Source organism: Miscanthus floridulus, chromosome 8, assembly GCF_019320115.1.
Source record: "Miscanthus floridulus cultivar M001 chromosome 8, ASM1932011v1, whole genome shotgun sequence".
Lineage (NCBI taxonomy): Eukaryota > Viridiplantae > Streptophyta > Magnoliopsida > Poales > Poaceae > Miscanthus > Miscanthus floridulus.
The window spans coordinates 110,617,718-110,689,806 of record NC_089587.1 but is presented as its reverse complement, the minus strand read 5'-3'; the positions used below and the strand labels follow the sequence as shown (position 1 = coordinate 110,689,806).

The 72,089-nt window shown below is 41.8% G+C and overlaps 2 protein-coding genes and 2 long non-coding RNA genes across 6 annotated transcripts; 1 reads left to right on the top strand and 3 right to left on the bottom strand.

The window, feature by feature from the left end:
- Nucleotides 1-2,292: 2,292 nt before the first annotated feature.
- Nucleotides 2,293-2,901, bottom strand: LOC136469725 (uncharacterized). The gene has a single exon (XM_066467805.1). The coding sequence runs from the start codon at nt 2,899-2,901 to the stop codon at nt 2,293-2,295; it is 609 nt and encodes a 202-aa protein (XP_066323902.1).
- Nucleotides 2,902-26,868: 23,967 nt separating this feature from the next.
- LOC136473259 (uncharacterized) lies at nt 26,869-32,173 on the bottom strand. 2 transcript variants are annotated; one of them, XR_010762555.1, is made up of 5 exons: nt 31,567-32,173; nt 31,320-31,382; nt 28,648-28,742; nt 27,223-27,989; nt 26,869-27,115 (listed from the first exon to the last, which is right to left on the bottom strand). It is a non-coding gene; the product is annotated as an uncharacterized lncRNA (long non-coding RNA). The 2 variants fall into 2 exon arrangements; XR_010762554.1 differs by having other exon boundaries at nt 26,869-27,989.
- Nucleotides 32,174-39,468: 7,295 nt separating this feature from the next.
- LOC136469724 (uncharacterized) lies at nt 39,469-41,497 on the top strand. The gene is made up of 2 exons (XM_066467803.1): nt 39,469-41,373; nt 41,492-41,497. The coding sequence occupies exons 1-2, from the start codon at nt 39,469-39,471 to the stop codon at nt 41,495-41,497; spliced, it is 1,911 nt and encodes a 636-aa protein (XP_066323900.1).
- Nucleotides 41,498-65,724: 24,227 nt separating this feature from the next.
- LOC136473258 (uncharacterized) lies at nt 65,725-68,413 on the bottom strand. 2 transcript variants are annotated; one of them, XR_010762553.1, is made up of 6 exons: nt 68,046-68,413; nt 67,483-67,540; nt 67,202-67,279; nt 66,855-66,963; nt 66,180-66,302; nt 65,725-66,092 (listed from the first exon to the last, which is right to left on the bottom strand). It is a non-coding gene; the product is annotated as an uncharacterized lncRNA (long non-coding RNA). The 2 variants fall into 2 exon arrangements; XR_010762552.1 differs by having other exon boundaries at nt 66,859-66,963.
- Nucleotides 68,414-72,089: the final 3,676 nt, after the last annotated feature.

Here is a 72,089-nt window from a genome sequence, read left to right as displayed (position 1 = left end):
GCTATTCGTTCCCACAAACCTTGCCACTAACTTTTAACGTGAGGAAGAGGTCTGACATAGCAACTGCTTCAAAAAGAGGAGGTATTTATACCTTTATCAGCCCTAAAGTGAGATCTGACCCCATGCGATTGCTGGGGTTGAATGTCACTGGAGACTGAAGAGAGGATAGCGAAACTACTCTTGTATTCACACGTACCCCTTCCTTAGGACTTTAGCAATTGTTCTGTGATCGTGCGTTCGGTCTCCTTGCAAGTCTGGCCTTCCCCGAGCCCCCACGCGTGGTGGGGATTCGGTCAAGGGTTGGCTTGTTTTTGTGACTGTCGCCCCGTCTGTGGTTTTCACAACAGGAGGGGTTGAGGCGATGTCACTTGCCTTGATGGCTCGAGTGACGTGCTTGATGAGATCGCTAATGGGGATGTTCGAATAGAATCCGGTCTCGTCGCTCATGACAGGGTCGGCAAAGCCCTCGGGTGGCATTCCGTTGCTCCTTAACCCACCTTCCAACAGATTCCCCCTCAATGGGGGTTCTATGGGCTTGGCTTGAGATTGGATCGAACGAGAAGGTTGAGATGACCCTATCCACCTCTATGCAGGTTGGGCGAAGGCCACTGAGGCTTATCTATATTTTCTCCCCTGGCTCTTGTTCGACGTGAGGTGGCCTCGGGCCCTTCATGGGCCGGCCTTCAAACCTTGGTCTCTCTATCTAGGATCAGGCGGCTTGAGCCCCTAAGCCCCTTGGGGTCTGATAGGGGATGGCCATGTTTCACACGTCACCCTGTCCTTGGTTTCCGCAATTGGTGGGGCTAAGCTAACGACACTTGCCTCGACGGCTCGAGTGTTGCGCTCAATGAGCTCACTAAGGGCACGTTCGAGTAGAATTCAGGTCCATCATCCGCTGATGGGGTCGACAGAGCCCTCGTGTGGCATTCCACTATTTCTTAACCTACCTCTTGGCAGATGCCTAAGCCATTCGATAGGCTCGGGTGGCCCGTTGGCCTCTCCTTGATGGAGATTCTGTGGGTTTGGCTCAAGGTTAGAATCAAACGAGAAAGGTCGAGATGTCCTTGTCTGCTTCTGAGCATGGTCGGGCAAGGCCATTGGAGCTCATCTCAGTTTTTCTCCCCTAGCTCTGTTTGACGCGAGGCAGCCTCGAGCCCTTCGTGGGCCGACCTTCAAACCTCGGTCAGTTGCCACTCATATTGAATGAGGTGGCTACCGCTTCGTGAAGCGACGTGAAGCATTGAGATGCAGCAATTGCATATGCAATGCTTGGATATATGGAATGAATGTACGATATAATGGAAACGAAAGCGAGGGTTGGTGATGTTACCTTGGTGGCATGAGTGATGGGGAGCTCTTACCGGACAGGTCCGTGTAGGGTTTGGGTCCGATGTTTGCGATGGGGCCAGCGTAACCTGCACGAGCACTGCAATTTTTCGTTTCTGTCTCTCGGCAGCGATCTGAGCCATTCGATCGACTTGGGTGACCTGATAGGTTCTCCTTGAAGGAGATTCTATAGGTAGACCTCTCCGCACCCTTCCCAAGAAGGCGGATGATAAAGCTTGGGGTGCAGGGATGAATAATTTGATCATGTTGGTGAACAAAAAACACCGTAGCTGCTGGGGCATAGGGTCTAGCGGTTCGACCGGTTTTACTCAAAGTTTATATCCACACACCATGCCTCCAATTTTTAAACATAAGGAGGGGTCAGGCGAAGAGAATGTCTAAACGAGTAGACACTCTCGACAGCCCCCAAGCGATGTCCGCGCCCCTGCCGTTGCTTGGGTCGGAGGCTCGGTAATAAAATTGGTACATAAAGTAAATAAATAAGGGTGCTTATCTTTCGGCGACCGTCCATCACTTGGTGTTTGCCTGGGCTGTCCAATCGACTCAGGAGGCCCGTTGGTCTCCCCTTGATGGAGGCTCCATCATTGGGCCCTTTCAGGTTCTGCCTGGGAAAGCGGAGAGCCGCCTACATGCCTTGTTGAGACCTGTATAGTCAACACACATCCTCCATTTCCCACTCTTCTTTCGTACAAGAACGGGACTGGCCAACCACTCTGGGTGGTACACTTCCTTGATGAACCCGGCTACCAAAAGTTTTGCTATCTCTTCGTCGATGGCCCTATGTTTCCCCTCGTCGAAGCGACGCAGGCGTTGCTTCACTGGCTTGGAGCCTGGGTGGATCTTCAAGGTATGCACGATGACTTCCCTCAGAATGCCTGGCATATTTGAGGGTTTCCATGCAAAGATGTCTTTGTTGTCGCGGAGGAAGCCGATGAGCATGCTTTCCTATTCGGAGGAAAGCATGGTACCAATGCGCGCTGTTTTGCCCTCAAAGCTGTCGGGATCTGTGAGGACTTCCTTAGAGCTTTCTGTTGGCTCAAAGGACCTAGATGACTTCTTGGTGTGAGACGCTTCTTCGGTGACCTCCCTCTTGATGGCGGCGAGCTCTCTAGAGGCGACGATTGCTGTAGCATGGCCGCAGCACTCGACCTCGCACTCATAGGAGCGCTGAAAGGAGGTGTCGACGGTGATGACCCCGCCAGGGCCTGGTATTTTTAGCTTGAGGTATGTGTAGTTGGGGATGGCGATGAACTTCGTATAGCATGGATGCCCTAGGATGGCGTGGAAAGTTGCGGGGAACCCAACCACCTCAAAGGTGAGGGTTTTCGTCCTATAATTGAACTGATCCCCGAAGGTAACGGGCAATTCAATCTGCCTAAGTGGCATGGCCTGCTTTTCGGGCATGATGCCGTGGAAAGGCACTCGGGTTGGGTGGAGGCGTGTCCGGTCGACACCCATCTCATTGAGCGTCTTAGCGTATATGATGTTAAGGCCGCTGCCTCCATCCATCAGTACTTTGGTGAGCCACTTTGGACTGACGGTCGGGTCGACCATGAGCGGATATCTCCCCGGATGCGGGACGCTCTCCGGGTGGTCAGTCCGATTGAAGGTTATGGTGGACTCTAACCACTGGAGGAAGGTAGGTGTGGACGGCTCGGTCGTATAGACCTCACGGCACGTGACCTTCTAACAACGTTTGGAGTCATAGGCCACCGAGCCTCCGAAGACCATGAGGCAACCGTACAGTGTCAGAAAGTCATCGCCCTTCTCCTCGGCATCGTCCGTGGTGGGGGCAGGGTCCTTCCATGCTCCCCCTTGTTGGAACATCCAGACAAGAACCGCCGCATAAGACTGCAGTCCTTATACAGATGCTTCACCGGGAAAGCATGGTTCGGGCATGGCCCCTTGAGTAGTTTTCTAAGTGGTTCGGAGTGCCCTCTGTGGGCTTCTGACCACCCTTGCGGTCAGCAGCGGCTACGAGTGAGTCCTCACGCCGTTGCTTCTTGTTCTTCCTTTTGGCAGAACGATTGGAGGTGCCTTCGCCGGCACCCTCGTCCCGCCTTGCCTTGCCCTTGAGACGATCGAAGATTGCTCCGACCACTTCTTCTCCTGAGGCATGGTTGGTGGTGATGTCCAGGAGTTTCTTGGCGGTTCATGGGCCCTTGCATCCTAGCTTATAAACCAGAGACACGCAGGTAGTCCCAGACAGGAAAGCTCCTATGACATCGGCGTCGGTGACGTTAGGTAGCTCGTTGCACTGTTGGGAGAAGTGCCGGATGTACCCACGGAGGGTCTCACTAGGCCTCTAACGGTAGTTTTTGAGGTCCCATGGATTCCTAGGGCACTTGTATGTGCCCTGGAAGTTTCCCACAAAGATCTCCCTCAGATCCGCCCAACTCTGGATTATGTTGGACAGCAAGTGTTCCAACCATGCTCGTGCTGAATTGGCTAAGAACAATGGAAGGTTGCGGATAATGAAGTCATCATTATCCACACCACTGGCTTGGCAGGCAAGCCGACAGTCTTCGAGCCATAGTTCGGGGTTTGTTTCCCCAGAGTACTTTGGAATATTGGTAGGTGGTCGGTACCTTAGCGGGAAAGCAGCATTGAGGATGTACCGGTCGAAGGCCTGAGGGCCCGGTAGGTCGAGGCTCGGGCTTCAATCCTTGCCGCTGTCCTAGCGTCCACCACGACAAGGATGATAGCTGCGGTGGGGTCCTTCTCTCGGGTCACCGTAGGTGCATCTGTGGGCATCTAAGGGCGCCGAGACACTGATGTACCGGGACCATAGCACACTGCCTGCCGCCCTACGGTGCCTAGTGGACCGACGCATCCCTACCGGGCCGCTCGGAGAGCATGCGTTGGCTGGCGTCGAGCTCACGTCGCCGAGACAACAAGCTCTCTGCTTGCTACACCGCCGCACGCTCGAGCAATGTGCGAATCTCGTGGTGAGCTCAACAATCCTCGAGCGTTGCGTCCTCTGGGAGGCCATGGAGCAAAGCCGCCACGACGGTGATGTTCTGGCTTGCCCAGGTGAAGCGAGGGAGGGCTTCATCATCTATGATGATCCTCCAGTTCATGTCGTGGGCCATGGCGCGTGCGTGCCCACCGTCTCCACGGCGCCCGATCTCCCGATCAAGCTCCGCGCACTCCTGCTCGAGCTGGAGCCGTGCATTCTCGATCTCCCATTGTTGGGCTTTCAGTTGCTCCACCCTCATGTGATGTGGGGTCACTGTCTCCTCCTCGGCCTCATCGTTGAGGTTGTCTGCCGAGGTAGCCTCCTCTTCAGGAATGCTTTCGACATGTCCCTCGAGGGTACCTGCCATGAAGCATTCCCAAGAGGGATGATGGCTCCCCCCGCTGGAGTTAGAGTCAGAGGGTGACCCTGGCTCCTCTGCGAGGAGGCCGTGGAGAGATTCAGTGACTTGTTCGATCATCCCTACGAACTCGTTGTTCGCGGAGAATGGGATCGTGCGCTGTGCCACAAGGTGGCTAGCGGTTGTCGCGGTATTGCGGAGACCGAATGGAAGCACCATCGGGGCGCTTCATGCGGGATGTTCTGGAGAGAGGGTGAGGCAGCGTGGGTCCTCCCTGGATGTCTGAGGTCCAAGGGAGACGCCAAGCTGGCGCTCAAGCCTCCCGTAGTTGAAGCCGATGGAGGGGAGAGATTGGATGGCGGCGTGAGCCAATGCCAACTCTCCTCCCACCGTGACGATGAAGTCCAGGTCACCGAAACGCACGTGTGCGCTTCGGACCTAGCTGATTCTGTGGCTAGCCATCCGTGGCCTAATGTTAACGTCGGAACGCGCAAAGGTCCCCTACCTGGCACACCAACTATCGGTGTTTCGAGTAAACACCAACTAGTAAATTTATATTTGTTACGCGTTAGGCCCAAATGGTGTGCTAAAAGACACAAGGTTTATATTGGTTCGGGCAGAATGTCACTACGTCCAGTTTGCTGCTGCTACTCATGTTATTAGCACTGAAAGATTCGTAGTAGGGGTACAAACGATCAAGAGAGGGACATGTTCCAAGTCTCTGATGGAAAGGTCGAAAGGATGCTAAGAGCTTGGTTGCTGCTTAGCTGTGTGTTATATGTGTTGAAATTGATCCGTCAGTTTAGTGGGGTGCCCTGCCCTCCCTTTTATAGACCTAGGGGGAGCAGGGATTACAGATGGAAGAAAGAGGAAAAACTAGAGGTGGAGAAGGTCCTTCAAAGGTGCTGAGTCTTCCTTCTCCTTTGAGCCTACCCTGCTGACATGGCAGGCAGTGCCAGGGATGGCACGTTTGCTGATCCTGATAGGGCCATGCTCTGGCTTAGTTTGGCAAGTGGTCACGTCCCATCCCACTCCGGTGGGCGGTGCGGCGCACCAGGGTGCTGAGCCACGACCCTATGGGGAGCAGACGGCGTAGAGGACCCATGTTCCTTACTGTCGATGACATGAGTTTCCATCTTGGACCGTAGCGGTTGTCGTATGTTTTCATCAGGATTCGTGTCCGAGGGCAAATGCCGGCGCCCATAACACTGTAGGATAAATGTAGGCGCCCGCAACACTGTTCGGGCTCTGACATGCCTGGAGGGGTTTAAAGCGTCTGTCTTGTCATATCCCGATGGTACTTCCCTACAGGCGTGCAGGGTATGGTTCTTGATATTGCGGTTGACTTGAGTGCCCCGCCTTATCTGCACACGTAGTTATGAAGGAGTAGCGCATAGATGTCAGGCGAGGCAGAGTCTGCCCTGGACGTCGGGTGAGGCGAAGTTTGCCCTCGGACGTCGGGCGAGGCGGAGCCCAGCCCTCGGACGTCGAGCGAGGCGGAGCCAGCCCTCGAACATCGGGCGAGGCGGAGCCTGCCCCCAGACGTCGGGCGAGGCAGAGCCAGCCCTCAGTCGTCGGGCGAGGCGGAGCCTAGCCCTCGTACATCGGGCGAGGCGGAGCCCAGCCCTCGGACGTCGGGCGAGGCGGAGCCTATCCCCAGACGTCGAGCGAGGCGGAGCCCAGCCCTCGGACGTCAAGCGAGGCAGAGCCAGCCCTCGAACGTCGGGCGAGGCGGAGCCTACCCCCAGACATCGGGCGAGGCAGAGCCAGCCCTCAGTCGTCGGGCGACGCGGAGTCTGCCCTGGACGTCGGGCGAGGCAGAGCCTAGCCCTCGATCTTTGGGCGAAGCAGAGCCAGCCCTTAGGAGTCAGGCGAGGCGGAGCCAGTCTTCAGTCGTTTGGGCAAGAAGTGTAGTTGCGTTCTTGTCTGTTCGGAACCATCAACGTTTGACGGTTATTAACTCCTCTTTGGGTACCCCAGTATTAGGTCCCCGACAACAACCTATTTGATTTTGCTAAACATGTAGTGCTCCTCCGACAGTAACTAAAAGAAGTTAAGAACATGCGATGCCAACACATATTCCAAAGATACTGATTAACACTTTATGGAGCTACAAAACTAAGTGGGCAATGTATTAAAAGATAGGACATGTTTGAACAAGAAATCACTGCACTGTAAAATTTCAGTAAATTTCACTAACCACTGTGTTCAATAGCACAAAGGTATATGTAACTCAGTTAGCTAACCAATATAAACAGTGCACAACAAATTGTATATTTGAGCTCAAATTTCTTTTGAAAATATACATAAGTAGGATCGTTAAAAGTATATTAAAGAAAACTGTATGCAAGCACAGCTCAATTCTTCAGTCATCAATATCATTTTGTCCTTGCTCATGCAGAACTGTAATAGATTCATATGTGTAGCATAATGGATTATTTGCACTTTGCACTAACATGTACTGGTTGGACTGTACTATTTCCCTAAAATTAGCTCAGCATACCATCTTGCTCCCCAAAAGACGCAGAACTCAATGAAGCATCTCACCTCGGAAGCTGCAAGACAAGAAAAGCACCCAACAAAACAACATGACACGGCCGTCCACGGCCACCGCGCACACCGCATCCCACGCGGCCTGCGGCGTCTCGACACCCGGCACCGGGCAGACAAGCAGCGGGAGCAACTCGGCGTGGCTGGCACCCAAGACGGCGGCCATAGGCACCGGAGGACCAACGTCGACCTATCGAGGTCGAGTGACGGTGCCGGCGCACCTAGGCAGTCCTTTCTCATCGTGTGGCCGGCGCGGCCCTCCCCCATGCCACCGTCGTCCAGGGCTCCCCAGGCTTCACTGTTGGTGGTCTACACAGATCCGGTGGGGAAAAGGCCGGATCTGGCCATGGAGGCCTCGGATCGACCCTAGCAAAGAAGGCCGACAAGCACAGATCGACGCTGCACGCTGGCACCGGCGAGGGAAAGGGAGGATAGTAAGGTAGGGAGGCCACATTCACCTGTGTCTTCTCGTGCCGGAGCAGACGAGCGCCGGGGGGGGGCCATGGCAGAGGTGCCGCGTGGGGCCTAGCCACGCTGGGGAGGTAGCGCCGGCCACACAACGCCGCGGCAGGGGGTGCCGCCCGCGCTAGAGGGCTCGCTGGGCCCGCACGGCCGCGCCGAGGGGCGGGCCAGGCCCGCGCCGAGGGGCGGGCCAGGCCCGCGCCAGGGGTGGTGCCGCTGGCCCCGCGCCGCCGCGCCTGTGCCGCCACAGGAAGAGGGAGAGGGAGGGAGGAAGGAATGGGCAGATCTAGGGTTGAGGAGGGAGGAGCGAAGGCAGCGTCGACGGAGGGGACGAGGGGGTGAATGAGGATGAGGACGGGCACAACAAAGAGATGGAGAGTAAATGAAGGAAGGCTCCAGACCACCGAAAACAGAACAGTAGCGAAAACGAAATCTGAACATCGAAGCGGCGATCCAACGGGACAAAATCAATTTGCTACCGTGGCTATCGTGGTTGGCGGCCAAAGCAAACTGGTTTGATATATAGAGATAGTGAAACATCATGTCTGAGACAGGCGGACAAAGTTTGGTTCTGTTTTAAAAAAAAAATCATGATCATGTTTGCAATGTGTTCCAAGCTCCTAAATGGGATATACCATATTTTTTGCCCACAAATTAAAACATACGTGAAATTCAATAAGTAATAAGTAAATAAAATACACTATATAAATTTTCATTAAAAGCTGTCAGGTGGTAACTAGGTACTAAGCTCAAGCACGGCAGATTGAAGTGGCCTCTTCATTAGTGCCTACTGCCTAGTCAGAGATTTCAGAGGAGTTCTACTTGCACGCTCAACAGAATTTTGATTCTTCTTGGACGGGCAGCGCTTCGCGGCAGGATGTCATACTCCACGTTTTCCCCTTGTTTGACCATACTATTTTCCCGATCAAAAGAGTTTGTGTTCTTGAGGTGGGGCTACAGGAACCACTGAATCAGGTCGGAGCCTGGCCTCAGACAAATGTCTTGCAGGCTTATCTCTGTCCATGTGGCCAACCGGCCAGCTCGACTGCATCAAGAAGGCTCACTTATCGGTTACACTGTGTTCCTGCGCCATGTCCCTGCAGTACAGAACAAGCACCGGACCATTTGACAGACACGAAGAAGATGTGACCACCAATAATGCCATTAAGAAAATGCAATTATTGTTAATTGGAAGACAAGCAGAGCAGGCTAAAGCTTTCCCCAGATGCACTCGCTGCACTGATGATGCATGTATCTCCAACAATCATAGTTTCCTGCTGTTTCATCTTGCTCTAGCTGCTAACAAAGATAATAGTCCCTGATCCGCTGATCGTTAGCTCAGAACGCTCGCGTAGTGGGCTGCTTTGTCTGGTCTTTTTGCTGCTGAATCCTGTGGACGCTCACTCCAATTATTGTACTTCAAAAATCGGACAATTATTGTACTTGGGTCCACGTGTCATCTCCTTACCCGTGCGGCCTTCATGGCTTCACCAGCCATTACTATGTTCGTTTGGCTGATAAGTGATGGGTGAGAAGAGAAGATGCTGCTGGCACAGTGCACAGCGCTCCACATGGACCATGGATCATCATGGACTGGTAGTGTTTTGGATAGGCTTTGTTATCTGCGGCGCTGTCTGCCGAGTTTGGCTGGCGTCGCTCATGTGAAGAAGAGCAACAGGCACACACGACATGCAGAAAATTGCAGCGGATACTATAGGCGTGGGGCATGCATGACCATGATTGCAGCCAATAATGTTCCATTTTTATTTGTTTGTTTTCCCAACGGGAGCCCACAGCGATTTATGAGACCATAAATCTTGTTTGACGAATCACGTATCCTCTTTATTTACTATCGTTATCGTTAAGAAGCAAAGATTGCGGCTGGTAATTGGTAAAAAGAAAACTGCTGTTACGACGCGTAGAAGATCCAGGGTTTAAATCCACAGTGGCTAAACTGTGCATCTCAATTGCTGCTGAGAGATGTATATATAGGACCATCTTTTATTGGTCATAGCATTGCGAAAACTGTAAAATATATTCTTTTTATTTATTTATTTATTGATTGACTTGGACACAAACTCTGCAGTCTCATGTCATGCACAGTGCACACGGACCAAATCTGGAGGAATTGGCTCGCCTCTTGGCTCAGGCCCAAGTGCAGTGTGGACTCAGCCCGAATCAGCGGCAGGTTTAGGATTGGGCCTGCAGCCTGCTGATAGCAAGGCCTTCGTACCACAAACGGAAAAAGTCTACTTAACCCCACATTTCATACTCGTCTACTTCACCCCCCACTATGAAACCGTCTGTTTTACCCCCCTGAACTTTCTAAAACCGTTTATTTTACCCTTGTGCGGTTTTTAGCGGCGGTTCTGCTACAGTAACAGCGGGTCTACTACAGTAACGGTGGGTTTGCTACAGTACCCGTGGCTTTGAATTTTTCTTTTTTTATTTATTTTCGGCGAATTTTTGAAAAACCATAGTAAATCATAGAAAAATCATAAAATGAAAAATCTAATTTTATTGGACTCCACATGAGTAGATCTACACAGTGAATATATAATACGGTATGCTTTAGTACAAATTTTTTTTGTAGCTTTAGATTAATTGGAAAATCTAATTTTGTCTGTAATTAATTAGAATTTATCTATAACTAAGTTATACATAGTCCAATGAGTACGAAATTTTTACTATAGTTCAAGCATACAATAATTAGCGTACCATAAAAATTTCACCACAATTAGACCATAGAAGCTGCAGCTATGAATTATTCCAATTAATTACAGACAAAATTAGATTTTCCAATTAATCTCAGGCTACAGTAAAAATTTTGTACTAAAGCATACCGTATTATATATTCACTATGTAGATCTACTCATGTGGAGTCCAACAAAATTAGATTTTTTATTTTATGATTTTTCTATGATTTACTATTATTTTTCAAAGATTCACCGAAAATAAAAAAAAAAGAAAATTCAAACCCACTATACTATAACAAGCCACCGACTGTAGCAAACCCGACGCTACTGTAGCAACCGCTGTCAAAAAACCGTCCGGAGGGTAAAATAGACGGTTTTGAAAAGTTTAAGGGGTAAAACAGACGGTTTCATAGTTGGAGAGTGAAGTAGACCATGTATGAAAGGTGGAGGGTTAAGTAGACTTTTTCCTACACAAACCCCACAGGATTTCAGTCCACAGGATTTCGTTCTTATCCCGGGAATGAGCATGAGAGTATCCTATTCTCAAAAAAAAAAGTATGAGAGTATCCGAGACCCAGCCGTTAACTTGTTGTTCAGTCCGGATTCTGTAGCTCGGTATGTATTTCCAAATTCCATGGTCCAAGGAATCTGTACCTCCAGATGGTGTACGTGTACTACGACTTGCATCCAGGATTCGCATAATAAAAAAAGAAATATTGATGGAATGATGGTTGTGACATGGTCCCTGTTCACATCTGATCTGAAAAAGGAAAAAAACTGGAAAAAGAAAAGGAAAAAGTCTACTTAACCCCCCACCTATCAACCATGGTCTACTTCACCCCCTAAACTATAAAATCGTCTATTTTACCCCCTGAACTTTTCAAAACCGTCTATTTTACCCCCTCCGGTGGTTTTCGACGGTGGTTTTGCTACAGTAACGGTGGTTTGCTACCATGTGGTTTCACCTTTTTCTTTTTTATTTATTTTCGCTGAATCTTTGAAAAATCATAGTAAATCATAGAAAAATCATAAAATGGAAAATCTAATTTTGTTGGACTCCACATGAGTAGATTTACATAGTTAACATATAATGTGGTATGCTTTAGTACAAAGGTTTTGCTGTACCTTTAGATTAATTGGAAAATCTAATTTTGTCTGTAATTAATTGGAATTTATCTATAACTAAGTTATACATGGTCCAATAAGTACGAAATTTTTACTATAGTTCAAGCATACAATAATTAGTCTACCATAAAAATTTCACCATAATTGGACCACATAAACTGCAGCTATGAATTGTTCCAATTAATTACAGACAAAATTGGATTTTCCAATTAATCTAAAACTACAGCAAAAATTTTGTACTAAAGCATATCATATTATATGTTCATTGTGTAGATCTACTCATATGGAGTCCAACAAAATTAGATTTTTCATTTTATAATTTTTCTGTGATTTACTATGATTTTTTAAAGATTCACCAGAAATAAATAAAAAAGAAAAAGACAAAACCACTATCACTATAGCAAAACCATTGTTACTGTAGCAAAACCACCGTCGAAAACCGCCAGGGGTAAAATAGACGGTTTCATAGTTTGAGGTGTGAAGTAGACCATGGTTAATAGATAGGGGTTAAGTAGACTTTTTCTAAAAAGAAAATGAAATATAGCTAGGGATATACTCCTACCCGTCTCAAGAAAAAAGAGACATGCATGCTGCTTCTAACTCGTCTTAGGAAACAACTGAAAGAAAAGAAATCTTATATATATCATCACATATAAAAAGAAGAGGAAATTGAAAACATGCTTCTTGACATGGCTTACTCGACCTGTACGTCCAGTCTGTTTCTAATGGGTTATTTTCTTTCTTGCGAGCTTTTGTAAAACTATAGTAGCCATCCACGTGCGGCACGCACGTGTTATGAAAAACATTTTATACCCAAAGTGAAAATATTATTATCAAATTTTACTTTCACTTATTAACGAGCACCATAAGCGTTTTGATATATGATACACCATACTGGAAGTCCATATATCTCCTTAAAGCAACATAAATTATGAGTTTTTAAAATATCTTGCACATTCTATGTAAACAATCAAGCAACATAAAACTCCTTATACTAGTAGAGAACAGACCTTTGATCCTCGACCAAAATGGGCTTTAGTCCCGGAATTTTTTGCGCCCGGGACTAGAGATACCTTTAGTCCCGGTTGGTGGCTCCAACCGGGACTAAAGGTCCCTGCCCAACGGCTACTGCGCTAGACAGAGGTGGCAGGGACCTTTAGTCCCGGTTGGAGCCACCAACCGGGACTAAATGTATACTTTTACTCCCGGTTGGTGGCTCCAACCGGGAGTAAAGGTCTACTCCCGGGCCGTGGCTGCGCCCGGGGTTGGAAAGTTACCTTTAGTCCCGGTTGGATCCATCAACCGGGACTAAATGTTCTCCCTTTATAAATCGGCCGTCTCCTCCTTCCTCCCCGAGCCCGAGCTCAGCACATTTTGAAGCTCACTGCAGTAGTGTTCTTGCTTCCTCCCTCCCTCCATTGTTCCTCCATCCATTCTTCGATTCCTCCGTCGATTTCTTCGATTCCTCCGTCGATTCTTCAGTTGTAAAGGTTACCAATCTCATACTCTCATTTTTTACCATTTTCTTATGCCATTTTGTTCACTATATATATTTATGGTTCTTTATTGTGGTTTTTTTTCATTTGTAAGCAATTTGAGCTCAAAATCACTTCAAGCTTGCATATTTACATGAAAGAAGGTTAAAGTATATATAAATATAAAGTTAGAAAATAGTTAGAAAATTATAGCAAATCCTTACTAGTTGAACTTGCGAACCGTGTTCAGGTCGGCGAGGATGTTCTCTGCCGAGCGGTAACGGACGTCAAGGAGGAGCTTTGATTCTACGAGGGAGAGCGACAACGGTTGTGGAAGACCGTGTTCCCTTCCTCGTAGAATCGGAGCTCTTCCTTGACCAAGTACGGTGCCGTCCGGTGGAGAAATGCTCGCCGAGCTGATCACGTAAGCAAGGTCAACTAGTATGGATGGTTATTTATTCACATGTCCCGATATCGTCGCAGTAGTCTGTCAATCACCGTACCTAAACATAGTATATATAAATATAAAGTTAGAAAATAGTTAGAAAATTATAGCAAATCCTTACTAGTTGAACTTGCGGACCGTGTTCAGGTCGGCGAGGATGTTCTCTACCGAGCGGTAACGGACGTTAAGGAGGAGCTTTGATTCTATGAGGGAGAGCGACAACGGTCGTGGAAGACCGTGTTCCCTTCCTCGTAGAATCGGAGCTCTTCCTTGACCAAGTACGGTGCCGTCCGGTGGAGACATGCTCGCCGAGCTGATCACGTAAGCAAGGTCAACTAGTACGGATGGTTATTTATTCACATGTCCCGATATTGTCGCTGTAGTCTGTCAATCACCGTACCTAAACGTAGTAGTCTGTTATGTGTGTACATTCCCATTCTTCTGTTAATTTGCGGAAATATCATATGAATTACTTACCTGCCGCAGTAAAAGACGAGAACACAATGACCATTAAAAATATCATTGTTTAGAGATCTAGATAATTTTATAGTTTGTTAATTTTATTTGTTTATAAAAGGAGAAATTTATAGTGTATTAAAAAATGAGTATAGAGAGTAGATGGCAACTGCTTCCGGGTCCTCGGCCTCTCATGGGTTTCCAAAGCGACTTAGGCCGGGCCTTCCTCTCATTCCATGCGGCAAGTGTCGTGATGAGACGAAGATTGTGATGGAGTACCGAGTGAAGAAGGAGGGTCCCAACAAGGATCGTATCTTCTACAAGTGTCCGGATCGCAATGTGAGTTATTTTATCGTATTTAATGATTATGGTTAGTTTATACCTATTTTCATGATGGTTGTGATTAAAGTTCTAATTTTTTGTTTTAATTTCAGTGGGATGGCAGTGGACGATGTTCAGGCTTCTACTGGGAGGAAGAGTATGTTGAACTCGTGCAAAAATATCTTGCACAACAGGCAGATACGGCGGCTAATGAGGCAGTGATCCAGCCGAAGAAGCCCAAAGATGTTGCATAATTGGGGGATCTGTCTGTTTTAGTTGAGATTGGTCGCGAAATCCTTGTGCTCCTGAAATGTATTTTAGCTTTAGTTCTTTTAGTGATAGTTGGGATTGTCTACATTGTAGCGATGCTTTCATAAATTTGTATCTTTTGTGGTGGCACACATGTTGTATAAATAATTAATTATGATCTAGGTTTTAATATGATATTTATGTCATGTAATGCAGATGAGCCGTTATTGGATGTATAATGCTGATCGCTGCTCCCAAGAGTTCATTGACGGCGTGCATTCTTTGTTACGTGCGGCCGAGGCAAACAAACGCGACGGTTTCATGTGCTGCCCATGTGCCATATGTAAGAATACGGTGGAATATCCTTGCTCAAGGACTCTTCATTCACACTTGTTCAAGTCGGGTTTCATGCCAAACTATATTTGTTGGACAAAGCACGGAGAAACCGGTGTTGTAATGGAAGAAGGTGAAGAAGAATAATGGGACGACAATGATATTATTCCTGATGGTGCGTGCTTCAATGATACTGCAATGGGAGAAGCTGAAGAAGAGGTAGCCGCAGAAGATGAGCCGGCTGATGATCTTTGTCAGGTCATTCATGATGCACAAAGAGAATGTGAAAGTGAAAAGGAGAAGATCAAGTTCGAGCGGATGCTAGAAGATCACAAGAAATTGTTGTACCCAACTTGTGATGTAGGGCAGAAAAAGTTGGGAACCACACTAGAATTGCTGCAATGGAAGGCAAAGAATGGTGTATCTGACAAGGGATTTGGAGAGTTACTAAAAATCCAAAAGAAGATGCTTTCGAAGTACAATGAATTGCCTGCCACTACCTACGAAGCAAAACAAGTTGTCTGTCCTATGGGGCTAGAAATAGAGAAGATACATGCATGTCCTAATGACTGCATCCTATACCATGGCAAAGAGTACGAGAAATTGGATGCATGCCCGGTATGCCATGCGTCGCGGTATAAGATCAGGCGAGATGACCCTGGTGATGTTGAGGGCGAACGTCCGCGTAAGAAAATCCCTGCCAAGGTTATGTGGTATGCTCCTATAATACCACGCTTGAAACGTCTGTTCAGAAACAAAGAATATGCAAAATTGTTACGATGGCACAAAGAAGACCGTAAGGTAGACAATATGTTGAGACACCCTGCTGATGGGTCCCAGTGGAGAGCAATCGACAGAGAATTCCCGGAGTTTGCAAATGACGCAAGAAACTTAAGGTTTGCTTTAAGTACAGATGGTATCAATCCTTTTGGAGAGCAGAACAGTAGTCATAGCACTTGGCCTGTTACTCTAAGTATCTACAACATTCCTCCTTGGTTATGCATGAAGTGGAAGTTCATTATGATGCCTGTGCTCATCCAAGGCCCGAAGCAACCTGGCAATGACATCGATGTGTACCTAAGACCACTTATTGATGAACTTCTCATTTTGTGGAATAAAGAAGGTGTACGTGTGTGGGATGAGTACAAACAGGAACACTTTGATCTGCGAGCATTGTTGTTTGTAACAATCAATGATTGGCCTGCTCTAAGTAATCTTTCAGGACAGTCAAACAAGGGATATAATGCATGCACACACTGCTTCGGTGATATTAGAGGTGTATTCTTGAAAAAATGTCGAAAGGTCGTGTACCTTGGCCATCGTCGATTTCTTCCTGCAAATCACCCCGTAAGAAAGAAAGGCAAGCATTTTAAAGGGAAGGCAGACCACCTGACCAAGCCTCGCAACCGAACCGGTGAGGATGTACTCGATATGGTCAATGATGTGAAAGTCGTCTTTGGAAAAGGACATGGAAGCCAACCTATTCCGAAAGACGCTAACGGTCACGCACCCATGTGGAAGAAAAAGTCCATATTTTGGGACCTACCCTATTGGCAAGTCCTGGAGGTCCGTAGCTCGATCGATGTGATGCACCTGACGAAGAATCTTTGTGTGAACCTGCTAGGCTTTATGGGTGTGTATGGAAAGCCTAAGGACACATTTGAAGCACGACAGGACCTACGTTGTTTGAGAGAAAGAGACAACCTGCATCCAGAGAAGACAGATGATGGACGCCATTACTTACGTCCTACTAGCTACACTCTAAGCAAAGAGGAGAAGGAAATCATGTTTGAATGCTTAAACAACATCAAGGTACCATCTGGATTCTCCTCGAATATAAAGGGTATTATAAATGTGCCAGAGAAGAAATTCTGTAACTTAAAGTCCCATGACTGTCACGTTCTCATGACGCAATTACTTCCAGTTGCATTAAGAGGAATTCTACCTCCAAATGTACGTCTAGCCACTGTGAAGCTATGTGCATTCCTCAATGCAATTTCTCAGAAGGCAATTGATCCAACTGATCTAGCTAAACTACAGAATGATGTGGTTCAATGTCTCGTCAGCTTTGAGTTAGTGTTCCCTCCTTCCTTCTTTGATATTATGACACACCTCCTAGTTCACCTAGTCAAGGAGATTTTCACTCTCGGTCCTGTGTTCCTACACAACATGTTCCCCTTAGAGAGATTCATGGGAGTCCTGAAGAAATATGTTCACAACCGTGCTCGCCCAGAAGGAAGCATCGCCAAGGGCTATGGAATAGAAGAGGTCATTGAGTTCTGTGTTGACTTTATTCCTGACCTTGACTCGATTGGTGTTCCTGAATCGAGACATGAGGGGAGACTAAGCGGAAAGGGGACACTAGGGAGGAAAACATATATTGGTACGGATGATGATTATTTCAATAAAGCGCACTACACAGTTCTACAGAACTCCTCTTTGGTAGATCCGTATATTGAGACACACAAGGATCTCTTACGATCCGAGTTTTTAGGGAAGACTGAAGCTTCAATTACGCATAAGCACATGAAAACTTTCGGCGGTTGGTTGCGAAAAAAATGTCAAGGTGATGAGAGCATCCATGAGCAACTGTATTTATTGGCTATGCAACCATCATGGCATATCGTCACATACAAAGGGTACGAGATAAATAGGAACATATTCTACACAGTAGCCCAAGATAAAAGGAGTACCAACCAAAACAGTGGTGTCCGCATAGATGCCACAGACCCGAATGTGAATAAGCAAACATATTATGGACGCATAGATGAAATATGGGAACTAGAATATGCACCTACTTTGAAGATCCCATTGTTCAAGTGCCAATGGGTCAAGGTGACCAGAGGCGGGGTAACAGTAGACAACGAGTATGGAATGACAATAATAGACCTTAGTAATATTGGGTACAAAGACGAACCATTCGTCCTTGCCAAGGATGTGAATCAGGTGTTCTATGTCAATGATATGTCTACCAAACCAAAAAGAGGGAAAAACGATAATGACTCAACCAAAGAGCCAAAGCGCCACATAGTTCTTTCAGGGAAAAGAGTCATCGTGGGAATTAAGGACAAGTCGGACATGTCAGAAGAATATGAAAAGGATGACCGAATTCCACCCTTCAAAGTGAACAAAGACCCTAGCATCTTGGTAAATGATGAGGACACTCCATGGTTACGAAGCGATCATAACCAAGGGACATACGTAAAGAAGAAGTTCACTGCTGTGCCCACTTGATGATATAGTGATTTAATATAGTGTGTGTTTGAGATATTATGTAATAATTGTGAATTCAGATGTTTATTATGTCATGTTTCAAATTAAATCAATGTTTGATTTGGTGGGATTTCTCTCTCAAAAAGGTAAATTAGGATACTGAGTGATGAAAAATTAAAATATTAACGTTAAAATGATGTGAAAACAAATTTCCTGTCCAAAACCAATAGTTTTAATAATTTTAATTAAACACTACATTTTTGCATTAACGAAATAATAAATATTAGTTACATTATGTTTTATAATTCTAACAAAAAATAAAAAAAGTTAGGTTATCGATTTTTCCTATGTGCAATAAACAAAAAGAAAATTTATATTTTTAACAAAATAATTTTATGCCTTTTATTTAATTTACTATGTATTTAACAAAAATTATTGCATTTCTATTGTATTTAACAAGACTATTGCTTAAAACAGGCGGGAAACGAAACTGCAGGCCAACTTTACTCCCGGGTGGGAAGCCCACCCGGGAGTAAAGGTGGGCTGCAGTTTCGTGGCCCGCCAAAAAAAACCCTTTACTTCCGGTGCGTGTTACCAACCGAGAGTAAAGGTATACCTTTACTCTCGGTTGGTAACACGCACCGGGAGTAAAGGTACCTTTACTCCCGGTTGGTAATACGCACCGGGAGTAAAGGGTTTTTACTTCCGGTTGGTGGCTGGCACCGGGAGTAATTCTCTCTGATATATAACCTCCAGCGCCTGGCGCAGATCGATCCACTCATCTTCTTCCTCGTCGAACACCGCCGCCCTCTTCTTCCTCGCGCCGCGTCTGTTCGCCTTCCGTGACACCGGCGCCGCCATCTTCTTCCTCGTGCGGCCTCCACCGCGCGCGCCCGTGCCCCTCCTCCGCGCGCGTCCGTGGCCCTCCACCGCGCCCTCCTCCGCGCCCGAGGCCCTCCACCGCGCGTTGCCCCACCGCGCCCGAGGCCCTCCACACTGCCGAGCTGATCGAGGTGATATATTCGTCGATCTCTTTGTACATTCGTCCAAGCCCTCCACTGCCGAGTTATAGATCACATCGAAAACTACAACTTTGGTGTAAGCCATGTCAACGCTCGAGGTCGATTGAAAATTCCAAATTTTGAATCACAAAATCTAGGAACTAAAAATGAATATTTGGAACTCTAAATGATTTTAAATAAAAACATATCTTAAGGCAAGTTTTGAATATTTGGATATTATATGGATAAATTAGCAAGTTTAATTAGAGTGTCAAAAACTGCATTTTATGGTACAAAAATACATTTTAAGATCACTGGGACCTAAACTCATGACAAGTATAATTAAGGACCACCAGTGAAATTACTTTAGAAATTAATTAGATCGATGTAAATCCATGGCTTGTATAATAAACACGCTATATATTATTTGGAAACAACGCTACGAACCATCCGCTAATGAACTTTCGTTACAAACTCTTTAGGATGGCAACCATTGTCGTTGTCACTAAAGCTGAAAATGATCCAGCCCATCAACCGCCATATATTCATCACTATATGATATGCCATTATTCCAAGATGCAGTTTCAATAGAAGAATTTTTTCTATCTTCATAGATCAATGTTTGTTAACAAAATTTTATCCAAATATATTCATGTAGGGTCTTTTTTTTTGAAGGATTTGTTGTAGGATATATAATGGTCAAATAGGAACTCAATTTTGATACCCAGTTTGTAAACTAAGCGTTTTTTAGTTTATCAAAAATATCACATGTGATGATGTTAGCAGTTTTGGTTGGACTTGCATGCATGGCTATAGACAAATGAAGGAAAACTTCAATGTTTCTTCATTTGTGAACTTTGAATATACAGATATAATATATTAATGTTGCTAAAGTAATATGAGCATTACATATTTTTTTCCGGGAAGACTATCTTCAAACTTTATATCATAGCATCAGAGATCGCCTGTAGAAGAAGAAAATAAATTCTTATCATTTCGGAAATAGTAATGGTTATATGAGCAATAAGACACATATACTTACATTTCATAATGACTTATACTTACATTATTAACATAGAATTTTCTCATATGATGAATGACTACATGGTTCACATGGTACATAGGATCACAACATCACGCACCGACACCGCCCCGGCCCGCCTCACATCGTCGTCGTCGTCAGCACCCCGGCCTGCCTCATGTCATCATCGTCAGCACACCGGCCACCGCGCCGACATGTATATATATGTCATTTGTATTCATATGCATTTCGTCCATGCGTTTCTATGTATACGGCGGAGCACCGCCGCCCTCGTTCACCCATGTGTACAGACATATATATGGCGGAGTGGAGCACCGCCACTCTTGTCACACCGCCCTTTCTCGTGCCCTAATTCACCCTAGTACCGACGTAGTTCGTCCTAGTGTGGCGAATTGCGTCCGTGACCGAGGGGCAAGATTTAATAATGCATATTATTTGTAGATTTTACGCATGTAATAAGCAAAGATTTGACGTACTATATATTGGTTTTATTTTTTGAAGCTAGATGGCCGACCCGAGAAATATGGATGAGGAGGAGTTGATGATGAATTTGATCAACACTGGCACTCAAGTTGCTGGTGATGATGGTGCTAAAAATAACGTGCAAGAGGATGCAGATGACGGGAGTCAGTACTTAGCTCTTGAACAAAATGAGCAACAACATATTGGCCAAGTATATATTTTTTATTATTAGCTATATATATTATCATATGTCTTATGTGTGCTCATGACATTAAAAATAATGTTTATGTTTTGTAGCCCTCTGGATCGACATCAACAACTACAACAAAGAGTAAAAATGTTCGAGGTCCCAAAAAGCCATTGGAGGGTCGCTTCATCATCTCGGAGTTCAATGTGGATACAGGAGAACCGGGGGGCCGAATAAAATGAAATTTGTGCACCACTGTGGTTACCTTATACGGGACCGGCTCCCGATTAGTACCCATGAATGGAAGAAGAAGACCAATGCTCCTCATATCAGTTTTGTCTCCGATCGTGACAAGGCGTTAATTTGGAATGATGTCTTGGTACATTTCACGCTCCAAACAGATGGTTATGATGATATAATAGATGGTGATGAATTAAAGGAGCGAGTTAGGGATTGGGCAATGAAGAAGATGGCCACCCAGTTTCAGACTTGGAAGAAACACCTATACACGACGTATGTCAAGAAGAACATAGCACCAGATTTTACTGTCCCAGGCCCGATCTCAAAGCAGAGGCCCTATTGGGATGAGTTTGTACAGTACAAGACTTCGGAAGAGGGTGTGAGTCGGGTAATAAAGAACCAACGTAATGCCCAACAGAAGACATACCACCATACCTTGGGATCAGGTGGCTACCCGACTGCCATTAAGAAGTGGAACAAAATGGAAGCAGACCTTCTTGCCAAGGGTATCAGACCAGAATCACTCGAGTGGGGAGAACATGCAAAGAATTGGTTTTTCGATCATGGGGGAACACTAGACCAGGAGACAGGGAAGTGCGTTTATGGCGCAAGACTGCAAGAAGCAGCAGAAAGATTGTTTTATGCTCAGAGAGCTACTGCTAGTGGTGCGTTCAGGCCCAACAGAGAGAAGGATGAGCTGACATACGCCATCGGGACTATTGAACATGGTGGCCGAACTAGAGGCAAAGGAAGTGTCTCGTGGGAGCATGGATTCCCTTAGGACAGACCTTCCTACAGAAGTCGCCAGAGAAAGAAGGAAGAAGAGGCACAGCGGCTCCAGAGATTGGAGGAAGCGGTGCGTGAAGTACAGGAGCGGGAAAAAAACCTTGAAGCGAGAATGCAGGAGGAAATCAAAAGGCAAGTGCAAATAGCAGTGAGTGCAAGCAAGCAGGCATCAGAGCCAGAAATCAACATTAGCCAATCTGTTCAGTTGAAAAGCAGCTACGCTTCCACGGAGATACCAAATCAAGGGGACACAGGACTGCGCTTCCCTGTGGATGACGTCACTGAACCTTGTACAACATGTGAGCTACACATTCCGAAGGAGAATTCCACAATCAAGGTGGCTATCGGTCTTGTTAATCCTATCGACCGAACCAAGACACCAAGGATTCATGGGAATATAATCCAAGAAGGATATGCTACCATCTCGGTAGATAAAGCTGAAAAAGGTTTTAGTGATTTGCCTCTTGACATTCCTGGAGGTGATGGCGAGAAGACTCTAGGAGAAGCGGAGAAGACATTCATTCTATGGCGCAAGCGCTACATCATCATTCCAGGGATGTCGGCTCCACCTCCTCCTGAACTACCTCACCATAGGTACGTGCGGATGAAAACACTACATCATTAATTTGTATTGGCTTAAATAATTAACAATCTGCTCATAATAATATGTCATTCCTTTTTTTGTAGCAGATCCTCCCCCAACCTAAATCCAATTGTTCAATCGCCAGATCATCATAGTGCTCTGTACGATGACATTGTGTTGGAAGACGAGGCTGCATCCACACCATCTCCAAGGAGGTCTCCAACGCCGCAGCCGCCACCTCCAAGGAGGTCTCCAATGCCGCTGCCAACACCTCCAAGGAGGTCTCCAACGCCTCCCCCACCCCCGCCTACCAAGAAGCCTAGCAAGAGGCCAGCCCCTCAAACGAAGAACCAGTCCCCACCTGCAAAGAAAGCCACCGTGAAACCAAGGGCTATTCCCAAAATAATATCTGAAGAGAAGGAAGAAGGAACTGATGCATATAAAAAAGACATGTCTAGATTCTATGACAAACTTAAAATGAATCAAGAAGCAAGGAGAAACCCGGAGAAACCGTACTTCTTCGTAGCTCCGGATATTCTAAGAAAAAAGGTGACTTCTTACCAGCAACAACAGCGGGAATCTCGTAAGCCGTCCAAATCAACGTTATCAGACTATGACCGCACTCTCACCAAGTCAATTGAGGCGGCACAGAAAAAGAAGCGGGCAGGGAAAGGAGTTGCCCAACTCGGACAACAAGCGCACCAATCAATCCCTCCGCTAGTTGTTGGTAATGAATATGGTTCGAATTTAGGATTAATGCATCAGGCAAACATACCTCCGGATGTCGATTTGGATCACCTTGGTGAATTTCTTGATGAGACTGGTCTCGACCTTTACCAGATGTTTGGTGATGGAAACATTGAGAGTGCGGCGGAGGTTGATATTTGGAAGAAAAAATTTGTACTAGGCCAGAGTCTATACAACCCTCAAGCCTTATCTGATCTGGGGACGCAAATGTACCTGCTAAACAAGTGGTACATGCAGGCGTCTACCAGTGAAGACTTCTGCGTTGGTGTCAGAATTAGAGATGAACATTGGTTCTGTGGCGATGATGTTATGTATGTTGACTTTGCAGAATTTCATCAACTATGCCACCTGACCTCTCTGGACAAAGTTATCATTAGCTGCTATTGCTTGTAAGTAATAATTCTTTCGATCTATTATTAAACTCATCATATGTGTGTATATGCATATAAATTATCCTAACAAGTACTATATATATGCAGATTTACAATGACAGAGCTCAGAAAGGAAGGCTGCAATGAAATTGGTTTTGTTGATCCCCATATAGTATTCAAAGACCCAATTACTCCAAAGACTAATTAGAAGTCTGAGTTAGAGAGTAACCTCATGAACTTCTTAGTGAACCAACGCCACAAGAAGGATATACTCTTTCCCTATAACTTCAAGTGAGTGTTAATCATGTCGATCATAGCCTTAATGGCTCATATGTTGATTCTAGTTAATTAATGAGTGTTATGCGTTATATCCTATAAACACATGCAGCAATCACTGGATATTGATGGACATCGATCTGGTGAAAAGTCACTTGATAATCTATGACTCGATGAGAAAACCACAACAAGACTACCAAGATATGATAGATATTATCCAGAGGTAATTTCGGGATCTCTAGCAACTATATATACACACAAACATGATGATTAACTATATCTGATGACGTTGCAAATTTTTTATTGGGCAGTGTTTGGAAAACCTTTATTGAGAAGCAACACATAGAAAAATGCAAAGCGCCACTGAATGTAATCCCTTTGAAAGTAAGTCCCCTGAATCGCATCATCTTTATTAATTAAACATATAGCTTTCACCGGATCACCAGATTGGATGACAAATCTTTTTCTCGTAAAGTGGTGTCTGAGGTAGGAACAGGGAAACAACTACTGTGGTTACTATGTTTGCAAGTTTATCAAGGTGCTCTCCCAAAGGACTCCTACAGAGAGACTCAAAGTACGTTAAAAATACACTATATATTCATTTAATTATTATTATTGATTGTGTTACTATGTCTTTATATATATATATATGTACATATATTAATTTATTTTCCTTTAATTCAAACCTGTAGACTCGATGGTTGGAGGAAAAGGTCATACGGCAAGACCAAATCAAAGCAATTCAAGAGTCTATAGCCAGATTTTTTAATGAGCAGGTCATCGATTCCAAGGGCGAGTTCTACTTCGACCCAACACTGCCATTGAAGCCAAGCTAGAGGATGAGAGGAAACTTGTTATGTCACAACAACTATAATGCAATCTTTTGTAATATATGCACATGAAATAATATAATGTAAAATACACATATGCATGCATGCATGTAAATATATATATGATGCATATATATATATATATATATATATATATATATATATATATATATATATATATATATATATATATATATATATTTCTATGCTTGAATTGTGTGATTTAATACGTTCATTGTGCTTGAACCGAAACATACTATATGCGCGTATAAATGTATAATTAGCAGCGTACAATACGACTTCGAAAACCTATTTTGAAAAGAAAACAAAAAAATGAAAAGAAAAGAAAAAAGAAAAAAACCTTTAGTCCAGGTTCGTATTACCAACCGGGACTAAAGGTGCCGGCCATCGTGGCATGTCAGGAGACACCTTTAGTCCCGGTTGGTGTTACCCACCGGGACTAAAGGTCCTCCTTTAGTCCCGGTTCCTGACCTGGGACTAAAGGACCCCCCCTTTAGTCCCGGATGCTTGCTCCCGGGTGGGGAACCGGGACTAGAGGGGGTTCCCCACCGGGAGTAAAGCTCGGTTCTCTACCAGTGTTAAGAATACAAATTCATTGATCCTTTTCTCTCACTACATTTCTCAGCGACCAAAATAATGTATTGCCCAGGAAGTGAGTTTCCAGAGGCTATCGAATTATAATCAAGCACATTTCAATAATAAAAAAAGAGCATGCCTAATGAGATTTCTCCAAATCTGAGACTAATCACGGGAACTTGAGAATGTTCAAATTTAGAAACCATTTCAGCATCATCTGACACGTGGCTATAATTTTAAATGGCAACACATAACTATAATACAAAAATCTAGTCCTGCACATTTATGATACAAACCATAGAAACGGACAAACTATCAATTAAAAATATTTCTATTACATGAAATTCTTGTTGGTATGGGGAAACACTTTTTTTTTCAGGAATTCTCAATTTCCAGTACCCATAGCCTAAGAATATAAAACCTAGAGAAGTTTCTGGCAAATTCTCAAACACTGATTTATAATAAGAGAAGGTAAAGGGCCAGTCTCTCTTTAACCATTGATCTATGGGTGGAAAATTTATTGTAATTGTCCCAGCTTGTATCATTTTTTCATTTCTTTTTTTGTTCCTTAAGTTGTATTCAGACTTTTCCCTCCCCTTTTTTTGTGATTTCATTTTAATAAATAACCTGTAGGGGTTCATAAGCCCCTCCAGTTTCATCAAAAAAAAAAAAGAGATGGTAACAACAAAGAACAATTCATTATTTCCTATATATGAACATTAAAAAAAACTAATCTATCATATTATCTTTACAATTGTTGTCAAAAGCAACACCCTGTCAGGCAGCAAACATAGTACGTAGCACAAAATCCAAAAGGAAAAAGTCTACTTAAACCTTCCTTATTAACCATGGTCTACTTCACACCCTAAACTATGAAACCGTCTATTTTACCCCCTGAACTTTTTAAAACCGTCTATTTTACCCCCTGGTGGTTTTCGGCGGTGGTTTACTACAGTAACGGTGGTTTTGCTATAATGATGGTGGTTTTGTCTTTTTCTTTTTTATTTATTTCTGGTGAATCTTTAAAAAATCATAGTAAATCACAGAAAAATTATAAAATGGAAAATCTAATTTTGTTGGACTCCACATGAGTAGATCTACACAATGAATATATAATATGATATGCTTTAGTACAAAATTTTTGCGGTAGTTTTAGATTAATTGAAAAATCCAATTTTGTCTGTAATTAATTGGAACAATTCATAGCTGCAGCTTCTGTGGTCCAATTATGGTGAAATTTTTATGGTAGGCTAATTATTGTATGCTTGAACTATAGTAAAAATTTCGTACTCATTGGACCATGTATAACTTAGTTATAGATAAATTCCAATTAATTACAGACAAAATTAGATTTTCCAATTAATCTAAAGGTACAGCAAAACCTTTGTACTAAAGCATACCACATTATATGTTAACTATGTAGATCTACTTATGTGGAGTCCAACAAAATTAGATTTTCCATTTTATGATTTTCTATGATTTACTATGATTTTTCAAAGATTCAGCGAAAATAAATAAAAAAAGAAAAAGGTGAAACCACAGGTAGCGTAGCAAACCACCGCTACTGTAGCAAAACCACCGTCGAAAACCACCGGGGGGTAAAATAGACGGTTTTGAAAAGTTCAGGGGGTAAAATAGACGGTTTTATAGTTTGGGGGTGAAGTAGACCATGGTTGATAGGTGGAGGGTTAAGTAGACTTTTTTCGATTTGGAAAGAAAGAAAAATCGATCAAACAATGTACCTGGAAAAGAAATAGGCCAGCACAAATGGTAACATGTTGATCTCATAAATATCTTAGGCCGGGTAAAGATACACCAAAACTACTTGCACACCAGACTTGAATTTTGAAATTCACAATCTTCGAGATAAGCCTGAGATTAGCCTTTTCTAAATTAAATAAAAAAAAGAATAGACGGATTGAGTGGCTCATTGGGATATCGCCAGGTGAAGGCTCTGAGGGATGCACCAGGCAGCAGCTCTGTCAGCACAGCATTGTCTGGAACCTGTTTTTTTGGACTGGAATAATCAATTTGCTTAGCTCAAAAACCAGCATGCAGTTTGATTTGCGGGGTCGAGCACATAAGACTAAATAACTGAAGAAAAAGATTACCAAGTAACTGAAATATTGGACATGGAGCAGTGGTCTGAAAACAGTAAACGTTCAAAAGCATGAACCTGGATTTATTGACAATCACAGTTAGCAGGTCACTCTGAACTATTTGAATCTGAATATAGCATAAACATGAACTATGTTTTACTGATGAAAAAATTAGCTCAGAGGGGTCACAGACCAATTAGAACATCAGCTCTTCAATTTACCCCAAAGAAGGAAGAGTTAAAGGACTTCTAAACAATAATATTATGTTCAGTTATTGGTAACATGCAAGCTCTCTGATCTGAACTAAACAAAATGTCCAATCCTGTCCAAGCTAAAAATTAGCTAATTCTATGAAATCTTCTACCAATTACTGATTACTGATTCTAAGCATAAGTGAGGCTGGTCATTTATATTTGTCCAATTTGCAAATCGTGGGCAAATTGTGAAAAATATACAAATAATAAATTAACAAGTAATCACCCTAAAGCAATAACCGTTTCAAGGCAATAGGAATGCCATGTGTGTTGTACTCTTCTCCTTTTTCTATAAATTGCATTGCACCTCCATAGCATGCAGCAATCTGATTGTCTCAAGACATTAATCCAGTATGTTCCTTCCTCTCTGGACTACACAATAGGCAACACGTACTTTGTGTATGCTCTTTTCCTAGAGTAGCTTAGCAAATGGTCCAGGATGAAAATTTGAGAACTCAGACAGAAATTTTGGGAACTTTTGTATAACCAATCATCATCCCTTACGCCAACAAAATATACAAGAATCTACAGAGGAATATAAGCATAGTTAGTGAAAAGGCAGTAGAAACTCAACATACTGACTGTGCATCAACTGCAATAGAAGATTTAGGTATTAAAAAACATAAATAAAGGCCTGAATATCTCTTATCAACTTGCAAAAGCTCTGGCAATGATGACGTTTGTCATAGCCACTTATCCTACAACTTGTGAGCTGAATTCACTGAAGAACCAGTAAAGGTTGCCTCAGGGAAATAAAGATGCCTACATGCGAAGATGTGACAGGTTAGGTAAGTCACGATATTGCTTGCTCAAAGCATCGGGGCAGCATCAATCTTATAGAAGTAAAACATGACGCACTTCATGCTTTCCTTGAGGCAGGTAATGGCCTCACAACAACATTCCCAACCACCCTGGAACTACGTGCGCCCCCTGGTAGCTATTTCCATTGTATGTAAAAGCAAGATTGTAAGGCTGTCAGGTGAGCATAGTGTGCAGGAGGAACTGCAAGCAATCCAAACAACAGTCGACATTCTATTTTGTAATATTACCACCCCACCCTACCTCAATGGTTGGTGGGTAGGGATAAAAAAATTAAACTCAATGCGAAGTCAGGCTTAACAATTGATACTGAACAAGTGCACAAATAAAAAAGAAAAAAATGGATAGAGCAGTAAAATCTTACGTGTAACACGAGTTGTTAGTGAGAGCTTGCAACCCGTCAGCGGTAAATTTGTTCTCATCCCATAAAACATGATAATGGGTAGGGTGGCTTGTTCACTGAAAGGACCACAAAAAGAATTACATCATATTATTAGTGTAGTAAAACAAATAAATGAAATTCAACGATGAGACAGACACAACTGGATTCAGGTTCTTTACCGAGTGCCTGAGGCACTCGCCAAAGGCCAAATTGCACTCGGCAAAGAACACATGGCAAAAATTTGATCGGCAAAGCCCTCTTTGCCGAGTGCCCCGGGGACACTCGGCAAAGAAAAGCGACCGTCACGGCGCCGGTCCCGTTGACGGTCACTTTGCCGAGTGCCAACACTGCAGGCACTCGGCAAATATTTTTTTATTTTTTTTAAAAAAATTTCTTTGCCGAGTGCCAACGCACTCGGCAAAGATTTTTTTTATTTTTTTTAAAAAATTTCTTTGTCGAGTGCCAACCCGGAAGACACTCGGCAAAGAGCTTTTATTTTTTTAAAAAAATTTCTTTGCCGAGTGCCAGCCATAGGGCACTCGACAAAATGTTTTTATTTTTTATTTTTAAATTTCTTTGCCGAGTGTCAACCAGGAAGGCACTCGACAAAGATTTTTTATTTTTTTTAAAAATTTCTTTGCCGAGTGCCCTATGGATGGCACTCGGCAAAGTTTTGAATTTTTTTTTAAATTTCTTTGCCGAGTGCCCTATGGATGGCACTCGGCAAAGTTTTGAATTTTTTTTTAAATTTCTTTGCCGAGTGTTATGGTCACAGCACTCGGCAAAGTTGGAAAATCTGTTTTCTGGTCGCCCATTTTTCTAGCTTTGCCGAGTGCTGTGACCATTGCACTCGGCAAAGGGGTCTTTTGCCGAGTGCAACACTCGGCAAAGTGACCCAAAAGGGCAAATTTTATTTTTTTTTACATTCGATCATGACAAATACATTCATACAAACATATATCACATATATATCTCATCCATCACATATATATCTCATCCATCCACACATCCATCCGCCCATATCACATCCATCACAATATGTATCACATATATAATAATAAGTGCTCAAGTCCATCCAAATAAGTCAACAAGTCCATCAAAGTCCACAAGTGCATCACAAATATATCACAAGTTCATCACCAAGTGAACAACAAATATAAAAAATACAACATGCACTCATCTCGGCCACTGCGACTGTGGTGAAGGCCCAGATGCATCATTCGGAGGTGCATGAGGTGGATTATTTGAACCACCGTCGGATGAAGACTGCACAAAGAAGAAAAGATTGCATGTGAGACAAGATTGTTTTGATAGCTAATCTAGGACGATAGAGGCCATACAAGCAAAGCACAAGCGAAAGTAAAAAACTTTGATACTCACAGGAGTAGCTGCAGCTGCAGGATGCGGAGGCGGAGGTGGAACCAACAGCCCAGGTGGAAGAGAGAAGCCCACACGTTGCCCAAGTTCTTGTAGGAACTCCGTAATGTCCGTCAGCCTCTGCGCCTGGGCCTGTCGCTCGGCCCGCTCGGCCTCCTGCTGGGCCCCCAGCTCCTGATATCACATGTAGAGATGTCCTGGTTTGTAAGCATCGTACGTGACAACGTGCATAAAATCTTCTGAAATTTTTATCATAGGCTCCACATATGATATCACGACATCTCAACAAGTTTCATGATTTTCAGACTTCGTTTGCTTTTTATAGAATTTAAAAACACTTCACACGCAATTTCGCGGACATGTTTCATGAACAAGATGTCCGAAATTTCGGGTCCGTTCCTGGATACGGCCTCTCACAACACTCACTAACATGACTATCAATTTTTGAATCATTAAACTCCATTATTCGTACCACGTGCAGTTAAAATTTCTATTTTTCGAAAAAATTCAAGTAAACGAAATAAAGTAACTAAATATATCAAAAAGCCACGAAAAATTCCCAAATTGTAACTAAGAGTTCCTGGTGCTTTAAAAGGGCCGCACAAAAAATTGGAGGCCAAAAACAAAAAAAACTTTGCCGAGTGCCGGGTATGGCACTCGGCAAAGGGTGTCTTAGCCGAGTGCCAGGCATAAGGCACTCGGCAAAGAGTGTTTTAATTTTTTTTAAAAAAAATTTCCTCTTTGCCGAGTGCATCTACAGGAGCACTCGGCAACGAAATTATAAAAAAAATTAAATCTTTGCCGAGTGCCGTGCCAGGGGCACTCGGCAAAGTATTTTTAAATTTTTTTTTCTTTGCCGAGTGCCAGATCTGAGACACTCGGCAAATGATTTTTTTTTTTAAAAATTAAATCTTTGCCGAGTGACAGATCTGGAGCACTCGGCAAAGAAATTTAAAAAAAAAATCAAATCTTTGCCGAGTGCCTAACTGCAGGCACTCGGCAAAGAAGGCCGTGACCGAACGCCGTTTCGCGGGCAGCTTATGCCGAGTGTAGAGATTTTGCCGAGAGTCTGGCACTCGGCAAAGAAGTCTTTGCCGAGTGCAGCACTCGGCAAAGAAGGTCTTTGCCGAGTGCCCGATTTTTGACACTCGACAAAGAATTTTGCACTCGGCAAAGTCTCTGTTTCCAGTAGTGAGATAAACACACCATCCCTGAAATTTAATATACAGGGAATCACAGTCAGAAAGGTGCTCATGAAACAATACAATTATACAAACCTATAGAATATGATTCTCTTGGATTTCTGTCCAGTTGCCCTCCAGAAAGAAATGAGAAGTTCCCTGCACAATCAACAAAAGTTATGCAACTGGAGGAATCCAAATAGGTAGGAGTGAAAAAACCTAAATTGTTTGTATTAGACCAAATCAGTGAAGGTATTCTATAATGGGAAATTTGAGACATCTTAATTGTTGAGACAATCATGTTATTCATGGAATTTCAAATATATCATACCCTGATTATAACCTTTGGATTAGAAGCGGATGTGTTTTCTTTATGGGCGTGCAGACTTTATGGAGAGATGAGGAGTGGCCCTTTGGTCGCACGTCGCTTGCGGCATAGAAGGCAAACCTTGCACCGAGCACGGGGCAGCCTGGTGGCAGCGGCGCGTCCTTGCCCCTGCCTCGGCCTCCGCGTGAATCAGCATCAAGTCCCTTGGAGCGTGCGTCGATGGCGCATCCTGTGTCGAGGAGAGGAGGGGGAAGAAGCGTCTGGCCCCGGTGGCCGGCCTTGGTGGCCTGCGGTCATGCTCGTGCCTGGTGGCCGGCGGCCGGCCCTGGTGGCATGCGGATCGTGCCTAGTGGCCGGTGGCCGGCGGCCTGGCGCTCTGGTGGCCGGCATCGCGAGGGCTCGGACCGCGGCTACTTGCCTCCTCCGCGGGCCTCCCCACGCGACGCCAAGAACACCCCACGCGACGCCAAGAACAGGACCGCCGTCCACCTCTAGGCGCAAGCCCTGCTGCTGCCTGCCGCCTCCGGTCCTCCCCTGCCACCGCACTGGCCCGCTCGCTGTCTCGCTCGCTCGGATAAATCGACGCTCGTCCTCTGCTCTCCCCGTCTCTCGCACGCGGGTTGATTTTCGAGGGCGAGGGCGAGGAGTCACGACGCCTCCGCATTCGTGCCGCAGAAGGCGAACCGCTGAGCGAGCGGGTACGCGCGCGGGTACGGTGCGACGACGGTGAGAAAAAAAAAGGCGAAACAAGGCATCGGTAGAGGGTAAATGCAAAGAGTTTGCCGAGAGTTTTTGACCGGATACCATGGTTAGATCAGGGTTAGAGATTTAGATGCGTCGGATCTAAGTTTAAGGTAAATCTAACAGAGAAAAAGTAAGGTGGGTAGAAAATATCAGGGTGAGAGACTGTTTTTAATTCCTTTGCTCCTTATAGTATAGATAGATATATAAGATTTATAAGTGTAATAAACTCAAACTAGGTTGCAAAATAATAAAATATTTTCTTTTGCTTAGGAATTAGGATGGGACCAGCATTAAAATTACTTCATATCTCAAGATTTACATATAGACATGTCACACTTATTTTCACAATATTACTATATTATTATTATTCCAAATATGCAAAAGAATGAATACCCGCCGTATAAATAGAAACAGTAATCCTGCATCTTACCCCCCAACAGAGTAAAAACTTGCATACATTTTTCCTAAATGTTCTTATATATTATATACTTTGATTGAAAAACTTATTTATAAATAACTTATTCTGAATTAACAACTACACTAAAGGATGGCACTGTAGTAGTTTGCGCAACAACTAAAAGTTATTTAAAATCAACGACCTTGGTTGATACTTTCGCTAAGTTAGTACTTGCTTACTTGCATTGGATTAGTAAAATACGCTATTGTTAAATAGCACAAAAAAAAAGCCATCCAATAGTTAATTTGACTCCCTGGTGGGTTTTTCTTTATCTTGTCAATCGTGGCTGAGGAAACTCGCCACCATCATTCATGTATGTGCATATCGGATATTACCAAAATGATAAAAACGACAGTAAAGGAGAGACGACTAATATATAATTTGCTTTTATATAGTAGTTGTTATGGATAATGTCAATAATATTTTTCCTTTGATTGAAAAGTTGATATAGAACCCTTTGAAATATATATATATATATATATATATATATATATATATATATATATATATATATATATATATATATGTATATATATATATATATATATGTGTATATAGAACTACTGTCCTATAGCTAGCTACAGAATAACTTATTCTATAGCCACTTTGAGTTACGATAATTACTATGTTAATTTACGAGATTATAGTAACTCCTTACTAAGTGGTTTAATATAACGTTATGGTAAATATCCCCATGTGTTATAGTAACCCAACTATCGTAAATATGTATTGACATTATGGTAAATTAGTATATAAAATTATAGTAAATGGAGGTGGCTACAGAATAACTTATTTTGTAGCCGGCTACTGAATAGCCTCTCCCTATGTGTGTGTATATATATATATATATATATATATATATATATATATATATATATATATATATATAGCCCACTAAATCGGGTGTCATATTATAGATCTATCAACATCCTTTTCAACTACAAAAATAGGATTTATTGGTGTCATTTAGTCATTGGCCCACACTATAAAATAATGATACATATACAATACAGAGCCCACTTAATAAATAGATATAGCTACCGAGTGTAGTGTTGTAGATTTGTTAGCACCCTTTTTTTTAACTAAGAATAGAATTTTATCACTGTCGTTCGGTCATTGAACCGCACTATAAAAAATGATATCTAAATTGCTCCTCTTCTAAAGATGCTAGACGTGTCTAAATGATGTACTACGATGGTCTACCAAGTGCAGTGTTGTAGATCTGTGGGCACCCCCTTTAACTAAGAATAGGATCTATATAAAGCCCACTTGATAAATAGACATGGCTAACGAGTGCAGTGTTGTAGGTCTGTCGGCACCCTTTTTAACTAACAATATGATTTATTGTTGTCGTTCGTTCATTGGACCGCACTATTAAAAAAAAGATATCTAATTGCTCCTCTTCTAAAGAGGCTAGAAGTGTCTAAACGATGTACCCACGATGGTCTATCAAGTGTAGTGTCATAGATCTGTAGGCACCCCTTTTAACTAAGAATAGTATATATATAAAGCCCACTTGATAAATAGATATGGCTACCGAGCACAGTGTTGTAGATCTGTCGTCACCCCTTTTTAACTAAGAATATGATTTATTGATGTCGTTCGGTCATTGGACCGTACTATAAAAAAAATATCTAGTCGTTCCTCTTCTAAAGACGCTAGATGTGTCTAAACGATGTACTCACGATGGTCTACGCTGTCAAAATGTGGACCTACCAATCTGCAAACGAATGTGTGCAGCCGGATGGGTGTGATGAGAAGGCATCCCAAATACTCCCTCCATGCTAAAAAATAAAGTCGTTTTGGACAGCGACACAGTCTCAAAAGCATAATTTTGACTACTTATTTTTATAAAGATATTTATCAAAAAGTGATATATGTAAATTTTTGTGAAAGTATTTTTTAAGACAAATCTATACATATGGTTTTCACATTTTCAAACTCAACAACTTAAAAGTTATTCATGATTTATATTCACAATGTTTGACTCAAGCCTTGTCCAAAACGACTTTATTTATTAGTACGGAGGGAGTATACTTTCTTTTCCCTAGAGAACCCTATTCCCCGTATCCCAAAGTTCGGCGCAGCATGATATGATATCTCCGAGATATAGAGCCAAAGTCCATATAGAGAAAGAGGTCCTAACCCTAGCGCAGGCCGTATGCGGTGTGGTGGGATCTGAAAAGCAGGAAAAGATGGGTGCAGGCAGGAGGACCATGTCTCCGCCGTCTATATAACGCGGCACAACCCCCGGTCGTAGCCACACTGCAACCAAGCAAGCAGATCTCTAGCTAGCGCACACACACGCACAGATCTGAACCACGCACAGCCGCCTTTCTTCTCCAAGCCCGGCCGGCAGCGGATCGATTGATCTCCAAGCCGGCCGATCGGCATGATCTAGATGAACGAACGAACTCTCCTTCATGGTATGGTTGGTTGTTTGGTGGGTGGTTTTGTGGCGGTGGTGCCGGCGGCAGTTTTGTTCCATGGCTAACTGACAGAAGAGAGTGAGCACACAGCGGGCAGACTGCATCGATCTGAACCAAGACGAAGCACGTAGGAATGATGATGCAGCTGCTGCTGCGTGCTCACTTCTCTCTCTGTCAGTCCTCTACGGCCGGACTCTCCCTGCCACCACTACTTGCCATGGCCCATGGCCGCCCTACTCTCTCTCTATCGATCTCTCTCTTGCTGCGTTGTTGTAAGTTGCAGTGAATGAATGAATGGATCAGCTGGCTTTACTGCGACGGGACACAACAGGGGTTCGCAGGGACAGGGAGGGAGGGAGGGACAGGCGGTGGTAAGAGTGCAAAAGATAAGGCCGGCCACCGATCTATTTGGGCGGGGTCTCGTCCATATCTTGTACGACTGCCGCCCGGCCTACGTCTCGCCGTCCTAGGAGCGAGCGGTGGTGCAGTTGGACCCGTACTTTGGAGCAAGGTACGTGTCGGCTAGTTGTGCGTGCTCTCGTCCTGATGCGCGCATGCCATGCCCTTCCCTGCCTTTTGCTTGCACTTTTCTTTCCTCTCACGTCGCAGGGCGCCGTGCGTGGTCTCGATCGGCTTCCCCAGGTCGAGGAAGCCTCAAGCAAAGGAGATGCCCGCGCGCGTGATAGATTGATTAATTTAACTGATCTCACCGATCTCGCTGCCGGCGCGGCTTTCCAAAGCACGCCTGTAGTAGCCGAACCTCGGTGTCCGGCTGCCGGTACGGTATCGTCTCCTTTCAATTCCCTCCATCGATCTGCTACCTAGCTCGCGTCGTGTCTCTCCGTAGCTTCGAGATCTGTTGATAACTCGAAGAAAAACAGATCTGATGTAAACTTCTCCTCTTTGTCTCTCAGCTGGTTGCTAAGTTTCTTTTTCTACCTCATCTCTGAAACGTTTCTGTTTGCAGTGGTGCCATCATCTCATGTGCTGCAGGTAGGTTTTTGGGGCAGCGCCATGGTGGTGCCGGCTCCTCCAGGAGGTAGACCTGCCTGCCCGGAAGAGGAAAGGAGCATCAGTGCTCCTGCCTTCCAGATCTGGAAGCTGCTGTCCGTGCTTACGTAAGCGTACTTGCGCATCTCAACATGTACAGTGATTAATATTTTTCGTATATACGTTTTGGTTTGCTCTTTGAACTGTTTCGATCCGTTGCGGCAGGCAAGGGCAGATTTCACACATACTGCTGCTAAATTCTTTTCTTGTGACGCGCAGGTGAGTGAATTCAATTAGCTAGGGATTATTGCTGATCCTGATCTTTGAAACTGACTATTGTTGTGCACAGATAAATGCATCTTTTTAATTGTTGAAGATGAAGTAGATCTTTTCAGGTCTCCTATATATTCTTGTACTTTTGTTTTCTTGAACAAGATGTAGATGACACAATATTATGACCTGAAACAATCTGGCATTATTCTTATTTTATGGGATTAGCATAACACATGATTTTCTTGCGGTTGACAATGGATAGTTATAGTTCTCCAGAAATTCCTAATTAATTATTATGCATATTCAGTCCATAACACACATCTCTGGACCTTGCTTGCTGGTAACTATATACTCTAGATTCGACGGTTCTAGCGTATTGTGACGATTAAGCATCAAATTGTTCTTTCATTTGCATGTAGGACATCCTAAATCTGGATCATCTACGCATTTTTAATTTGCTCCACAAAAAAACATTATCTGATTGATTGTGTCATGAAATATCCTCTCATAATTAGCTTCTTCAAAAAGTCTACTTAAGTTTGTCATTCTCAATGCTTTTGAACAAAATATGAAATGGACGATCATTACAATTTCATGTGGTCCTACAAGTTCCATGCATGCAGGCCTAGAAGACATATCTTTGGCAAAGATTGAGATGTTTTTCCAAAACAAGAAATAGGTGCAATTTTATGTGGACCTTCACACAATTGCTTTGTTAAATTGAGTAGGCTATAGGGTATGGAAGTCACGCTTATTTCATCTATAGATTTTTTTTTCTGTATAGGCATATATTTGGTTATTGCCAGGGTAGATTATTTGCAATTATGTATCATGACTTCAATTAAAGTAACGGTGCCTGTTTTGCTATATATATATATATATATACATATATATATATATATATATATATATATATATATATATATAGAACCCTGTGTACGCAGAGAAGTGTTCCCCTTAGGTGGAACTGCCTGGGGAGACGATAGAGCCTGAGTCCTGTGTGTTCATGGCTGGGGATAGCAAGGGAGTAGACTGGGTTAGTCTAGTTCTGAAGCAAGTTAGTGATGCATACGGTGAGTACCGAATAGGACTGTCACAAGCATAGTCGCACGACCGGCTGAATTTTTGGTCTCGCCAGCCTGCAAAAGATCCTTAGAAATAATCCGCATAAGCATATTCACTAAGCACCAGATTAGCTAATCGCGAAAGCGACATATCAATATTTATATTCGCTAATCACTCACTCACTCATCCGTCATCAATATAATATTTGCACGTGAAAGCGACGCCTCGCCATATCTGCTGAGGCCTCGTGCCTTGAATAGTAAAGTGGTTGAGCCACTGTTCATATTCCGAATTTGAATAGTGAACGCGAATTTGAATAGTGAATCTGAATTTGAATAGTGCTGTGAATAGTAACTCGAGAATTTTAAAATTTGAATCTTGAGTTTGAGTTTGAATAACCGGTAGCCCCCTGTAGTGGTATCAGAGCCTGGTTATTAGATTTTGAATTTAAGGGATTTAATATAATCTATTGAAGATTGAAAAGTTACATTATTTAAATTTGGAAGTGAATACAGGAAAGACAGTCACTACTAAAGAGAATATAAATATAAGGTGCAGACTAAATAGCTCTGAAGAACATACTTGGCATACCTCTCATGGACAGATAAATTTAATAGTTGATTTGATACATAACTTTTACATATCTTGGTGAAAGAGGCAAGACGAGCTAGAACTAAAATTTGATAAGTTGCAAAAGGAACATAAGCACCTTGAAGAGCAATATTCAGCTACTAATAATAAATTAGAATTAGCTTTACAAATTTTAGAAGAAAGTAAAGTTTCTCTAGGAAGAATTAGCCAGAATAGTGATTATATTAAAAAAGATATAACTTATCTATATAAGAAGTCTGATAATATTGTTGAGCATAATAAAGAAATTGTGTTATCATCAGCAGGAATAGTTGAGTCCACTAGATCTTTAAATTCAGAAAGATGGAAGTATCTGAGAGCCTGTCTAGAAAAGACAAGTCACTCCAGCTAGTAAATAAAGACATAAGACCTCTAAGTTTTAAAGATAAACTAAAAGGAGGATGTGAAGATATTGAAACATTAGAAGAAGTGATAGACTTAGAAAGAGATCTTGAAAGATATCAGAAAGATACTTTGAGGAAAATAAGGCCTCAACAAATATATCAAATGGGATGGTTTGAAAATAAAAATGGATTATATAGAATATCTAGAGAAGTAGAATTAAGTGTATTGACAGAACCAGTTCTGCTAAGAATTGTTAGTAAACAATTTGAGAATGCTTTAAAATATTTAGGGTATAAATATATACATCAGGGAATGTATATTATTGGAATTAAAGGAATGACAAGGAAAAAATTAGGAACCAAGGTTCTAATAACTTTATTAGATAAAAGATGGGACACAATAAATAAAGCAGCATTAGGATTTTTAGAAGGTGATATGAATGAAAATATGTTGATAACCTATATAGCTCCAGATTTAATAATGCCAGTTAAAGAATTTATAGATAAGATGGCATTCGGATTTCAAACTAAAGGATATGAAGAATTTAAAGGAATGAATTTATTAGTAAGCATAGAATTTATAGGAAGGTTAACCAATAGAAGTGGAACCAGATATAAGGTAAATGTGAACAATGTTGTAGAAAGTATGCAATCTAAAGGAATAAAATTTATGAGTCCTCTTAAAATAAGTTCTGAAGAAAGAGCAGGAGAAGAATGGAATATAAGCTCATTAATAGAACCAAAAATTTTAAAACAACCTAAAGATTACATAAGCTATGAAAATAATAGAGGGTTGACTAGTATTAGGTTTGTAGATTATAAAGAACAAAGTTTAGATGATTTAGAAGCATCCAGTTCAGAGTCAAAATTGGAAGAAAACAGAAGGCATAGCATATGTGAATTTATGGAAAAATTAGATATAGATAATGAAATAAATCATTATAAGCAAAAGCTAAGCAAAATTCATGATGAATATAAAACCTCCATGGTATGCAAATGGGCTGCTATAAGAGAAAGGGAACTCTACTTTAGACGAGAAATATGTAGACTTAAAAATATCAAGAAAGATAGAGAATTAAATGCTAAGAAATTCAGCATTCCAATAAAGAAAAATGACTTTGTGTCAAAACAAATAGATAACAGGGTAAGGGAAGTCCATAAAGAATTAGAACATAGCAAAGATAAGATAAATGACATAGAGGATAATGATATAAGTGAAGATGAGCAATGGGAAATTAATAATAAGTTATTATTAGAAAGCTATGAAGAAGAGGATGAAGATACAATTGAGATATGCAGTAATAACTCAATAACTCTCATAAACCCCTTAGAAAATAAAGAGTTACCTAAAAATAATGCCATAGAAGCAATGGAAATAGATCCAAGTACATCAAAAAGAAGACGAGGTCCTGAAATAAAGATAGAAGGAGAAAGTGAGAGACCAACCAGACAACCAGGAACTTGGCCTCCAAAAAAAGAGGAACCTGCATATAGATATATACCTGGACAATATAAGCATATGGGTTCAAAAAGAAGAGAATTTGAAAAGAAGATGCAATTCCAGAATTATAAAAGTGATGGTGCTATACTAAATTTAGCAGCACATGATCCTATAGATTGGTCAAATATAATTAGCATATGGAAAGGATTGATAGTCCAAAAGTATATACAAAATCAGCATAATATTGGAAATAGAGTAGAAGATATGATTACATATTTAGAAACATTTTTAGGTGAATCAGTCAAAGTTTTATGGGAACAATGGGTAGAAGCTTTCCCTAACCATTATGCCCAATTAAAAATGGCTGATAGTAATCCATATAATTTTGCAAATATCATATCAAGCATTGTAATAGGTGAAGATCCTGAATTAGGATTTACTGTTTTACAGAATGAAAGATTAAAAGAAATAGAAAAATTGTCACTGACAAGCTGGAAAGGAATAAAAGAATTTTCTCAACACTATTTGTATAATGCTACTACTGCTAAGCAAGGCTATAACCAAGGTATAGTAGAAAAATATTTTAATAAATTACCAGAGCCTTTAGGTTCTATGATATTAGAAGAATATAAAAAGGAAACTATTGGTAAAAAATATAATATCTCTCAGGCTATAACATTCGTTTTCAAACAGTTAAGAAAAATATGCACGAATATACAAGCCCAAAGATCAATGAAGCAATCAGATTATAATTTTTGCAATAAAATAGTTCAAATACCATTGACATATGGAGAAGAGAGATCTAGAAATAAGAAATATCCTAAGAATTATAAGAAAGGAAATGTAAAGACAAAGAGACGTTATTTCCTTAGAAGATCAGACAATAGAGCACCATTCCTCCACAAAAGGAATGTAAGAAGATATAATCCTAGAAAAAATTATGATAGTTCATGTAGATGCTTTATTTGCAACTCTCCTGATCACTTAAGCAAAACATGTCCTAACAAAGACAAGAAAAGGTATTCCAATAAGCAAGAAGAACAAGAAAAGGTTCAAATAATAGATAGTGTGAATGAAAATATCTTAGTCTGTGATGATGATATAATGGATGATGAATCAATATATTCAATTATAGAGACAAATGAAATAGAATATGATGAAGAAAAAGAATCAAGTGATGAAGAGTTAGATTTAATTGATGAGTTAGCAGGATTAAAAATAGAAATGATGGATCAAATAAACTGCGAACACAAGTGGGATCATAAAAAAGGCGATCCTAATATAAAATGTGTTTTTTGCATATATTATCAAGATCCAGCAGAAAGAGCAACATGTAGGCTATGCTTAAGACAAGCATGCATGTCATGTTTAAAACAGCAAAGCAATATGAAAAAGAATTCAGAAGCTAAAATAATATATGAAGAAAATAAAGCGCAATCAGAAAAGGAAGTAATTCTAGAGGAAAAAAGAAACAAATATTTAAATAATATTCCACAAAAGTTTCTCATTCCTAGATTAAGTTTTAAGACTGAACAAACTTTGTCATACTTTACTCGTGATGTTAAAGATATAATTTGGAAGAAATATGCTGAAAGGCATTACAAAACCTTTCATGATATACAAAAATACTTTATGAAATTATACCAAGGTAAAGAAAGACATCTAGGAATAATTGTGAATGCAAATACTTTTCCTTTACTTCATCTTGATGATAAATTAATTGTTAAGTCTCATCAAAGATTCTTAATATTGAAGGCTGATATAAATTTAAAATATTTCAGAAGTATACAAAGAAATATTGGAGATGATATATCTTTGCAGACTATTATTGATCATGGATTAGTTCATGATATATATGGTACACTTGAAGAGATACTCCAATCAGACCTTGGAATAACTATCAAAGAAGCTTATAAGAAATTACCATGCATTCAAGGTAGACACAAAATTAAGTTTTGTTCTAATCCCCCAAAATTTACACAACCAATAAGACCAGCATGCCATGATATATATATCACGAAGGGATCATACAAATTTCCTACCACATGGACTTCAGACTCGTGGCAAAATTATGAAGAGATATTCATAAAAGACACGAATCATGATAATTGGAGAATTTTCAGTGAAGCAAAAGAATTAGAAGGAAATACCAAATTTGCTTCTGAATATTATATGATGTACCAAAATAAAATAATAAAAGTATTCTTGAGAGAATGCTATGGAAGATATAGCATAATACAAAGAGAAGTTGGCAGACTAATAAAGCCAAGTTATGGCAAAGAATGTCAATTACGAAAAGAATATCGTGAATTGTTGTCCTGGTATGAAATATGGCAACCTGAAGAAGTGGACAACGAAGAAAATATTGAAGAATCAATATAGACTCAGTTCAATATTAATATATTCATACAAGAAATATACTCTTTATGTTGATAAGGTTTATCAACAATTTGTCCGGGGGAAGAGATACGGGCCATGGAGTGAAAAGCCATGGAGTTAATACCGCATGAGATAATCATACATGCCATGGAGTTAATACCGCATGCCTATCCTTGATTCGATGTTTGCAACATCAATCATTCGGGCGTGGAAGACCATACCAAAGAATATCCAGAAGGATACCATCCGTGCGCGATGGAGGACAGCGCAAAAGGAATATACAGTCACTCTACTGTAGCCAGGACAATTATTCTATGTCCAACTGTCTAGGCAACAGTAAAGGATGATAATTGAAGACGTCGGCCGCTTCCTTAATCATGAAGGCACCTCAGACGATGACTTTGCCTCGAAGTCTTCTTCAGATGATAAGGCTCACTCCTTCAGACGATAAGGATGAAGGACGCTCTCTTCATGCTATAAAGCGGGACGCCGGGCGCATTCATTGATCATCGAAGAAATGAGCCGAAGAAGCATCACACCAAAGCCTCAGACACGCACTCTCATCCACCACCCACTCCACCAACTCCACACCCACACACATACACATGAAGACATGATCTCAGAAGCTCTCTGAGAATCATCCACCACGAATAGTAATACTCCACTACCGTTGTATTACTCCACCATTAGCTGTAAATTAGAATAAAGGAGGTCCCCATGATCATCCTGAGCTTGTAAGGTAATCCCTAAAGGTTTGTGCTAAGTGCTTGGGGTTTCCCGAAAGGGAAAGCCGTATGTAAGCTTGCTCTGTGGAAATGAATTAAGCTTTCCTGTTTGAATCCCTGCCTTCCTTTAAGCTTGTTCATATGGGGCGATGTCTCTATGCTAGGGACCCTAGAGGAGAAACCTCTGCGTGTGTTGTTCTCGTGTTAGCCCTGATAGTGGCGTTTGTAGAGAACCCTGTGTACGCAGAGAAGTGTTCCCCTTGGGTGGAACTGCCTAGGGAGACGATAGAGCCTGAGTCCTGTGTGTTCATGGCTGGGGATAGCAAATTCAGATTCACTATTCAAATTCGCGTTCACTATTCAAATTCGGAATATGAACAGTGGCTCAACCACTTTACTATTCAAGGCACGAGGCCTCAGCAGATATGGCGAGGCGTCGCTTTCACGCGCAAATATTATATTGATGACGGATGAGTGAGTGAGTGATTAGCGAATATAAATATTGATATGTCGCTTTCGCGATTAGCTAATCTGGTGCTTAGTGAATATGCTTATGCGGATTATTTCTAAGGATCTTTTGCAGGCTGGCGAGACCAAAAATTCAGCCGGTCGTGCGACTATGCTTGTAACAGTCCTACTCGGTACTCACCGTATGCATCACTAACTTGCTTCAGAACTAGACTAACCCGGTCTACTCCCTTGCTATCCTCAGCCATGAACACACAGGACTCAGGCTTTATCGTCTCCCCAGGCAGTTCCACCCAAGGGGAACACTTCTCTGCGTACACAGAGTTCTCTACAAACGCCACTATCAGGGCTAACACGAGAACAACACACGCAGAGGTTTCTCCTCTAGGGTCCCTAGCATAGAGACATCGCCCCATATGAACAAGCTTAAAGGAAGGCAGGGATTCAAACAGGAAAGCTTAATTCATTTCCACAGAGCAAGCTTACATATGGCTTTCCCTTTCGGGAAACCCCAAGCACTTAGCACAAACCTTTAGGGATTACCTTACAAGCTCAGGATGATCACGGGGACCTCCTTTATTCTAATTTACAGCTAATGGTGGAGTAATACAATGGTAGTGGAGTATTACTATTCGTGGTGGATGATTCTCAGAGAGCTTCTGAGATCATGTCTTCATGTGTATGTGTGTGGGTGTGGAGTTGGTGGAGTGGGTGGTGGATGAGAGTGCGTGTCTGAGGCTTTGGTGTGATGCTTCTTCGGCTCGTTTCTTCGATGATGAATGAATGCGCCCGGCGTCCCGCTTTATAGCATGGAGGGAGCGTCCTTCATGCTTATCATCTGAAGGAGCGAGCCTTATCGTCTGAAGGAGCGAGTCATCGTCTGAGGTGCCTTCATGATTAAGGAAGCGGCCGACGTCTTCAATTATCATCCTTTACTGTTGCCTGGACAGCTGGACATAGAATAATTGTCCTAGCTCGACGTCTTCAATTATCATCCTTTACTGTTGCCTGGACAGCTGGACATAGAATAATTGTCCTGGCTACAGTAGAGTGACTGTATATTCCTTTTGCGCTGTCCTCCATCGCGCATGGATAGTATCCTTCTGGATATTCTTTGGTATGGTCTTCCATGCCTGAATGATTGATGTTGCAAACATCGAATCAAGGATAGGCATGCGGTATTAACTCCATGATGGCATGTATTATTATCTCTTCCCCCGGACAAATTGTTGATAAACCTTATCAACATAAGGAGTATATTTCTTGTATGAATATATTGATATTGAACTGAGTCTATATTAATTCTTTAATATTTTCTTCGTTGTCCACTTCTTCATATTTCATACCAGGACAACAACTCATGATATTCTTTTCATCATTTTGAAATCTAATATTCTGGTCTTTGTCCATGACCACGAATATCCAACATCTCATCATCATTATCATCGTCATCAGATATCTGTATATTCATTTTTGAGTCATAATCTTTCTTAATATTTTCTTCATAGTCTTTCCTTATATTTTCAAAATTTTCATTTATTTCATGTCTTACTTCTTGTAAGACTTCTTCTTTTATATCTTTCTTCAATAAAGAAATTCTTGCTTCAAGTCTTTCTTTTATTTTTTTCTCAAGAACTTCTTCATTCAATGATTCTGTGTGTCTTTTCACAACATCTTTATATGTTGATACCCTTGAAGGTCCTTCTTCTCTTATATTACCACCTGGCAAATTTATCTTCACATCTTTTGCCCTTTTATATTTTTGAATATAATCTTTTGCTGCTGGTTCTATGAAATAATTTACTCCCAAAATACTTCTAGCATATGAGAGAGCTTGATCAATATCTAAATATTTTTTCCATGATACACCTCCATCATTTTCTCTTTCTACCTGTTGAGCTATAATTGATTCAAATGTTACATATATTCCTGGTGTCTTTCCCCTATATATAACATATATGGGTCTTTTTTCTATATTGATAGATGATTCTTTCGGTTATATCTTTCCATTGATCATATGAAAATATTCAGCCAAACTATTTAATATTGCTAGCATATATCCTTTATCTTCTCTTTTATTATTATATTGGAACCAAAAATTGTCTAGAATGCATTCTTGTATATCATCTAGAACAATATGGTCTCTAGGTTTGAATTTATAAGTATTAGGCGGAAATATTCTTAACTTATTTTCAGTTCCGAAATTGAAACATTCACCCCCAATAGGGCTTGTTCCTCTCTTCATTCCTGCAAAATAGAAGATCGTGAAAATATATCAGGCAATGTATTATCTTTGCCTTTTATATGCTCAAATATTACTTTATATCCGTTTCCAGTAATAATGTCTTCAAATAAAACCCATCTCCTAGTTGAACTTTTCTTACTATTTATTTTATTATAGTATCTGCATATAGCTTCATAGTCTGTCCTAACTGTGAACTCTTTAAATCCTAGATATAGTCTAAAAGCATTTATTGCATTTATAACAGCCAAAATTTCTCTATCCGTATTGTTTATTGCTTTTAACTTATATTTTCCTGAAGCATACCTACATATTTGTTCTTCTAACTTTGGAGAATATTTGTGTGGTTTTTGCTTTAATATTGCACTCCATCCTAACTTGGATGCATCTGTTTCTATAATGAAATAGTTATCATCTAAAGGTAACTCTAGGGGTTTTAAACCTTTGACTCTTTCTTTAATAGTTCTTACTAACTTTATATCTTCAGAATTAAAATGTTTTTGCCCATTTTTTCTTAATTTTGCATACAATGGACCAGCTAACTTAGCTAAATTTTCAATATAATTTCTAGCATAATTGACTATTCCTAAGAATTGCTGCAGGGTTTTCTTATCATTCATGACATCTGGAAATTCTAAGATTTTCTTTACAATATGATCTTGTAAATAGATTTTTCCCTCTCCTATTTCATGACCTAAAAAGTTTATCTTTTCCTTACATATCTCTATTTTCCTTTTAGACAATATTAACCCATGCTGTTCTACCTTTCTAAAGAAGGTTTCCAGATGAGCTATATGTTCTTTATAGGATTTTGAGAATACTAATAAGTCATCAATATAAACCAATATGAATTCTTGATTTTCATTAAAAATATTTTACATTTTTCTTTGAAATAAAGCAGGGGTATTTTTTAATCCTAAAGGCATTACTAGCCATTCAAAATGACCTTGAGGACAGGTGAAAGCAGTCCATTCTATTGATTCTTCTGCCATTTTTACTTGCCAAAACCCAGCTTTTAAGTCAAATTTTGAGAAATATTTGCTTCCTTATATTCTATTTATCCATTCTTGCTTATTTGGAATATTATAAGCATCATCTATAGTATTATCATTTAGTCTTTTATAATTAATAACCATTCTTGACTTTCCTCTAGCTATTTCAGCATGATTTCTAACTATAAATGAAGCTGATCTATGAGGACTTCGGCTATCTCTTATAGCTCCTAATTTTAGTAATTCTTCAATATACATCTTAAATTCTTCTATATCTTTAGGTGTTTTAAAATTTTTGGTTCTATTAATGAGCTTATATTTCATTCTTCTCCTGCTCTTTCTTCAGAACTTATTTTAAGAGGACTCATAAATTTTATTCCTTTAGATTGCATACTTTCTACAACATTATTCACATTTATCTTATATCTGGTTCCACTTCTATTGGTTAACCTTCCTATAAATTCTATGCTTACTAATAAATTCGTTCCTTTAAATTCAAAATATAATAACCAGGCTCTAATACCACTACAGGGAGCTACCGGTTATTCAAACTCAAACTCAAGATTCAAATTTTAATATATATATATATATATATATATATATATATATATATATATATATATATATATATATATATATATAGGACTGCACTAGTTAGTACCTTGGGTATCGAATAATATTCAGCACCCGAGCCCACCACGTGAACCCGCGCATGCCCGAGAGTGCGAAGCCAAGCATCGGGCCCATGAGTACCTCCTGTCCGCACGCACGAATGAAGACCGCGTTCCCTGTCCCACGTTCGGAACCATCGCTGACCGCATTTCCTGTCCCACGAGCGAGGAGAGACCGCCGAGCAGCCCGTACACCGTTGACACCCCACCATGGCATCGACGAGGCCGCTATTGGGGGGCACATCGGAGGGGCGGCGGCGCATGAAATGCGCGAGCTCACGAGAAGCGGACGAGCGGTGGTGGCGCATCCTTGAGCGAGGCGAACAGGTGGGCGGGCGGTGGCGCAAGGTCGGATGGCCGAGGAGCCCCCGTCGCCAGTGCCGCGGTGGCCGTCGAGACACCGTAAACCCTCCCCAGGTGAGGAATCTGCGCGCCAAAACAGTACATAAGGTGTGAATTACATGAATTGTGAGCTTGTTTTCATCAAATTAAAAATCTGAGTTAGCTTGTTTGATGAGTTGGTTGAAGATCACACATGTCATCAACTCATCATCGGCCAAAAGAAAACTTGGCTATTGTGACACTATTGGTGATCAGAATTGCAATTTCAGATGAATCATCATGATTAACTAGATGCATTTGGGGGGGCGGGGTGGCGGGGTGGGGGTGGTGTATATTGCGAGTCTACATTAGATTAGAACAGTAAAAGAGAGATTAGAAATTTATGTAAAGCCATTGTTTATCAGTGTTTAGAACAATACAAGGACATGAAAATTGGCCTTACAAGATTCTTCAGTATCTGTGCCATCAATTGTATTTTGTGTTCTAGCTGATCAATGTAAGTCATATGGGCAAGGGGAGTAACTGCTTCACGAGCACTCCTTTTACTTGATGAATCCAATTCAGGCACAGGTGTTTCCTCTGCAGTAGTAGGACTACTGCCATTTTCTGTTGCTGTTTCATTATTGGATACAGGTGCTCCAAACAGCTATACATAAACACATATAGCTATTGTTCTGTATCAAGTTTTTGCAAGTCAGTAACGATGGTTCCAGACTTGCAGTTGATCCATTTATATGATTAAAAGAATGTACTTTAATTCGGTAACTATGTTTATCTTTCACGATTTTCTATAGTATGTATAAAGTATCCTTGGCTTACTGAATTATTCTTGCATACTTATTTCCCATTTATGTCAGCTTGAAGGTCCTATAGTCGTATCATATTTGAATGGTTACTGGATGTTACTTCAAGATGAATTATAAGGTAAACATTATTGATGTTTAGTAGTTCCAAAGTTGGTGTAAACTGTTCATGATACATGAACTTGTCATAGAAAGCTGAGATTTCTTTAGTACATCATTTTTAATGACCTACCTGGCACGATTTGTGACCAAATTAAACAAGCTAAGTGAACGAGATGAATTTTATCTTGTGAAGCAATGCTTCTGCGGGTGATGTCTTCACTTCTTCACTTGTAGTGGATGAGATCAGAAGTAATAATGTGTGCTTGTTTTATGTTTCACATAGCCTTTATTTATGGCTATGCAGTAATCCTTATATGTTTCTATGATGTTTCTCAGATTAATGATTATTTGAATGAATCGAAGCTCTACCACTAGTCAGTAAAGTTATTAAATCAGAATGGGTTGCCGGAAGCAGCTGTTTGGAGAGAAGAGCAATTGTAAAGGGGTTGTGACTGAATCGTCAGTATCGCAGACAATGCACACAACTAATGTGGCTGTGGTAGATGGAAGATCAGGACAAGGTCACAATGGGTTACCAGCATGTATTTTAGAAGGTGGAACATCATCGTGCACACCAGGCCATAACGAGGATGTTGTGGCTAGCATTTCAGAAGCCAGAACATCATCTAGTAGAGGCATGTTCTCACCAATGGCAATAGTTACAGAAAGCAAGAATGCTACACCAGATGCCGAAAAGAAGTACACACATGTGAGTAGCTTGTTTGTGACATTTGACTAAGAAGTTCGAAGATTCTGCTATGTGAATATGAAATAAAATTAGGTTTCAAAATTACCAAATGATCAAAGTTGTGATGATGGGATTCAGAAAATAGAGCTGAGAAGTATTCAGACTTGAGAAATAATGAAAAAAGTAAATGTACAAACTTGACATAGGATGTAATGTGCATGCTTACAATATTTAGATTGAGGAACCAGACATGTTGAGGTCTTATATAGGCTGAATTTCACTGTAATCTATTTTGACTGAGATAAAAATTCGAGCAATTTTGCATTGCCTCTTGGTGGAAAATGGAAATATCTAATTGCATATGTTGTATGCAGAAAGAAGACATTGATCCTGCCCTCATTCCTAGGCCTGGGATGTCATTCAGAAACCAAAAAGAGGCCAGGGCTTTCTATGAAGTGTACGCCGAGGTGGTTGGATTCAATTTGAGCTATGGAAACAGTAAAACATATTCATATATTATACAGTGCAGCAATGAGGGGGTTCATACTTACTTTAAAAAAATGAGGAGCTGCGTGTTAGGAACAATACCACAAAGAAGACACACTGCATGTCAAAGATGAAGCTTAAAAGAATTTATGATGAAAACAAGAATGAAATATTAGTGGTGATTGAGCAAGTGGATCTAATGCATAACCATCCATGTCTTAAAAAGAAAGAAGAAATAATAAATATGAGATCACACAAGGAAAAGGATCCGGTATTACTTGAGTTTGTTGATGACCTCCAAGCAGCGGATGTCCCGCATCATAGTATACAGAACATTGTGAGGGACATGCATGGGGGAGGTGAGAACGTGCCAATGACCAGGCAGGATCTTGAGAACAGGTCAGTGTGTGCCAACTCTTATACCATCCAGTAAATAGGTACTGTCAATTACATCTATGTAATAGTAACAAATTTTGCAGGAAGGCGGCTAATGTGAGGGCAGAACATGCCAATGACATTGCGAAGCTTCTAGAATTCTTTGAAGACTGCAAGACGCAGAACCCACAATTTTGTTGGTATGTCAAGATCGATAAAGAAGGGATGATTCATAGCTTATTCTGGAGTCACGCTAGCATGCAGGCAAAATATATTGATTTTGGAGATGTGATGACATTCGACACCACGCACAAGACAAATATATATGAGAAGCCACTAGCTATGTGTTGTGGGTGCAAACCATCACCTATAGAACACATATTTTGGATGTGTGCTGTTAGGCGATGAGACAATAGAAACATTCCAATGGGTATTTCAAGCTTTCAAGAAATGCATGGGAAGACATAGGACTAGGTGCATTATCACAGGTAAAGTAAAACTATTTAAAAAAGTGGAAAACACCTTGAAGGTAGAATGAAAAACAATTTCAAGCTATTTTGGTTGTATTAAGTTAACGATCCTCATGCTCCTATGTGTGGTAGATCAGGATCAGACAATGGAAGTGGCCATAGAACTGGAATTCCCTGGTGTCATCCATAGGATTTGTTGGTGGCATGTGGTTAACAAGCATATGCCGAACCTGAATGAGATATTCAGCCTTTATGAGAAACAACACTTCAAGGAAAAATTCAAGTTGGTGCTGAACCACCCCCTGACACCTGCCGAATTTGAGAGAGCATGGGAAGAACTGATAACAGAGTTTGATCTGCAAGGAAATGCCACTATGGAGAGCTTATTCCGGTACCGAGCTAGGTATATCATAGCTTTCTTTAAAGATGATTACTGTGGGATGATGGCATCGACACAGCGTAGTGGGAGCAGTAACTATGCGATTAAGAAGAATTTTGTGGGAAAGCAGACATGTTTGCACAAGTTTGCAAAGCATACTCTAGATTTCATGCAAACACAGAAGATGAAGGAGGGAGCTGAAACATACCTTGCAACGGTAAAACGAATTTAAACATTGAATGTACTATGATTGAAATGGTAGTACACTATGCAAAAACTTATGTTTCGATTGTGTCGTTTGTTGATGCAGAGCAAGACACTTACCAAGAATAAATGGCCATTTGAGGTTCAACTAGGAAGGATATATACATGGGCAGTGTTCAGAAACTTCGAAAAAAAATGGTCAATTGCACCGCATACAACATAGAGGATGATCCAGAGATAGGCGAGCATTGGTACAGGGTTTGTCACACGAATAGGTCAGAAGTGATAAGCTGGGGACAACACAAGTTCAAAGTGAAGGCAAATAAAGTCAATGGGACATACAGTTGTGAGTGCAGGGAGTGGGAGCACACAGGTATTGTGGAAAGACACTAGTATCTTAAAGGATTCATGGAATTATGTCGGTACTGAAAGTTGTTGTCGATGCAGGACTATTTTGCGTGCACCTTTTGCGTGCCTTCATTCATGTCCAAGTAGACAAGATTCCATGTGAATACATTTTTAAGCACTATACAAGGTTCGCTAGGAGGGAGGTTGACTTTGATACGAGCGACAAGCTTCTAACCGGGGAGGACAGCAACACACAAAGCTATAGAACAAAGACTCTAATACCAAAAGCTATGAAGGCGGTCAGATCAGGGAGCATGTCTAACGCTGCTTACAGAAGATTGCTCGAAGTTTTAGAAGATGTCATGAAGGAAATAGACAATATCCCCCCAGACATTAGTGCAGAAGCGAGGAAGGGACAAGGTCCATCAAGGACAGAGGCAAAGACATGTTAGTAAAAGAAGAACTATTTTAATGTACATATAGTAATAAAAGAGGTCTCTAAATTATATATGGCATGTAGGACAATTCTAGAGATAGCAGCAGCGATGATGGCATTGAAGAAGGAAGATGTGAGGAGACAAGGATAATACGGGTATGTTTTTTTACATTAAGTAATGAAGCAAGTGGGGGTGAACCTTAGTGAACCATATATGTTAATTCTGGACTATATATTTGGAATTGTGGACAGAAAATTTTACCAGCTGCGAACCAGTTACTACATGGAGGTTGTTCAAAACAAATGAAGGCAGCAGAAATAAAGGTAAAGGTGAAATGGAGATGTGGATTTTGGTTTACTTCAAATGCTATATCAGATCCTATATTACTGCTGCCTAAAATTTCACCATAGCACTTAGCTATTTTAGAAATAGAAAAAATAAAGTTAGTTGTACAATATGTGTCAGTTTGCTTGTGATTGCAATGGAACATCTGAATCCAATTTTTGATCCCTGCCAAGAAAAAAAATTGAGAATGAGTTGGTAAAGAAAAAAATGTGTAGGGGAAGTAGCTGGCTTAAGATTAGTCATATAATTCCTTGTTTAGTAGGTTGTATTAACTAGTTACTAAGAAACACATTTCATTAGCAGTAGTGCTCCATTGTTTCCATTTCAGTTGACAAGCATAACTGATTAGCTTTAGATTTTTTTCATGCTTGACAAGCACAACTACAAGTTAACTAGTTATTCATTTAATCTGAAAAATTGGTGAATCAGTGTGGAGACTACCATGTTGACTTGATGTTATCACATAATTTTTGTGAATTACACCATCATGAATGAATGCAACATATGGCATAGTTCATGTGCTCTACTATATTTGGCTTGATAATGTACCATGATCTTCATGCTGATCTGAAATAAATCTATAGTACCATAGACATGATTGTAGGCTTTCAAGTGAATTGTAAAAAAGGGTTTATGTTTGTTTACACCAGAATTTGGAAGAAGAATCTCAGAAGCTCGAGCGCTCCCAAGATCATGTCAGCAAGGGATCAATTGCATGTAGATCGAAACCAGCTGATTCGGATGCAGCACTGGAATCGACTTTCTTCAGATAGTGCCAGCAGATAACGACAGAAGCTATGATTGGCGCTGGGATGAGACATGCTGAACTCTACAACAAGAGAAAGATTAGAGTCCAAGTTATCTTACATTAGGAATGTTTTCATTATAGCAAAGATTATATTGAGTCATACTCGAGTAAGGTTCATTTTAGGCTCCGGGTATAAATACCAAACCCCAGCTATTATAAATCATGAACCAATCAAATACAAAGTCAATTACTTTTTTCGGCTCCGGTCACCCCATAGGAGTAGGAGTAGAGTAGATCTTGGCGAGTTCTTCAGCAAGTATGGCTGCATCGATTCAGTCGACCTCCACTGCTTGTCTATAAGTACCGTCATGGTTTATACCTCTGTTTGTATGACTGCATCAATCCGGTCGACCCCCACTACGACTCTGGTATAGGCTAGTTATCGACTCTTGTCTAATTCAAGTATGGCCTGTGTGATTCTACCTCACACCCCACTGCTTGAATTAGATCAAGGTCAAGTTATTGGCTCTACCTTAGTATGGTAGTCTTTGGTAGATTCATTAAGTTACCGATATTGCTTATTGCTTTCATTGTTTATCTAATTACAGCAATATCATTCTGCCTGATTGAGATTGATCTAGATCGGCCTTACATCTTGTTTAACTCATCGTTTGCTAATTTAAAACTGATCTAATCTACATATTAAGCGATGAGTTATGTTTTTATTGGCCATTTTGTGTCAATCTTAATCGTGCATAGCGTGAGGTTAAGGCATGTCCGATCTTGAGTAGATCTATTAGCTAATGAAAATCGTTCCATGGCCCGTCATCATGGCCTGTGGGATTCTGCCTCTCACCCCACTGTTGGCACCATGGAGCGGGGATCGTTAGTTAGTAGACTCGTTCCTGAGAAGGCATGACCTTAACTGTGCGCTATGCCTGAATCGGCTGTTTAGCCGATATTGAATGCTTTCACGAACAGTTCGTATTACGAGATCATTGAAGTAGAGATAAGTTGAAAGATATGTTAGCCCCATGATCTTGTTATTGTATTACGGCCTACATGATTCTGCCTCATGCCCCACTGATATTAGTAATGAGTTAGGGTCATCGAGTCTATTGTTATTTCTATGGCCTGCATGATTCTGCCTCATGCCCCACTGGTCATGACAATAGATGAGATCTAACATGTTCATTAGATTTATCTTTATTAAATGGTTAAGTGATGTTGAATTGTTTCTTTATATAAAAAGGAGTTCAGTTACTTATAATCATTGGCTCAGTACAAATCGATCACCATTGATACATTATTGCCATTGATTAATATTTGTTTAAATAACATTTATCTTGAATGATAACCGATTCTTCTTATACAACCCCATGAGCTTTAACTGATTCATTCTTGTAAATATGCTGGGATCGACTATTTAGTCGATCTCCTCTCATATCGGCTCTTAGAGCCACACATTCGAGACTGTCTGGTAACACCGGCACGTTCTGCCCTTAATTACTGATGAGCTTTCTCTCCTTGTCAATTGCAGGGTCAAATTGACTAGCACGTCTCAGGAGGATTGCGCAGGATCGACCACCCTTGCGCTGAAGCTAGGCGGATCTGCTCCATCGAGCGGACCCTTCTAGCTTGCTACGTGTGTCCTCAGCATAGAGACGAAAATTTTATGTCGACACACGTTTCTGGCACGCCCGGTGGGACCCCACAATCGTCATGGCGGTTCACAACAACGATAGCATCCTTATGGTACATTATGAAGACCTACCTGATGAAGATAAGGGTACCATCAACAAAGCTATAGAAGAATATCAGAAGAAGTGTTTGTTGTCCTACACCAAAACACATGACAGCACAATTATTTAGAAATTTCCACTACCAAGAGTTCTACTACATGGGCAGACAGATACGGTCAAAGCTGAAGACAAGCGTTTCTTTACGGAAGCCATAGACAAGTCTGTTCGTGATGCCATATCAAGCCGCAATGAAGCTTCTATTGACACATTTCACAATGCCATGAAAGATGCGATTCATGGAATTCTAGTTGGTCAGGTTGGATCAACTTGTTATAATATTCTAGATCCGTCAACTCAAGGGACTAATCAAGTTGGTACTAGCCATTGAGAAGTAGCACCAGCTGGTAATGGTGACATCCAGACACTTCAAGGTTCATCCAAACAAACTCTGGGTACCGCTACAAATCAGATATAGTACAATCCTGGACCATCAGTACAGCATGTGCAGCAGCTGGCGGGGCAAAGTCAAAACCAGATGATCAATTTTGGCACATCAGGCCACATACCATCATCGGCTTAGAAGATAGCACCATCCGTTCAGAGAATCCATAGAGATATAGATCCTTATGTCTATAATAAGAGACTTCAAGCAGCAAGCCAGCAAAGGACCCAACAGATTGAGAGTCCACAAGGCTATCATTATGGCATGGATTATAACACCCTCCACATGATACAAAATCCAAGATATTAAGGCACGTGGGATTTCAATCCACAAATGGGTCAGCAAGTACCGAGAAATTCAAATCCGCAAGCTGACGAGTTGCTACTCAAGGTGATCGAGATGATGAAGAATCAGTTCGGTCTGAAGCCAAAAGGAATGACTTTTTTGTACAAACGCCCATATCTAGAATGGTATGATTTGATCGCTCTTCCTACAAATTACAAGCTCCCAGAATTCACCAAGTTCACTAGTCAAGACGGCACAAGCACAATAGAACATGTCAGTCGGTATCTTACACAATTGGGTGAAGCATCAGTTGAGGATGCCCATCGAGTTCGTTTCTTCTCCTTGTCCCTGTCAGGGCCGGCCTTCACTTGGTTCTCATCACTACTAGTCAACTCCATTGCCAATTGGGCTGACCTAGAGAAGAAATTTCATACATATTTTTACACTAAGACTAGAGAGAAGAAAATAACCGATTTGACAACCATGAGACAGAGGACTAATGAATCGGGCACTGAGTTTCTTCAGAGATTCCGAGAGACTAAGAATTTGTGCTTCTCATTGAGCTTGGTCGATGATCAGTTAGCAGCTTTAGCTATACAAGGAATGCTGTCAATGTGGAAAGAAAAGCTGCTAGGACAAGAATTTGACAACTTGGGTCAATTGGCTCAACGAGTAGCAGCGCTCAATAGCCAATTCCAGCGTATACGCAGAGATACCCGATTCTAGAAGAGCACAACAGTAGCTGAAGCTTATGATCCATACTCAATCGATGATGACTATGACGATGAAGAAGAAGAGGTTGCTGTAGCTGAATGGAATTAGGGCAAGAAGACAGTAATGGTGCCAAATCCTTAGGGAAGAGGAATGGAGGAGAGCTATGACTTCAACATCACAAAATTGGACAAGCTCTTTGACTTCTTACTTGAGAAGGGCCAGATCAAATTGTTGGACGATCATGTTATGTTGCCCCCTGAATAGTTGAAGAATAAGAAATTCTGCAAGTTCCATATTGCTACTTCTCATTCCACTAATGAGTGTAGAATTTTCCAACAGCACATACAGAGGGCTATTCAGCAAGGGAGGCCCAAGTTTGATACACCTCGAAAGATGAAGGTAAATGATAATCCTCTCCCAGGAGATCAAAATATGGTTAATGTTGGGCTATTCAAAGGGAAAACTAAGGTCCTAACATCGGCCAAATCGAGAAAAGCTAGAACAGTTGATCCTAAGATGCAAATATTGGCTGATGAATATAGAGAGATTAGAAAACATCATGATCAGCAGAAGAGCCGATATGAGCAGGGGGAAACGTCAAAGGATGGAGCAACGAAGCTGTGAGTCACATCTCAGATCCTATTAAATAAGTGGCGGTGGCAGAAAGAAAAAGATTATCAGCGATTGCTAGAGGATCAAGAATACCAGCGTCAATTGGAAGAAGAAAGGAATGAAAGGAAGCAAGCTAAATCGCACTGGAATTATCCTTTCTTCAGATACTGCTAGAACGAAGGTTTGAAATTACCTACCAGACATGACTGTCCAGAATGCAGCAATCAATATTGGGAGTTTAGGTAGTCTCAAATCAACCGCCGGTCTATCCATGCCTAGGATGCATATCATCATAATAGCATGGATCGGCACTTAAAAAATAAAAGTATTCATGATTGGCTGGGAAAAAGAGTTGTTGACCAAGACTAGGTTGATCATGAAGAAGGAAGCAACCAGAGGGAACATGTCTAGCAAGAAGGCCAATGGTGCCTCGGAGGATTGACAAGAAGCCAGAAGAGAAGGGTGCAGTGCCTAAGGAATAAAGGGATGGAACAGGCTCAGGTATCCAGTAAAATTCAAGTATGGCGTACCAAGCAAACAGCCAATAGAAAGCAACCATCGGCTAATGTCCAAATGGCTTTTCTATTGCCATCAGAATTCAGAGCTCCGGCATATCAGGAAGTTTATTCAGACTTCAATGAATCAGAGTATGAAGAGATAGTTGCCAAGTTAACGGTTGTGCAGCAAGCAATATTTGATATGCCAGTCAACTATCGGCACTTAAAAGCTTTATATATAAAAGGTTTTGTTGATGGGACGCCGATGAACAAGATGTTGGTGGACGGAGGTGCTTCTGTCAATCTTATGCCTTACACTACTTTTCGTAAACTTGGCAAGGGACTAGGAGATCTGCTTGAGACCGACATAATGCTTAGAGACTTCGGAGGAAATACATCCAAGACCCAGGGGGCAATAAACGTCGAGTTGACAATCGGGAATAAAACTCTGCTCACCACGTTCTTTGTCATCGATGGAAAAGGCTCGTACAGTTTACTCCTCGGTCATGACTGGATTTATGCCAACCATTGCGTGCCATCAACCATGCATCAATGTTTAATCCAATGGCATGGGGATGATGTCGAGGTGGTTCACGTTGATGAGTCTGTGAATATCATAACAGCCGATCTAGTGTTTTGGGAGCTAGGAGACTTCGAATGCCTTTCTGGCAAAACATGGGAAGGAGGCTTCATCAGGATTAATAATGAAGGCCAACAGCCGGTTCAAGCAATCAGCTCTGAGAGTTTGTTTTGATCAATAGTCATGGCATTGCATCGGTCATTGAGTTAAGGAAAAATAAGCATTGAGTCTTGGAGATGAGTTTAGGCCGACGCACGTGAATGCTGAGTTAAAGTGTAAGTGCGATTTAGAGTTAATGTATTTCTTAAGAGAAGTTCTGTTTCGCTTAATAAGATGCTTGACTTGGATTGATCGAACGTTTGATCTTTTGGAATGAAAAATGCATGAAGAAATGTTATCCTAACATCTGGATCTAATAGCCGATTCGTTCTCGGCTCCAATAGCCGATACCAGGAGTATCGCCTCTAGTTCAAAAAGTGAAAATCTTCAAAGACAGGGAAAGCCGATACGATATGTATCACCTACAGAGCAAAAACAAAAAGAAACATTCATAGTCATGCACGAGGACATTGCAATGAGGAGCATTTATGAAAGAGAAGTCTTTGTTCATTGGTTCCCCTAAGTACAAACTAATCAAAGACCTTGTTCACCACATCCTGAGCAGATGTGATGTCCACTACGGCCTCCGCTGCCATGGTGAATTCTTTAAGTAGGTCCTCGTGCTCCTCAGGGCCATCGCCTACTGGGAAACCAGTCTCCATGGCATGGAGCTCATGCCCCATCCAAACCTACGCCGCGGTCAGCGCCACTGATGTGTCATGGCGAACGCTGTGGAGGGCGATTTCCTAAACGTAGGCCAGGATGTCTTGAAGACGAGCATCAACAGAGGAACCCCAAGCATTGATGGCATCCACGGCCGCGCTCACCGCCAGTTGGAGAGACTCCAACTGCGTCGTTAGGGCTAGTGATCACAGAAGAAGAAGAGCTATCAAGATAAAAACAATCGAGATCAGAATAAAGACATTCTTGAGGCTCATCGTACCTGCCACTACGGCATCCAATTCAATCAGCCATGCTCGAGCGGCGTTAGCCTCTTCCTTGGCCACATGAAGAGCGGCCTGGGAAACCCCGAGGTGGATCTCTAGTTGGCCGGTCTCCCACGTCACCTCGGAGTAATGGTTCTGTGCCATCCTCCACTCATGAAGGTAGCACCGGGCGTTGTCGCCATTGTAGGAATTGGAGGAGTTCGACGACGAGGCCAACATAGAAGATGCGGCGTCAGAAGGCCCACCGGCCCTGGGAAGGGGACGGAGACTGTCATTCAAAACAAACCTGTAGGCGAGTTAGAACTGTTCATCATCATAAACAAGAAATGTCAATCTCACCTCATACGTTGGAGATGCTGGTTCATCGGCATATTCTCTTCTGGGATTTCCTCCGCCACACGTTTGCCTCGGTGGTCTTCGCCGGCCTTGAAGATTGATCGGATCTACGAAAGGGAGAGAGAAAGGGAGAAGAAAGAACCGCTACAGGGTTTTTAGCGGATGGAGAAGAGCAAAGGAATAGTCATGGATGGAGATGTGTTCGAGGCAGAAGCCATTGGCTAGTATTTGAAGACATGAAGCGAAGGGACAGATGCCTCGAAACACGTAAAAGGCAAATGCAATTAATAGGAGGCGAAGTGCCACTTCACCAATGTCGAAGAGAATACAACATCAGATGACCGAGGATATAAGATCGAAGGGCTCTTTTAAATGAAAGCCGTGTTTCCAGACTTAATTAAATTAAGATCAGGAGTCTAGGATCGGCTATATCGAATCGGCTCTTTGGCCAAAACAAAAATGCAATTGAACAACAGGGAATACGGTCGAATCTACACAAGCTTATGATCTCGAGGCTGATTCAGATAGCTCAACCTATTCTGACCTTAACCAGCAGTTCTTGTTTCTCTTGCTGGATGACATCAGGTATCTTAGCCAGACTGGACTTGTGACAATCAATGGCAGTAAGATTCTAGAAAAGACCTGGCATGGACTATGTTTGAGAGCCAAGAGCAGAGGAGCCGAACGATTTACCAACCGAAGACTGCAAGAATTTGTAATGGACAACTCAGAAGATTTGAATTACTTTTGGTTGCGCGCTCTCAAAAACTTTGAAGCCGACAAACTAAGGATTGAGGGCCAAAATTAAGCAATTTTCTGAAGGAGACTTAGTCTAGAAAATAAAATCGCCGATCGAGTCAGGGGGCAGCAGATTCGGTGAAAAAGTCACCCAACTGGGAAGGACCTTATCGGATCAAATGTTATGTGCCTGATAATACTTGTATTCCGAAGATACTGAGAAGGGAAAGGAAATTCGGTAGAGCAATCAAATGGGAAATATTTGAAGGAATATTTCCCTAGCTTTGGATTGACACTTAACAACTGATTTGTTCGGCCGTCAGTTTTAATAGCTGATACCGGAAGGGTATAGTTGCTAGCGAGAGGGTAAACCCAAAGGGGTGAAAGCTGGTACGATGCGTATCGATTATGCCAACAGAGTGATGCGTACTAAATGAAGCGCGAAACAAAGGGAAATCGCTCAAAGCAAGAAAGTTGTTTGCTAAACGCCAACTATTACAAGCTATGGGCTGGAAAATACTTTGCCTACTATATCATCGGCCAGGGTATTGAAACCTATAGAGTTGGTGGCGCTCATAAAATCCTCAACCAAGCGCTCATGCTCCCTAGGGTACGTTGCGTCTAGAAAACCATGGGGAAGAAGCCGAAGATTATGACCCGAACGGGCTTGTGCAGCAGCCAATGCCATGGCGGCTCCATGATGAACTCCATGAAGGGCGACCTCCCTAACACGATTCGAGATGTTGTGCAGGCGAACCACCGGAAAGGCACCCGAGCATTGATGAATCCTGCTGCATGATCCGTGGCTAATCGAAGACTCTCCAACTGAGCGGTTAAATCTAAAACATTCAAGAAGAGAGTAATCAGAAGTCTTGAGGACGAAATCAAGGAAAAAGAACAGAGAAGTAATGGCAAACATCTCACTCATGATTCTAGCTTTGGCCCTGGCCAACCTTTCTCTCATAAGGCTAATCTCGGGGGGTGATCGGTCTTCAATCATGGCCAGAGCTGATTCCACTAGGGAGAGGCAGTTGGCTAGATGTTGGTCGGTCTGATCAATGGAGGCCAGCAGATCGTCGTTGCTAATCTGTCGCCTCGAATGATGAGGAAGCTGGTGATGGAATGATGCCAAAGATGACCCCGAGGGCTGGGTGAAGCTCGCCCTTTGATCTGGAGTGATGGGAGTGCCCTAAGATGCGTCCTCTTGATGACGAGGGCATTGACATGATGATGTGGATCTATTGAGGGCTTCTTCAGCAGACCTCTTATTGTTCTCCATGACCTCGAACCCACGAAAAGGCAGGAGATATGCTAAAGATGAAGAAGGGTTGAGGCGAAGAGGGTTGTTTTTTGAATCACAGCCATAACCCGTATATATAGCCCAGGAGAGCGAGAAGAAATGTTTCAATGGAGATGTGAAATTGAAATCGGAAACGGAAACGGATCAGCACTCCAGAAATTTCGGGGATGGATAACGAAGAGATAACGGACTCAAATTTATTACTTCTCCAGATTGCAGAATATCGTGGGGTGGATGCATTGACCAAAGATTAACTCACCAAAACTTCTTTGGATTGAAGGGAGTCCAAATTTCCACAAGGTCGAAACTCATTGTGAACCAAGTTGCATCGGCCCATCAATAAAGTTATATCCGAGAGAAAGAAAGGTTGCTCGCCTAACATATGCTCGATAGATTTCTCAATAAATTGGGGAATTATAGGAAAGAAGCCTGAGGCTTTCCCGGTGGGTGTTTGGAGGAGCAACAAGGGGAAGGTGATCACACATTCTAGCCCTCGCACACACCAAGACCAACTTTGTGAGCATGGAAAGAAGACTCAGGTGGTATCATAAGAATTCTTCTAACCGCAATAATTGGTCTTCTTGCTCAACGAGGCGCTAGGATAAGTAACACAATCATCCTATGCACAAGAATTCTTCTAGTTGCTCAAAGATCTTCATAATAAAAGGGTAGACCATGGAGGGTCTGGCGGAACTAGAGGCACTCGAGAAATTAGATGAAAACAAAGCATGGTTGAATTGTTGAGTTGCTCTCGCCAAAGTTGGATGGGTATTTTATAGCCGGCCCGGGAAAATGAATCCAAATACCCGTGAAACAGTGATGCTCTTGTAAGAAGTTTTGAGGCATAGGCTCATGAATGGACGCAAGCAGCGGCAAACAATGGGCCCAGATCAAGGTTCTCTACTCGTGACTATGGACCAATCAGGTATGCAGACATGATAATTTTGGAATAAAATTACTTTTATCCCAAAATTGGAGGGCATGTGTTTACACCAGAATTTGGAAGAAGAATCTTAGAAGCTCGAGCGCTCCCAAGATCATGTCAGCAAGGGATCAATTGCGTGCAGATCGAAACTAGCTGATTCAGATGCAGCAATGGAATCGGCTTTCTTCAGATAGCGCCAGCAGATAACGACAGAAGCTATGATTAGCGTTGGGATGAGACATGCTAGACTCTACAAAAAGGGAAAGATTAGAGTCCAAGTTATCTTAAATTAGGAATGTTTTCATTACACCAAAGATTGTATTGAGTCGTACTCGAGTAAGGTTCGTTTTAGACTCCGGGCTATTGTAAATCATGAACCAATCAAATACAAAGTCAATTACTTTTTTCGGCTCCAGCCACCCCTTAGGAGTAGGAGCAGAGTAGATCTCGGTGAGTTCTTCAGCAAATACGGCTGCATCGATTCAGTCGACCTCCACTGCTTGTCTGTAAGTATCGTCATGGTTTATACCTCTGTTCGTATGGCTGCATCGATCCGGTCAACCCCCACTGCGACTCTGGTATAGGCTAGTTATTGACTCTTGTCTAATTCAAGTATGGCTTGTGTGATTCTGCCTCACACCCCACTGCTTGAATTAGATCAAGGTCAAGTTATCGGCTCTACCTTAGCATGGCAGTCTTTGCAATAAGTTACCGATATTACTTATTGCTTTCATTGTTTATCTAATTACAGCAATATCATTATGCCCGATTGAGATTGATCTAGATCGGCCTTACATCTTGTTTAACTCATCGTTTGTTAATTTAAAACTAATCTAATCTACATCTTAAGCGATGAGTTATGTTTTTATTGGCCATTTTGCGTCAATCTTAATCGTGCATAGCGTGCGGTTAAGGCATGTCCAATCTTGAGTAGATTTATTAGCTAATGAAAACCGTTCCATGGCCTGTCATCACGACCTATGGGATTCTGCCTCTCACCCCACTGTTGGCACCATGGAGCGGGGATCGTTAGTTGGTAGACCCATTCCTGAGAAGGCATGACCTTAACTGTGCGCTATGCCTGAATCGGTTGTTTAGCCGATATCGAATGCTTTCATGAACAGTTCACATTACAAGATCGTTGAAGTAGAGATAAGTTGAAAGATATGTTAGCCCCATGATCTTGTTATTGTATTATGGTCTGCATGATTCTACCTCATGCCCCACTGATATTAGTAATGAGTTAGGGTCGTCGAGTCTATTGTTGTTTCTACGACCTGCATGATTCTTCCTCATGCCCCACTAGTCATGACAATAGATGAGATCTAACATGTTCATTAGATTTATCTTTATTAAATGGTTAAGTGATGTTGAATTGTTTCTTTATATAAAAAGGAGTTTGGTTACTTATAATCATTGGCTCAGTACAAACCGATCACCATTGATACATTATTGCCATTGATTAATATTTGCTTAAATAACATTTATCTTGAATGATAACCGATTCTTCTTATACAACCCCATGAACTTTAACCGATTCATTCTTGTAAATATGCTGGGATCGACTATTTAGTCAATCTCCTCTCATATCGGCTCTTAGAGCCACACATTCAGGACTGTCTGGCAACACCGGCACGTTCCACCCTTAATTATTGGTGAGCTTTCTCTCCTTGTCAATTGCAGGGTCAAATTAACTGGCACGTCTCGGGAGGATTGCACAGGATCGACCACCCTTGCGCTGAAGCTAGGTGGATCTACTCCATCGAGCGGACCCTTCCGACTTGCTAAATGGACTGCTAAATTTTGTGTCAATAATGTTGATTTTTGTTGATTCTATGGACTGCTAAATGAAAAACATGTGCCAGGAATCTAGGACCACATGTAGAGTTGAGGCTAGCCATGTGCTGGATTGCAATAAAGAAATAGGGAAGAAAAAGGAAGCAGCAGCAATAAGTGAAGAAGGGTCACAACATGAATAGGTAGATGAGCAAACATGGAAATCAAGAGACGTTGGGCACTAGTTGATGTGTGCATTTGTTCTTACTCTAAAACTTATATTCTAAAGGATTGACAAACCTGATTTTGTGTATGCAGGATGTGACAACATTGATAAACTTGGTGCCTCCTAAAAAAGCGAAGCCTAAGGGTAGGAACATGATAGAGTCAGAGAAGACAGCAGTAACCCTTGGAGCATTAGGCAAGAAATTGGGCACGAGAAAGTGCAAGGCTTGTGGGCAGACGCTACACATAATGCGCGGATGTGCCTCAGCTTGGAACATAATAGAATGAGGCTTGAAGAAATGAAGAACAAAAAGAGTGGGAGGCCACCAAGCGCTAAAAATAAAAAGGTAAGCTAGGAGCATGTTACTGATCGCGACAAAGAGGACAATAGAGTGAAGACACGATAGAAGGTAGTCGCAGAAAACACCTATACTGGTCTAGATAGTGACAATGAGGGAGAAAAATGAAGAGGATTGCAAGGAGTAATACAAAGTGAGTGGTTGGAGGGGCCATGCGTCAAGGCAAAATGCTATGAGAAGGGGTTGCTACGATGTGATGAAGTTTAGGTGGTGGTATGATTTATCAATCATTGAAAAAATTTATAAAAGTGTTAGATTCAGAATCTGGTCATAATACTCTAATGTGCATTGCAAGTGGCGTGTGTTCTGACATTTAGGATGTATAGGTAATTTGATGTCGTCTAATGATTGATGAAACTGGACATGCCCATTGTTATGCATGTTGCAAATGTAAGTCAAGTTTCATGATGAACAGAAAGTAGAACACTGATGGGACAACTTCTCACTAAAGGATTGCTGAAATGCTGAAACTTACTGAAGCATCCTTGTTGATAACCTATGTGGAGGAATGTCGGGAGTATGTGTTTTTCTGATCAAGTTTGCAGCAACTACCCTGTGGGGCTGCTTGTACACTAGAGGATCACCTTGATGGCCTGCTGGTCCAGTAAGGGTTTATCACCCATTGATTACCAAGGAGGGTCATGAGAATCATGTTTTTTTATTCAAATATAATATGTGATCGATGATTTTTTTTCAAAATCACCAAAGCATATACACCATTTTGGTTGTTTAATTTGTGTTGTCCAAACTGTCACCATAGCATTAGCATAGGTAATATACTAGTAAGAAACAGTGACTTTTTTCTTTTTGAAGAGTGACAACAAATGATGCTAGTGGTTTCATTTTTACGAACCACGCTGGTCTACGTTTCATTTGTATTGTTAATTCCAATCATGCTCATTCTAAAAAGAAATAAGCTTTCATCATCCAATCTACCATGTTCCTCGTCTAAGCTAAATTAAACGTGTGAAATTGCACCCCAAAAAATGTAATATTCAAGTCAACAACACGCCTCTCTATCTTATAATAAATTACATGCATGACCATTTCTATAACGTTTATAATTAATTACATGAGGCACACAGCCCAAAGCAGCATGAGATGAGATCATCAGTTCACATGCTTCTAAGACCCTCTCGGCTGGGACAATTAGCTTGCCTATGACCGACCATGCCGTGACGGAAACAGGTATTTCAGGAAGATCGTTTAGGGCAGGCACTGATCCAGTGCCCTTCCTCACCGCATCCATAGCAGGGGCGCCCGGTCATGGGGCTGTGGCTACCAAAAGGCGTCATGGGCGATGTCGCGGGTGTTTTCGCCATAGCAGTCGGGTGGCGCGGCGTGCCTGGTGAATTCTGGTAGACTACAGCACGGGGTGCTGCCTGACCTGTGAGCACGATTTCATTGTTGATGATGTCAAATGGGATTGGCCACTCATCGATAAGAAGTTGAGCAGGATTGGCTGATTCATTACCATTGTTGTCTCCAACTCAACTGTAGTGTTCCCATGGGCTTCCTTTGTATTGTAGTCCACAACCTGTGGTGGTCCTTTAACAACATCTGTTACTGGCACCTTGAAACTGCATGCAACTTGTCCCTGCAGAATAAATAGTAATGCAGCTGGTCAATTGCATGTAGCAGGAAACATAAAGTTAAAAGTAGCTTAGAGACTCAAAAATATTGGATTGTGATCCCAACATCAAGTTACTAATCCAGAATATGGAAAAGCTAAAAAGTCAAGACAGTATCTCAGAATCAGATCAAAGGAACTGAACCAAGTTTCAGTTGGTGGGAGGTGTGGATGTACACTCCTACCATCCAGGTTCAAGTCCCGTTTGACTCAAATATGTGTGCTTATTTTTTCTTGTTTCCAATGTCATCTTTTTCCTCCTAGGTTGGCCAAATCTCAGATGCAAGTTGCAGTTTTGAAATGGTTTAAGAATTCTTCACTTTCATAAAGAATAATTTGAGAAAATGTGCACACAATAGTATGAAGAAAGCCTTGGACACACATAATTTTTGTTCGAAAAAATTCAGCTGCAGGTTACGGATATTCTAAGACTAAAACTTCAATGAATGCATTCTATATTTTATGTGGAGATGCTAAATCAAGTGAATTCTTCACTTTCTTAAAGAATGAATATGGTACCTACTATTAAAAAGCGGTCGTCCATAGCAAGCTAGCAGCGCCTTCATATAATTCAATAATCAACATACACCAATTTGAGTAAGATTCAATTGCCCAATAGCTAATAAACCTGTAATTTTAAACAACAATGATCAGCTTTGGGATTCAAGAGCATATGAGCATCAGGTGCTCACACATGCATTATGAAAAGCATACCACAATGATTAACAGTAAGAAACCTTAAATCTGTAATATCAACAAGTGCATACATAGATCAAGATAGATAAATCATACAAACAAGACCAAATTTATGACTAGTGGAGACAGTGATAAATCCAAAAAACAGTGTAGAGCATTGTCGAGCATACCTTTTTCGTGCTATCGGCACACCACTGTTGCTGATGGAGTGCAGAAGAAGAAGACGTCTCCTACTGGTGGAAAGCTAACTAAAATGATAAAAATCAGAAATAACTAGTGTTAATGGTTTCGAAGCTACAGCCGCCATAAATTAAATGTGTAAAATTGGAAAATTAGCAAGGCTGAAAAAGAAGCTAATTTCCAAAGGAAACAAATGCAATATTTATACTCTTGTAAATCTTCAAGCATAATTAGCCACACAAACAAACCCTGTAATAGTCGAAGAAACTACCTATGTGAGTAATCATGGGGAGTAGATGGAGGATGCTTTGATGGCGAGCGCCTGAGATCTGCATAAAAAACAAAGAGTGAGAAAAGAGGATAAATAAGTTCTTGTGGCCTCTGTATTAGCTGAATGGATTACAGATGAACAGGATTCCATCCAAAAAAAATTGATGCACCAAACCTGATAAGCACAACATAGCATGTATATTGTTTTGATGCTTCTAAATTTGCAAAAGCTGCTGATATGAACAAAAAGGCCAGACAGAACTGCTCAATGCCTTGCTCAAAAGCTACATAGTGTAATTCAGTGTCCAAAAGTGTGACCAGCTAATTTTGTTGCATCTAAAATAACTTGGCTTCATCCTTAGAGTTTCCTGTTGCTTCTTCACTTGCCACCTTGGTCGTAGAAAGCAAAACAGATATAGAAAAGTAGAGATTTGGCAACAAAGACATGATAGTAGATTTGTGGTATATTGAAGGAAAAAACAAACTAGTGATACATACAAAGAGGAGCTTTAGAATAATTACTGTTATGAAAAGAAAGTGCAAAAGTAAATAAATGGTATACACCTCTGTACATGCACCGGTCGACAATCCTGCTCGTGTTTGCCTAGTTTTCCTCAGACCAACATCCTTAGATTTGTCGATGTGTGAGGATGAACGGGCGTTGGGAATGGGCATGAAGTCGTCATCATCATAGTCGTGACCAGCTGCAGTAGGCAACACATGCCCTGGTCGAATATGATGCTCAAACCTAAAAAAAGGCCACAAACAGATAAACTTTAACAACAGACTAAGAATTAACATTAATCGGCGATTCTCGGACATAAATAGAATTATAATAAATTGAAACACGTATGGACTTCTCCTACGAGCTCTCAAAAAACCACCCTCTTCAGGTTAGACGGGACCCTATCCACAGTACGCTTTGCAGCATGAGTCCTACAAAAAAATAGGAAAAAATGAACCATGAACTTATGAAAAAAATAAAACTAGGGATACGGTTACATAGGGGATAGAAGAAGCATATTTATGTGCAGCATGTTTGTACGGAATATACAAATTGGAAGAGTATACTGATATGCCTCAGACGATTATGATTGGTGGGAAATTTGGTAAACAAGATTATAAACAGTACCTTCTCTGAGATAGGTCGCCAGAAGTAGGTGCTACCGCAGGGTTCTTAGAAGGGGAATGACTTGCATCTGAATACCAAAAGGACCAGAAAAGGAAAATAATAAACAACAAAGGTAGATGATTTTAAGAATAGAAAAATCTTGTGAGCTTTCAGAACAAGATGAAAAGTGTTAATTAACAAAAGCACAAGCCGAAGTGGAATCAAAAGAACAATGGAAATTTAAGATAGCAAAATTTAAAATCCATGAATATTAAATTATTCTCAAATTATGTGTACATACATCTGATCATATAAATATAAATAAAAAATCATAAACAAGATTAGATAAGCCATAAATGAATGTATCTAATTTTGTCTAGTCATTTGTAAAATACTAACTCCATACTGCAACAGATTAAAATTATAGTACAGCCATTCCCCTTTGCACCTCTATTTCGTGAAGCCAATGCAGAGGTTCTACCCGGAGAGGAGGGTAACCTCTCGTCTTATCGCAAAGGGACCTCATACCTAAATGGGAAATGATCACATTAACTGAGAGAAAAGCAGATACAACAAATGGAAAAGGCCACTAAAATTAAAAAAAACACATGTACTGACCACTGTTGAGTGCTCTCAAAAACAAGCCTTTTTAGGTTGTCAGGCATCTTATCAACTTGCACCAACCGGATTCTGAAGTCAATGATTTAGAATGCATTTAGAATACTGCATTCGTATACTCTACAACTTAAAATTACAAGCTGACTCCACAGAACAATGTAGTTGCAACTGCTGAGTCAATGTGAATGTATAAAAATAAAAAAAATATAACATAATGGGAATATGAAACAAAGAACCTTTTAGTTGACGAATCATGACCTTTTCCTGCATGGGCATCCTCTGCAAATGCAGAATAAATAGAATTGCTTTATTAAACTATAATGACACCATAAATAAAAAAATACATGTATGATATGAACAAAAAAAACAATGCAAAGCTGAATCAATGTGTGTGGTTTAATCTGTCTTGTGTCTTCTTTTTATTAAGACACTAATTGAGTATGAGGCATACACACGCGCACGAAAACACACAACACTCTACCATCACCACCCATGTACATGTGCTAGTAAACCCAATACAAATTTATCAGAGGCATCGAAGGTCTCACAGAGTGTGGGTACATGCTTTGCAACTGATTACTGATTTTTGCACCGAGTCAGGCTGGTGGGCTGAGTGCACACCTGCACTGATAAAAATGAAGACCTTGATGTTGTGACCTAAACACTTCCAAAAGTCAGCTGCCTAGTCTGCTTGCTATTTGTAGAATGCCACATAAAGATCGCTGGTAGGATATCTTGTCAAGTTCATATCCATGTATTTAACCATCTAACTTGTGAGACTGTAACGATAGGAAGTTTTTGTGCCTCTACCTCATGCTTACAACTGCAGTTATATATTCTACTCAGAATTAAATTTGAAGGGTTCAAATTATAGATGCTATAAGACAAAATGTGTGGGGTGAGGCATTGTAGCTTCTTCAATTAAGAGGCTAAGAGGCTGAGTTTCTATCCTAAACCCACGCGCTGTAAAAGGATATTAGAGCATTCAGAGGCATTCACAATTTGATAGCTGGGCCTATACATTTCACAGATGATTTACTGATTTAGTAAAGATCACTGGAGGTAGACAGCTGTGACTAATGTCTGAACTCAGGGTAGATGTATTGCTGTGCAGTTTCTTGTGGATTTACTGTATTGTGTTTATTAATTCAAAGGTATTGAACACATGAATACTGATGGGAGCACTTGTTGAACTACGAATACGTGATATGTTACTCTTTTCAAATGAAGCAGCTAGTTCATGATGGTAAATAAAATATTTCACATGGACATTGAGGGACCTGTGATTCTGATTAAACACAAGTATGGAGAATATATTATTTCTTAAAGACTGATATCTGTAATTGATTGAAGCTGAATATAATATCATCTTCATGATGGTAAATAAAATATTTCACATGGAAATTGAGAGACCTGTGATTCTGATTAAACACAACTATGAAGAATATATTATTTCTTAAAAACTGGATATCTGTAATTGATTGAGGCTGAATATAATATCATCTTCTAAAGTTCTAATATTGAAATAAACATTGCTTTCAATGACTTCGGAGCAGCAAAGCATGGCGTATAGTTTCATACTTCCATAATGTGCTTGCCTTTTAACAAAGAGTACCCATATCAGGGAATCTAATAGTGAAACCAATTTGACACAAAATTAATGGGAACAACAAAGCGAGATACATGAATAAGGATATAAAGGAAACCTGAGGAACCAGGCGGCTCCATCCCAAATGATGCAAGCTCGGTAATCAACGAGTGTATTCGACAATCAACGGCCGGCGCGATGCGTCTGGGAATGCACAGCGCGGGGAGCTGCTTCTTACAACGCTGAGTGACAACACGGCAGGGTGGGACTCTGGAGAAGGCCAGCCGAGCACATCCGACCGGGCGGCGCTGGGGGGAGGAACGGTGGGAGAGGCGTCGGAAGGGAGTTGCCGGCGATGGAGGGAAGACGGTGCCGCTTCCCCCGCTGACCACGCGCTCTAGGTGAAATGGCGTCGGAAGGGAGGTGCCGGCGATGGAGGGAAGGCGGCGCCGCTTCCCCCGCTGACCACGCGCTCCAGGTGAAGCCGAGCGGACGCCGGACTGAAGAAGGGCAACGGCGAGATCGGATCTAGGCGAAATCGAGCGGACTCCGGACGAGCGAAGGGCGATGGCGAGCTACTCAGCGAGAGCGGCGGCGACCTGGGGTGTGCGAGCTGCGGAGGCGCCGGTTGTGCGATATGGGGTGTGCGATCTGGGGCATGCGGGAGCTACGGAAGGCGCTGGGTGCGGCGCCGGGATCGACCTGGTTGGCTCGGTCGGATAGGATGAATTGGGTTCAGGTACTGATTATTATTCGGTACCCAGGGTAATACAGTGTGTGTGTATCACAACTGCAGACGCCCTCTTTGTCGAGTGCTGGGGGCACTCGGCAAAGCCAGCCAAGCACTCGGCAAAGGCTTTGTCGAGTGCCGCACTCGGCAACGGTCTCTCGGCAAAGATTTTGTCGGCAAAAATTTCTTTGCCGAGTGCCAAAAATCGACACTCGGCAAAGTCTTTGCCGAGTGCCAAGCCCGCACTCGGCAAAAAAATAACTACCATCAACATTTGACGCTGTCTTTGCCGAGTGCCTAGGGACTGGCACTCGGCAAAATTTGAATTTTTGCCGAGAGCCAGGGCTCAGCACTCGGCAAAGAAACAATTTTTTTTAAAAAAAATCTTTTTAAAAATAGTCTTTGCCGAGTGGTACCATCTGGCACTCGGCAAAATTGACCTCTTTGCCGAGTGCCAGGCTGTGGCACTCGGCAAAACTGGGGAAGTGGCTGTTTTTGCAGCATTTTTTTCCAGCTTTGCCGAGTGCCACACCCCTGGCACTCGGCAAAGACTTCTTTGCC

Bases quoted from the DNA above. Each gene is read 5' to 3' on its own strand.
- LOC136469725 (XM_066467805.1), bottom strand. From the start codon at position 2,901: ATGGTCGACCCGACCGTCAGTCCAAAGTGGCTCACCAAAGTACTGATG.
- LOC136469724 (XM_066467803.1), top strand. From the start codon at position 39,469: ATGGTATGCAAATGGGCTGCTATAAGAGAAAGGGAACTCTACTTTAGA.